Here is a 71796-nt window from a genome sequence, read left to right as displayed (position 1 = left end):
TTTTAGTTTTTAGGAGGTACTGGGGATTGAACCTGGGACCTTGTACGTGGGAAGTGGGCACTACATCTGTTCCCCCCACTGACTTTTAAAAAGTTTATTGAGATATAAGTCACATACCATAAAATTCACTCATTTAAAGTGTGTACTTCAGTGGCTTTTAGTAGATCCAAAGTTATGCAACTATGTTCATAAAATCATAAAATCACAATATGTAATTTGAGACCTTTTTTGTCACCCCCAAAAGACGCTCTGTGCCCATTAGCAGTCTCCCCCTTCCACTCCCCAAGCCCTAGTAAGTACTGCTCCGCTTCTGTCTCTACAGATTTGTCTGTTCTGGCCATTTCCTATCAATAAAGTCGTGCAATACGTGACTTCTTTCACGTAGCAAAATGTTTTCAAGGTTTATCCATGTTTATCCATCAAGGCTTATGTTAGAACTTCATTCCTTTTTATATTCCAAACAGTATTTCATCCCATGGCTGTGCCTCATTTTGTTGATCCATTTATCAATTAATGGGCCCCGGGTCACTTCTACTTTTTGGCTATTGTGAATAATGTCCAGGACAGCCGTGCACAGGTTTGTGCAGTGGATGTACGCTATCATTTTTCTACCTGGGAGTAGAACTGTTGGGTCATATGGTAACTCTGTGTTTAACGTTTGGAGGAATTGCCAGACTGTTTCCAAAGCAGCTGCACCATTTTACTTTCCCATTAGCAATGCATGAGGGTACTGATTTCTCCACATTTTCACCAACGTTTGCTATTGTCTTTTTTAAAATCATAGCCATCCTAAGGGGTATGAATTTATATTGCACTGTGGTTTTGATTTACTTTTTCCTAATAGCTTATGACATTTAGCATTTTTTTTTCATGTGATTCTTGGCCATTTGTTTATCTTCTTGGGAGAAATGTTTATTCAGACATTTCTGTTCGTCTTTCCACTTTCTTGGTGGTGTCATTTGAAGCACATGGGTTTGTACTTTTGGTGAAGTCTAAGGTGTTTTTCCCTTGGTTAGTTGTGCCTTTGACATCATGTCTATGAAACCATCCTCTAACTCAAGGTCATGAAGATTTACTCCCTTTTTTTCTTCTTCTGAGAGTTTTATTGTTTTAGTGCTTAGATTTAGGTCTATGATCTATTTTGAGTTAGTTTTTCTATATGATATGAGGAAGAGATCCAGCTTCATTCTCCAGTTGTCCCGGAACAATTTGTGAAAAGAAGCCTCTTTCTGTGCTGGCTTGTCTCGGTGCCCTTGCTGAGCTTCAGTTGATGGTAAAGGAGGATTTATTTCTGGACTCACTTCTCTTCCGCTGACCTCCATGTCTGTCCTTTGCCAGGCTTATGCTGCCTTGGATACTGTTGCCGCGCACAATGCGGGAAGTGAGTCCTTCAGTTTCCTTCTTATTTTTCAGGCTTGTTTAGGCCAGCCTGGGTCCTTTGCATTTCCATGTGAATTTTAGGATCAGCTTGGTTTAAGGGGTTGTGCCGACTCTGCTGACTAAGTTGGGATATTGCTGTCTTAATATCATTGTCTCCTGACCCCTGATTGTGGGGTCTTTTCATTTATTTATATCGTCTTTAACTTCTTTCAGTAATAATTTGTAGTTTTCACTGTACTGGTCTTACATTTTTGTTAACTATATTAATAATCATTTTACTCTTTTTGATGCTGTTGTAAATGCAGTTGTTTTCCAAATTTAATTTTCAGATTGTTGATTTGTTAATGTATAGAAATCCAATTGATTTTTCTGTATCGATCCTTTATCTTACATCCTTGGTGAATTTACTGGTTATGATAGATTTTTAGTAGGTTCCTTAGGATTTTCTATATATAAGACCATCTGAAAATATAGTTTTACTACTTCTTTTCCAATATGAATACCTGAAAGTTGACTCTTTCATCATTATAAAATGTACCTCTTTCTCTTGAGTAACATTTTCTATTTTAAACTCTGTTTTCTCTGATATTAGTTTGTCTACTCCAGCTCTTTCACGTTTGTATAAATACTTTTCCCATCCTTTTACTTTCAACTTATTTGTACCTTTCAATATAAACTGTGTCTCTTTTAGGCAGTATATGGTTGAATGTTCCTTTTTTATCCATTCTGACGTGCTGCCTTTTTACTGGATGTTTAACCCATTTGCGTTTAATGTTTTTGTTGGTGTGGTTGGATTTGCATGTGCTACCTGACATTTTTCTACATCTCCTTTGCTTTCCTTGCTCCTATGTTCCTCCTTTACCACCTTTTTCTCTTTTTTAAAATTAAGTGAATATTTTCTAGTGGAGCATTTTAATTCCTTTCATGACTTTTAAGCTATATATTTTGTTTTGTTTTCTTAGTGTATGTTCTAGGCCTTGCCATATACAGTCTAACTTATCAGAATATACTTCAAACTTAAACTAATTTAATTCCGATGAGATACAGAAGCTCTGCTCGTATGTAGCTCTGTCCCATCCTTCCTGTTTTGTAGTATTGTGTTGTATACAACACATCTATGCAACAAGCCCAATGATAGAATTGTTACAATTAGTACTTTACATAATTTTATGCTTTTTATAGACGTTGAGAGAAGACCTGAAAGCAAGTACATATTTGCAGAGCTTGCCGCACCAGCCTTCTTCTTTTCCTTTTCTGGTTCTCTTCGTTTCTTCCTGGGGACCCTGTATGGAGAAGCTTACCTGGGCTTCCTGGCGTGGCCCTTTGCCCTCCTGCGAGCAGGGCTGGGGACACGTGGGGCGCAGGGTTCTGACCTGCTGTGCCTAGAGCAGAGCTCCTGCCCCGGGCGGGGGTGGGGGGCAGTCGTCCCTGCAGTTTGGAGCTGCGAGTGTGTAAGAGATGTCCGCGGCCTGCTTCTCCCGGGGTGGAACTGGGGCCCTCGACGGGGGCGCGGCGAGAAGGAGCCCCGTCGTCTTAGCCGCACCGCCTGGAGGAGAACTTCTGCTGCGCTCAGCTCTTGGGGAGAGGTGGTGGTGGATGGGACTGGGTCGTGGCTCAAATGCCACAGAAGCTATGGTTCTTTCCAAGATTTAGTAGATTTTCTTGGATAGGTTTTTCTTAATTTGCTGTATGTGCATAGGGAAATTTCGAGAGACTTTAAATGATTAAACAAAAACAAAAACAAAAACAAAACACTTCTCAGCAGTAGGTGCCAATGGATGAGGTTCCAATAGCATTTGCGGGTTGGCAAAAGGACGGCTGTGCAGCCAGCGTGTGAGCTGGGCTTCCGCTTTGAGTGAGGAGCAGAGATGGACTTTGCTGTCGGGCCAGTCCCTGGTGGAGGAGACGGGGCCAGGCCTGCTGACCCTGGCGGGGCCTCTGTGGCCCAGCCCCTCGGCCCCCCATCCTTTCCAGAGGTGCTCACCCAGCTGTTCCTGGTGTCACATGACCTTTGTCCCCTGACCTCGTGCCACAGGCTTTTCATTCCACGATTTGGATAATTCCCAGTGTCCTAAAATCTTACACAAAAACTCAAATGACCTTGTGGAGGTTTGTTTCTAGGCAGTGTCCCTGCAAAGAAGATGAATTATTTTTGTTGCTGGAACAGTGCACAGTAAGTTGTTAAATTTTGGAAGGATTTTTGTAAAGAAAACAGCAGGTTTTTTAAAAAAATTTTTATTGGAGTATATCATTCATACATGAACACACATAAACAAGCATACAGTAAAGATTGCGAACTTACAAAATAAACATACAAAACATCACACAGGGCTCTCATACATCACCCCTCCACCAACTCTTTGCATTGGTGTGAAACATTTGTTACACACTAATAGCAGGTTTTAAATTTTGATGATTTTAATTATATGCAAGGGCATTCCGGTACAAAGGAATGAGCTGGGCTCGTTGTAGCACAGATGACAACACTGCCCCTTGGGAAGGCTGGGAGAGATGTGTCGGGACGACGCGCAGTCGCTCGAGCGAGGGGTGAAGGACGGGCGGGCGCGTGAGCCCGGGGGCCTGCCTGGCGCTGCGAACTGGTGGCGCGTCCCCCGCGCAGTCCTGCCGCGTGGCTGCGGCGTCCTGGGCGGCAGGTGCGCTCTCCAGCCCCGGCAGCCTGCGGGCGCTGCCTTTCAGGCGGCGGCCAGGGGGCCTCGTTGCCTGGGCGCGTTTATTACAATCCGGGGCCACCGAAGGAGACCCCCTCCCCTGAGGCCTGTCCCCGCGGGCGGTCGGGCAGCGGGGTTCCAGCTCGGCAGCTGTGGCCTCGGCGCTGAGAGGCCGGCCTGCAGGGAGCCTCGGGGCGCCCGCAATTTCGTGGCAGATTAGAGAGTGCCCTGGGGAGGGGGTTAAAGGAAGGACGGCTGCAGGCGCCGGGAGGGGCCGCCGGGGGGCTGCCTGGGCTGGGGATGCTCTTTCAGGCAGCCGTGAGCTGCGTCTGCTCCCCTTCCTCGGCTTTCTGGGGCCGGGAGGCTTGTTCCGGATCCCACCGGGGGAGACCCACTTTGCACATCTCGGCTCCCGCTGGAAGTTAACGCCAGCCACAAAAGAACGCGGAGTAAGGAAAAAGGTGACCCAACCCTTCACATGGTTTCAAACACATTTCTAACGGAAAAAAAATCCCAAAGAAAGAGCGGTAGGTTAAGTTATCATATAAAAGTTTATTAAATGTCCATATTTCAAAATCAACACTAAAAACACCACACAGTAGAGAAATAGCCGAACAAGTATGACTGGCAATGGCTTCACTTCTTTTATATGTACAGAGCTATGATAAATAAAATACAAACACCACAGTGTATGAATTAGCAGATGACATAACAGAGCATTTGAAGAAGATATGCACATGGCTAGTAAATAGGTAAACAAATGAATTAAATTATTAGTAATCAAAGGAGGACAATTTTTTACTTTTTACTTTGTTGTATTAGTAAAGACTTTTGAAAGGGCACTACTCAGCACTGGTAGGAACATACTGAGATGGAAAAGCTTATGTACTGGGAGAGGGGATAAAAATTGGTACAGTCTTTCTGGAAAGTGAATTGAAACACAGTTTCTCCCCCCCAGTTGATATAAACAAACTACTGGGAAAACCTGAATGTCCAACAATATGCAATGGTTAAGTGGACTGTATTATATTTGTATGAAATATTATAATGCCACATATTGTTGCTTCAAGAAATATTTAGTGACATAGTAAGAAATGAATATAATGACCCTGCAGTTAAGCGCAAAAGTAGATACAGAACTCTCCATGATATATTCCTAACTGAGTGTATTGATATATTGGAGATATTCATATCCCTTGATTGTAACACACCTAGTTGTCGATTTTCCTGTTTCTGACATTGGAGTGTCTGTAATTTCATGTTCATTTGCCATGTGGTATTTCCTTATTCTTGAGCGATTATTAAATCAGTGGTATATCTTTATGAATGTTTTAAAAGTGACGAGTATTATATAAGTGTTAAATATTAGCATGTGTACATGAGCGTCTTCTTTTGCTCTCTGTCTCTTTCTCTTTATGTGTGGGGAAGCCATATTACCTCCTGTTAGCTGAGCTCCACGGTTCCCGTAGGTGGACTTTCTAAACTTCAACTCTACGCATGTATGTTTAGAAACTTGCAATAGGACTCGCGCCCCAGGAAGATGGAGTAGGTTTGTTTTTCCCTATTCCGTCCACTAAGTGCAGCCAAAACCTCTGGACATTAAACGTAAGCAAACAAGAACCTGAGAAGGGGAGAAGCAGCCTGCCTGTGCCTTGCGACCTGGGGGACGCGGCAGGAGGACCCGGCGTTCTTTTTGCCTCGTGTTTCCCGGACAGTGGCCGGTGGAGCTGGCGGCGAGGAGACGCCAGCGAGCCCCATCGAGCTTCCGTGTCCACTGAGCACCGGGAGGGGAGCAGCAGCGAGACAGAGAACTGCTCTCCGTCGGCCGAGGCCACGGAGCAACTGCCACGTCGTCGCCCTGCCAGCCACGGCTGCGTGGAAAGAGGCGCCAGGCCTCCCGGAGGGGGCGTCACAGAAGCCAGCGGACAGCAAGGCCTTTCGCCGCGGCCCAGCGGCGTCTGCGCGGAGCCTGAGTGCCCGCCCCACGGCCCCCGCCCCGAGTGGCAGCAGCTCCCCTCTTTGCTGTGCCGTCGCGGCACGTCCACCACCGCCGCAGCAGGGCCGCGCCACCTGCACAGGGCCGGCGCAGGCCTCAGGGAGCTATAACCTCACCCCACCGGCGGCGAGTGGCGCACCCCATCCCTGGGGGGCAGCAAGGGGGGAGCCTGAACCCTACTTCCTCCCGTCGCAGCGGGGCTGGAGGAAGCCGGCTGAGCTGGAAGGTTTACCTGACATAGGTTTCCTAACTCTCTTTTTGGAAATAAGTTTCAGGGAGCGGTTGCCCTGGGCCCAACCCAGGGGTTCTCACCAGGCGCTACTGCGGAAACACAGTCCCCGGGGGGCTTGGCAGAGTCGGAGGCTGCCTGGTCCAGCAGAGGCCGTGCGACGTGGGCCTCAGGCCCTCCCCGCCCTCACCCTCATCTTTGCTGCTTTGGGTCCAAGAGTTAACCAAGGCCCCAAGAATGCGGGAGGTGAGCGGCAGGGAGATGTGGCTGAGCTGTACAGGTTCCATCAACAATCACCGTCACGCTCAGAATCTGGAAGTTATCAACCTGGAAAAGACCATCGGTAGACTCCAGCACCGAGGCAGAAAATCAGAATTACCTGACAAAGACTTGAAAATGTCCATCATAAAATGCCCCTAAGAGCAAGTATAAATGCATTTGAAACAAACAGACAAAAATAGAAAGTCTCAACAAAGAGACAGAAAGTCTCAGCAAAGAAATGGAAGATACACAAAGAAAACCAAATAGAAATTTTTGAACTGAAAGTACAATAACCTAAATAAACACCTCAGGGGATGGTCTCAACAGCAGAGTGGAGGGGACAGAGAATAATCAGTGATGCTTCTAAATAATCTGTGTGTCAAGGAGGAGGTCTCAAGGGAAGTTAAAAAATGTGTCAGACAAATGAAAATTGAAATACAACATGTCAGAATTGTTGGACACGTGTTAAGTGTGCTGAGAGGGAAATTTATAGGCTTACCTTAAATAGAGGGAAAGTCTCATATCAGTAATCTGAGCTCCCACCTCAGGAATCTAGAAAAAAAGAGCAAAGCAATCAGAAGGAAGGAAATAATAAAGAGCAGAAATCAGTGAAATTGAAAGCAGAAGAAAATAAAGAAAATAAATGAAGCAAAGAGCTGGATCTTTGAAAAGATCTGTAAAATTGATAAACCTTTAGAAAGAGTAACAGATAAAAAGTGATGACACAAATTCCCAATAGAGGGAAAGAAACGGGAGATTGTCGCTGATTGTCACTACAGACCCTGCAGCTGTCAAAAGGATAATAAGGTATAATCACGAACAATCCACACAGATACAGTAACTTAGATGACTGGACCCATTCCTCAAAAACACCAACTACCACAACTTATCAATATGGAAATAATTTTAATATCTCTGTAACTTTTAAGGATATTGAAATCATAATTTTTAAAAATCTCTAGGCCAGATGGTTTCACTGGAGAATTCTATCAAATGTTTAAAGAAGAATTAACTCCAATTCTACACAACTCTTCTAGAAGATAGAAGCAGAAAAACACTTTGCAGTTTGTCTTATGAAACCAGTCTTATTCTGACCCTAAAGCTAAATGAAGACAATGTAATAAAAGGAAACTACAGAGCAATATCCTTCATGAATATAGAGGCAAAAATCTTTAAGAAAATATTAGCCAATAGAATTCAATAAGCTATAGAAATAATTATACACTGTGATCAAGTGGGTTTTATCCCAGGGATTCAAGACTGGTTTGATATTAAAATTCAGTCTATGTAATTCACCATATTAGTAGGTGAAGGAAGAAAAACCACAAGTTCACATCAGTCGATGCAGAAAAGCATGTGCCGGACCCCACGCTGGTCTGTAGAAATCTCTCAGACCATTAGGAACAGAGGGGCGCTCTCAGCCTCCACGCCTGCAGCCCCTTTCTAAAGACGATGCTTCCCTGGAGAGCAGGACGGGGCGGGGCGTGCGTTCTCGCCGCTTGCGCGCGGCACAGAGCTGGCAGCCCTGCTGGCCAGGGGGCGAGAGGAGGCAACATGAGGCCTGCGGACCGGGGGCGGAGACGCTCAGCAGGGCCTGGTGGCAGATGACGCGACTGTTAGTGTGGAAACCCCAAGATGTCCACCAAACACCTCCCAGAACCAGGAAGAGAGCTCAGCAAGACGGCAGGGCGCACGGCGGACACAAAAGCGGCGTTCCTGCGTGGGCGGTGCGAAGTGCTTCCGTTAAATTTAACGACTCATGGGTAGGACTTGAACATCTGAGAACTGAAGAGCGGCGACGGGAGAAGCAGAGAAGAGCTGAGCAACCGGGGGCACCTGCTGCTCTTGCCCTGGAGACGCTGCTGCTGCAGGTGGACTGAGAGGGCGGAGCGGCCGCCGCCCTTGGGCCCGGCGCTTCTGTCGCCAGGGGCCCCGCAGCCAGCGGAAGCCTTAGAAGTGACGCCGCTGGCCCGGACACCGCTCCCTCCCTGGCTCAACCACGTGCAGCGGAGCAGGCAGCGAGCTGGGGCCTCGGCCCCGTCCCCGCCTCGCTGCCCGGGCCTCGCAGCCAGCTGGCCGCCTTCCCGGTGACGGCGGCTCTGGCCGCCCCTGGGGCACACAGACCTGCGCCCCCTTGGGAGGGAGGACAAAGGGGAGACAAAGCCTGGCTCCGGAGCCGCCCCCACTTCAACCTAATGGCCCAGGTGCGGGGCCTTCCGGAAGGCGTCCGCCTGGTTCTGACGACAAAGGGTTCCCTCCACACATGGTCGTAGAGATACGAAACGGCCCTGCAGGGAGGTGCTCGGTCGCCGCGGCAGCCCCAGCTCTCGTTCCTGGCTCCGGGTCCCCCACCTCTGCATTTCTGTTTTGCATCCACCAGGATAGGATTTTTAAAATCTCAAGGAATCCCCGTTCTGGCGACCGACGTGAACCCCCGGCCCCTCGCCAGGCGGCTGCCCTGGCCCCTCCTCCGGCTTCATTTGCCCCCTCCTCTCTCCCTGGACGTCGGGAGGAAGAAAGCTGGCTGGCTTTGTCGGGTGCACGGAGGGTAGCGCTGTTAGAAGCACACGCGTCCAGCAAGTGCACACGCGCAGGGCATGCCGGTGGGCGGCCCTGGTGCCCGTCTCCCTGGGAACCTGCGCAGTCTGGAGGCTGGCCGGAGCGGCCCTCTCCACCCGGAGACGCGCTCAGGGACGTGCCACCAGCGGGGCTCTGCGGCCAGAGACGGGGCACCTCTCCCAAACCTCACAGCAGCTTTCCTGCGTCAAGGACGCGCGGCGCGGCGGTTCTCCCGGGGACCCTAACGGCGACGGCGGTGACACATGGCCCGCCCCCGATGGGTCCGCGACAGGCCCCGGGCAGCCCCTCCGTGGTCCTGCAGCCCCGAGCGGGCCAGCGGGTCGCTGCCGTCCTCAGGCCCTCGTGCAGCTCGCCCAGGTGTCTCTTCCCAGCACCCACTCGCCCGCCCCCTCCTGACACGCCTGGGGGACGTGGGGGCTGTGAGGACGACTTCCCGGTCGTGCCCCCGGGACAAGGCAGGGCAGCCAGGCTCGCCAGCATCTGCTGGGGAGGGGCTGGGCCAGACCCTGGGCGAGGAGGCTGCGCTTGGCCCCTCCCGGCTCTGTGTCCCTGCAGCGGGGGCTGCAACTGCGGCTCCTGCAACTGCGGCTCCTGCAGGGGCTGCACCGCGGCTCCTGTGGGGGGCTGTCTTGCCGCCCAGAGGTGACGCTGGGGGGGAACTTGGGACTCCCTTTGTCTCTCCGTGAGGCGTTTCGGGCGCCCTGGTCCAGCACGCTGCCCGCACTGTGGCCCGTCGGTGCTGGTGGACGGGGCGGGTAAGCCAGCGGCCAGCCCTCCTGGGCCCTGGCCCGGCTCTGACGCTGCGTTTCCTTCCAGGTGGCCTCTGTGCCCCTCGGGGCTCGCCGTGCGTGAACTTTGGGAAATGAAAGGGCAAGAGCTGGCTTCCTGAGGGCTGCCCTGGGCGGCCAGGACGCGGGGCCGCCGCGCTAGGGGTGGGGGACGTCCCTGCGCTGCAGACCTGGCAACCCCAGCACCACGGCAACCAGCCCTCGCGTCTTTCCGTAACACCCCGTGTTTACGAGCCGTCTCTGCATTGGCCTCGTCCGGGCAGGGATCAGCTCTCCGTCCCGCGGGTGGAGCGATCGAGGAGGGTTTGGGCGCCTGGGACGCAGACGCCATCACTGCAGGACGACGTGCACCTGAGCGCGCCTTCTGGGTTGTTTTCCGTATTTAGACACAGAAAGGCTCCTAGTAAGGCACATCTGTCTACCCACCTACAGGTGCGTGCGCACACGTGCCCAGGGACACACACGTACGTACACACCCACCCACTTCATACCCACAGGAGACTTTAAAATTGTCCACATTTGCTCCCCGATGACAGCTAAAGCGTGGTGCCGTGGCACCTTCGCCGGGGGTTCAGTGAAGGGTTGCTCCTGCAGAGCCCCATGGCCAAAGTCCCCGTGAAACCTTCAGGTTCAAAGAGCAGGTAAAGCAGCAGGGGCCGGTGGAGCCCCTTCCCCAAGTGCGGGGCCGGCCGCCTCTTTACACCTTCCTCCACCGCCTGGCTGGCCTAATCGGGCGCGCCCACCTGGTGGCACGACGATGCCCTGCTGTGTACACATCTGTCCTACTGTGACACATCTGCCCTCCTGTTTCTATGACCAGAGGAGGGGGAGGAGCAGGGGCGCGGCTGCGGGCTCTGGGGGGGGGCAGGGCGCCGTGGGCTTGTGGGGACTGGGCACCCAGAGCTCCCTCGAGTCGGACGGAAGGTGGCCCCGAGGGTGCGGCCTGGCCGAGGCGCTGCCGCCCGTCGCGCAGGGGCAGGGCTGGCTCCTCGTGCCCGAGGCGTCTCGGGGGAGAGCCCTGGACGGCGCGTCCTTCAGGGTCGGGGACGCAGGGCTGCCCGGCAGGAAGCGCGAAGCAGTTGTCTTCTCAGTAGGTCACTCGCCTCCCCTGGGAGCAGAGGCGGGCGGCGCGGCGGGCGGCGCGGCGGGCGTGCGGGTGATTAATAGCAGGTGCCACTCTGCACGAGCGGCGCTGGAGGCAGCGGGGCCCGCACGGGTGGACGCGCAGTGCAGCGGCCCAAGCAAGGCTTCCTTTGTTCCTTCTGAGCTGTGGGCGCCGGAACTGCTTTCCGGGTCTGCAGCCTCAGGTGGCCCCTCCAGAGCCCGCCCGTGACCTCAGCTGTACCTCCCCGCGGGGTGAGGCCACACGTGGGCCACTTTTGGTTTTTAAAGGCCGCGGAAAAATTGAGCTAAGTGACTGTGGGGATTTTTCAGGGCTCACGTAAAAGTGAAGTTTACAGAGAAAACTACAGCCTTTAGAGCACTTCAGAAGGAAACGAGTAATCTGGTGGAGGGGAAGGGCGGGCAGAGGGCTTTGTTTACAGGGCACGGAAAGAGGAGCAACAAACAGCCCCCCACGGATGGCTGTCCTCGGCCGCGGGCAGCACCAGGACGCTGGAGGGTGGGCGGGGCCTCCCCGGGCCTGAGCGCACAGAGCGGGTGGCGGAGGGGGTGGTGCAGCGGGCGCAACCGGAGGCCAGGCTCCGTCACCAACTGCCCAGGCCATGTGGGGCCCGGCCACCCCCGGCTGACCACCACTGCTCCTGCGGCGGGAGGAGCCTCTCTCCTCAGAGCAGCTCCCCACGGAAGGCGGGGGGCAGCAGGGGGGGCAGCCAGCGGGGCCCACCCAAGCCACACTGGGGACACCAGTGTCGTGGACCAGAGGGGGCAGAAGGGGTGAGGGCGCCACCCGCCTTCTGTCCCCCATTTCCCACTGATCCCCACAAGACTGCAGCAGGTGGGCTGGGGGCGAGGGGGCTGGCGCGCTCCGGTGGCCCCTTGGTCCTGCGAGGCGTCTCCCTGGCCCACAGCAGGCTGCGCCCACGGACCACTCGGTGCATCTGGGAGGAGCCTGCACCCCATGGCCAAGTGGGGTTCTGGGGGCGTCCGCCAGTTGTCCTCCCCCGGTCCTTCCGGCACTCGTGCCAGGCCAGGCCGGGCCCTGGGGGACTGTGAGTCCTCCAGGCAGTGGCCAGTGCACCCCAGTGCGCGCTGGGGCAGCCCGCGGCCACGCAGCGCACGGCGGAGGAACGCGCTGGCGGCCCTGGGAGACGCGCCCCCCCGCCCGCTTCACTGGGTTGCGTTCTGCTTCAAGGAGTCTGCAAGGAGGGGCCTGGGGACCCTCGGCGGAGCCACCAAACGCCCCAGTTAGATGTGGTGGGCGGGGAGCAGCACAGCGCTGGGGTCACCTGCTGAGCCGGCAGGCTCGGCCGGAGCTCAGGTCTGCGCTGGGGCATCCAGGCCTGGCTGCCCTCGTGCTCAGCACCTGGTGAGCAAACCGGAAAGCTCGTGGGGAGTGGGGCTGGAATTGCAGTGCTCCGTGGTGAGCAGAGGCGGGGGCGGCGGGGCCTGCGGGGTGGCGGGGGCATTGGGGGCTGCAGGGCTGCGGGGGCTGCGGGGCGGTCACGTGGGAGGGCTGGGCAGCCTCTGCGCTTTAGTGATCATCACCGTGGGAACAGGGTTCAGAGTTGCTAGGTCTTCTGATTTTTCTAGAAAGGATGGAAATCTGGGTTATTTCTGTAAATTGTCTGGGTGCTTGGCAGTGCACCTGCTGCACCTTTACTCCTTTTGGCACAGTGAGCAGGTGCCGTGGGCCCTCGTTGGCCTCTTCCTGCTCTGCACCCGTCACGCCAGTTGAACAGCAAGGTTCGAAGAGGAAACGGGACTGCTGCAAATCGTACTGAAATTGGGCAACTGGGCGCGGCAGGTCGGGCCCAGATGTGAGGGGCAAGGAGGCCCCCGGCCTGGAGCGGATTGCCCTGCCCTGCGTCCGCGCACCTCGCTCGCAAAGCTCCGCCTTCCTTAGCTCAGCAGGTACCCTGGGTGTCTGCCGCGCGCCAGGCCGACGCCAAGGCTCCACCCCGAGGTGGAAGCCGCGTGGGTGCTGCCGAGATTGCCCTGCCACTGCTTTCGGCCAAACTGTGGCCGGGCGTGCCCGTGGCGGTCACCGTAGCCCCCTGTGCTGGGGCTGCGGCGGCACGTACAGAGACGGGGGGCTGTGCGGCCCCCGGCCCATCACGCCCCGCCTCGTCCGCCTCTTACCTGAGCTCGGCGGGCGCTCGTGGGGGGCTGGCCCGGGTGAGCAGGAGCCCGGCTGTGGCCATGACGCCTGCGGGCAGCGCTCCTTGGGATGGAAGGAAGCGAGTGGACGGAGGGCAGGCAGAGCCCCGGGCGGGAGCTGCGGGCGGTGCCCCGGGGAGGTGCCTCTTGGGCCCACATGCGTGCGCTCGCCCTGCTCGCTGGCTGCCCGGGCGCGTGTGCTGGGTGCCTACGTGTGAACCTGGCGGCTTCCCACCCGCGGGGCGGGCCAGGCTGCGAATTCTAGATGAAGAGATTCTGGGGTCCTTTTAATCACAGATAAAAAGAACACTGAAATAGAAAACTGCCTTTAAGGAAGTCTCTCTCAAATATACAATTATTTTAAAAGTTGTCACTCGCGCTCTCTGAGGGACTGATGGGCACTCTGACCTCACTGGTGTCCATGACACAGGTTTGCTCTGTGTGCTTGGTAACATAACACTGGGTAGGCATGTGTGCATATGTGTACACATGTACACATGCACATGTATGTATGAGTGTGCATGTGTGTGGCATGTTCTCTCAGAAATCCACGTTACACTCGGGTGTCCAGAGGCTGCTGCGAGCAGCGCTGCAGGGCACGGCCTGCTGGGGCAGAGGGACGAGCAGGCCACCCGCCGCTCTTGGGAGCCTGTGGCCGGAGGAGGCTGTGCAGTTTGTCCATGGGCGCTGGCCTGGAGGACGACCCCACATAGCACTGTCTGCTGCCCCGAGGAAGCCTGGGCTTCCCTGGACACAGCTGCCCTGGGGTGAGGGGCTGCTGCTGTGTCCAGGACACCTGCGCCACCACCCGGTGACTAGAGGCCAGCCGTGGAGGAGGCTGCCTCCAGCTGGAACCCAGGGTGGGGGGGGTGATCACAGTGGGGGAGCCTCTTCCACCTGGACCGCCAGGGCTCAGATGGTGGAAAGTCACGACCCATGTGTGGGACTGACGGGAGCACCGGCCCGCGTCGCCCTCCTGGTGGAGGCTGCCCTTCAGGTATGTCCTAGGGTGTCGCCTCTGCCCTGTTAATTATGTCCTGTAATTAACGGTCCCAGGGCCCCTGGAACTTGGCAAGGCTGCGTAAACGTTAAGGAGTGAGAACTCCCCCGTGGCGAGGTGGCGCGGTGCTTTGAAAGTGGTGGCGGGAAGGCGGTGCCGCAGGCTCCCCGCGGCTGCCTTCAGAAGCTCCGTGGCCGCCCCGGCCTCTGTAGGCTCAGGTGCTCGCAGGTGCTCGCATGTGCTCGGCATTCTGATACACGCGACAGGCCAGCGGCTGCTGGAACTTCTAGCCCTGGAAATGGGGTCGTCCTGAGGCCGCCAGTGAACGTTGTGTTTTCTTGGCTCCTCCCAGACGGCGGTGGTTTGGGCCCAAGGACAAGGAAGAGATCAAGATCATCGAGCACCAGACACAGAGCCTCTGGCTGATGCCGCACATGGCCCTGGCCCTGACCTTCGCCGGCAGGCGAGGTGGCTCTCGCGTCCGGCGGCCCACGGGTACGGGGGCGTTGGGGAGCGGCGGGAGAGGCAGCGGTGGGGGCTCGTTTTCCAGCTGAGAGCAGGAGCGAGTGTGGTTAAATGAGACGCCCGGGTAACACTGGGGTCCCCTGAGCCAGGTGGGGGGACGTCGCGGGGGACTTGAGAAGATGAGCCATCCTGTCCCCAGGGGCTCTAAAAGGAGCCAATGTGCACAGTTAAAAGTCACCGTTTTCTCTTGCTTCTGCCGACGGCTCTAATTCACAGAAAGTGGGATCAGCGCTCGAGGCCCACTGGTGTGTACTGGGGAAGGAACCTCAGCCTTGAGCTTCCGCAGAGCTCGGGGCCGCAGGCTGGGTCTGTGCCCCCCAGGAGGGAGCTGCGTATCAGGAAGAAACTTGGGGTTCTCTTCATTTAGGAGCAGGCTGACGGGAAACAACCCCAAACTCTGAGTGCGGTCCGGGCGCTCTCCTGCCTCTGCTGTGCTGGGCAAGAGCTCAGTGCTGGACAATTGGGAAGCGGCCTGTGTTTGAAGTTTACCACACCACGGGGTCTGCAGGACGTTGGCGAGGAGGACTGCTGGGCTGGCGGCGGGCTGGCTGTGTGCTCGGTCCCCCCACACGGGCAGGCAGCGGACCCTGTTTTCCAGGGCTCACCCCACAGGCGTGGCTGCAGCTCACGGTGCACAGATGGGCCCGAGGCATCTTTACTGCCCAGCGTCTGCTTCTGAAATTGCCCTTTACTGTTTTTATTGAGATTGTTCTGCATGCAGGAAAATGCACAGATCTTAGTGTAGAGTTTGAGGGGTCCCAACAGTCAGATACACCTGTGCAGCCAACACTCAAACCAAATACCAAACATTTCCATCACACAGCACTCAGCAAGCTCGGAACAGAAGGCGCCTTCCTCAGCCCGATAAAACCCCTCTTCAGAACACCCACAACTAACGTCACACTTAAGGTCGCAGGACTGGCCGCTGTCCCCCAGGATCAGGAAATGCCGAGGACGGCTGCGCGTCCCGCTCCTGCTCAGCACTGCGGAGGTTCTAGGCAGGCAGCTGGGCAGGCAAAAGAAGCCTGAGGCATCTGATGGGGGAGGTCAGTGTTGAGCAGGTGCCGGGACCTCGTGCATAGAAAAGCCTAAAGAAATCCAGGGAGAAAGACTTAGACCTGATGCATGGGCTCAGAGGGGTTGCAGGATACGAGCGTGATACACAGAAGTCAATGTATTTCTATACATTAGCAACGAATGATGGGAAGTAAAATGAAGAAACCAACTATGCTTAAAATAGCCTCAGAAAATTAAGTATGTTAATAAATTTAACTAGGTAACAAGCAGTGAATCAATGGAAAGGTGTCCATGCACGGGGACGGGAACACTTGCCGTTGTGAAGACGGCAGCCCCCCCCCGCCACTGGTCTGCAAGGGTCCGGCCGGCCCTAGCCGAGTCCCTCCTGGGTTTTTGCAGAAATTGCACGCTAATTTTAAACCTCACATGGCAATGCAAAGGACCCAGCCTATTCAAAACGATTTGGGGAAAGAAGAATAAAGTTGGAATATTTGTACTTCCCAGTTTGAAAACGTACTACAAAGCAACGACCAATGAAGACAGTGGAAAGACAACTGACAGAATGGGAGAAAATACCTGAAAATCATGTATCTGATACGGAACTTGTATCCAGAATATATAAAGAACTCTTACAATGCAACAATAAAATGAAAAGCCAAATAAAAGACAAGGAATCTGAATGGACATTTCTCCAGAAAAAGCCCTTGTGTATGTACTGGAAAAGCCTCAATACAACTGCTAGGTTGTCCAAGAGAACAGAAAACATGTCCAAACAAAATCCATGTCAATGCTCCTAGGACCAGTGTCCAATATTACCAAAAAGTGGAAGCAGCCAAAGGTCGTCGGCAGATGAGTGGATTAACAGAAAGCAGTTGTGTGCAGGGGTTCAGCAGGTGTCACTGGTCAATAAATAGGAGTGACAGCTGAGAGGGGCTGCGGCATGGCGAGGCTCAAAGACGGCAGCGCTGAGGGACAGAGGCCAGCACAGATGAACACGGAGTACACGACTCCACTTACACGAAACGCCGGAACAGGCGGAGGCGTGGAGACAAAGTCGGGGGTTCCCCCGGCTAGGCAGGGAGGGATGGGCGTGATTCCTCATGGCAAGAGGTTTCTTTTTGGGGTGATGAAATGTCCTAAAATCAGATAGTGGTGGCGGTGGCACAACTCCGGATACTCCTAAAAACCACCGAGTTGTAAACTTCAAAAGGGTGAACTTTTGGGAGCAGATGTGGCTCACGCAGTTGAGCGCCTGCTTCCCACATGGGGGGCCCCGGTTCAGTCCCCAGGGCCTCCTAAAAACAACAAACAGCAAGTAAACAAATGAAAAAGCCGAATTGGGGCTGCTGGTGTGGCTCAGTGGTCCAGCGCCAGCTTCCCGCCTACGAGATCCTGAGTTCTATCCCCGGCCCCGCTATCTCAAAAAAGCAAAAGGTAAATCTCATGGTATGTAAATTATATCTTAATAAAGCTGTTAAGAAAAGAGAGAAAGAAATCAGGTTGTGTGAGCCCTCGAAGTCTTTTATTTTCAAATGGTCTTGGCTTCCCTAGGCCCGCTGCATTTCCATATGCATTTTTGAAAGTGCCCATTAGTTTTCCTAAACACCTGCTGAGATTTTATTTGGGAATTGCATTTACTCTATAAATCAATTTGGGCAGTATTGGGTCTTTTCCAATCTATGAAGATGGAGTATCTCTCCATTTATGTCGGTCTTTAATAGCTCTTAGCAGTGGTTTATAAGTTACAGTCTAGAGTGTTACATTTTCATTAATTTATTCAAATAGAATTTATTTTTAAATTTGCTTTACAATTTTTTGTTAATAGCAGATGGAAATGTAATTGGTTTTTATATACTGATTATCAATCCTGGATTCTTAAAAAATTCACATGCTGGATCTAGTAGTTTTTTTGTGGCTTCCTTAGAAATTTCTCTACATACAGTCATAGCACATGTGAATAAAGACAATTTTACTTCTTCCTTATGCTTTTTACTTCCTTTCTTGCCAGCATGCATTGGCCAGTATTCTGCTACAATGTGGAATAGCAGTGGGGAGAATGGATGCGCCTGTCTTATTCCGGATTTTAGTGAGAAACTATTCAATAGTTCTCTTTAAAATGTGATGTTCACTGCAGATATTTTAGGGGTGCCCTTGATTAAAGAAGTTCCCTTCTATTTCTAGTTGACTGAGCATTTTTATCATGCATGTTGACTTTTTTATTTTTTAAGTTTTATTTTTTATTTATTTCTCTCCCCTTCTCTGCCTGTCCGCCCCCTCTGTGTCCATTTGCTGTGGGCTCTTCTGTGTCTGCTTGTATTCTTGTCAGCGGCACAAAGAATCCATGTCTCTTTTTTTGTTGCGTCTTCTTGCGTCAGCTCTCCGTGTGTGCGGTGCCACTCTTGGGTGAGTTGTGCTTTTCTTGCACGGGGCAGCTCTCCTTATGGGGCACACTCCTGGTGCGTGGGGCTCCCCTACGTGGGGGACACCCCAAAAGTAGTTGACTTTTGACTTTTTAAAAATTCCTCTACCTTTTTAGATGATTGTATGATTTTTCTCCATTCTGTTTATTAAGTGAATTACATTGGTTAGTTTTCCCATGTGGAGCCAAATTTGCATTTTGGGGGCTCCTTGGCCATTTTTCTGCTATTGGATTCAACCTGCTAATGCTTTGTTAGAATTTTTTGGGTTCATGAGGGATGTTGATCGATGGTTTTCTTTTCTTGAAATGTTCTTTGTTTCATGTCAGGCTTATTCTATAAAATGAATAGGGAAATGTTAATTCTTCTATTTTCTGGAGGTGTTTGTGAAAGATTGGTATTATTTCTTCCTTAAATATTTGGGTGGTATTTACCAGAGAAGCCATGTGGCATGCACTATTTTTATGGAGAGGTTTTTAATTACTACAGCGATTTTAGATTATCAGTTTCTTGTCAGTTTTAGGCTGTGGTTTTCAAAGAATGTGTCCGTTTCCTCTATTTTATCTAAGTCCTTTGCTGGAGTCCCTTGTTATAAGATTACTGTGTCTAGAGCTGTAGTGATAGCACCTTTTATTCTTAATACAATTTTTGGCTTCTCTCTTTTTTTTTTCTTGGCCAATTTTGATAGGTGTTTATCAGTCTTGTTAATCTTCTCAAATCACCTACTTTTGGCTTGGATGCTTTTCTTTCTTTTTGGTCCATAGTCTATGTTTTTAATTTACGTTCTTGTCTTTATTATTTCCTTCTATTTATTGGGATTTAATTTGCTCCTTATTAGCTTCCGAGAGTGGAAGCCCAGGCCATCGACCAGGTACTCACTTTTCATTGCTGTGGGCTCCTGGCCTTTACCTTCTTCTTTGGGCTGTGGTCATCACTCCCCGCATCTCGTCGGTTGCTCTAATGGCTACAGCTGTGACTCTGGGGCTTGCTCAGTTTGGCTCTGGTGTCTTTTTTTTTAATTATAAAGATTTATTTTTAATTTATTTCTCCTCTCACCTTCACCTCCCCTCCCCCTCCCCCCCAGTTGTCTGTTCTCTGTGTCCATTTGCTGCATGTTCTTCTTTGTCCACTTCTGTTGTTGTCAGCGGCACGGGGATGTGTCTCTTTTTGTTGCATCATCTTGTTGTGTCAGCTCTCCGTGTGGGCAGCGCCATTCCTGGGCAGGCTGCACTTTCTTTCGCGCTGGGCGGCTCTCCTTACGGGGCGCACTCCTTGCGTGTGGGGCTCCCCTACATGGGGGACACCCCTGCGTGGCAGGGCACTCCTTGTGCACATCAGCACTGCGCATGAGCCAGCTCCACACGGGTCAAGGAGGCCTGGGGTTTGAACCGCGGACCTCTCGTGTGGTAGACGGATGCCCTAACCACTGGGCCAAGTCTGCTTCCCTCCGCTGTCCTGTCGACATCCCCCCTTTGAGCAGCTCCTCTCTTCATGACCACAGAAGACGCTCCACAGTCCTTGGCCCCCCCTTGCTGTCTTGTCTTCACCCACTTCTCCGAGGAGCCCCGGGTCCTTCTGGAGAAGGGACTTAGAGCCAGAGACGGGGCCCGGGCGGGTCCCACTGTGGGGCGTTGGTGCTTGGGGCCCTGTGCAGCACTAGGAAGTCCACCTGTGCAGTCAAGGGTAAAACGGGCATCCTCCCCGGGCCCTCTGCCCCCGCCCGCACCTGGGCCCCTTCGGTAGCTTTTCCCTTCTTCTTTGAGATGTCCTGACTGCAAGGGAGTTTCACCCTCGGTGCCCACAATCTCTTTTCCTGCTGGTTTGACCACAGCATGTGTGTAAATTAGTCTTGAGCCGCTTTGAGAACGAACCCCTCTCCCGGCACGGGGCTGTGGCTCTTCTGTCTTCCACTGCGCAGTGTCCAGGCAAGCCATGGCCCCAAGTCCCCAGGCTAGCCCCTTCCATCCGCCTTCCGAGTGGCCAAGTGGGCTGTTTGCCACAGACCACCGCCCACCCCCCTGGCAGCTCGCTGCTCTTCTTTTAATTTAATTTGTGCACAACAGGGTTCTTTGTCTTGCACAGTGCTGTGGTTAAAGTGGTGAGTCTTCCCCCACAGTGCCAAACACAATTGCCACCTCATCCCCAGCCCCTCCTGTGCCCCTCTGCTGCCATCGCTTCGCCCCTCCCTGCCCCTGAAAGCTGTTTCATATGTTTTCCAGAATGGCACAAAAATGGAATCTTGCCGCTGTCACCTCTTGGGTCTGGCTTCTTTCACTTAACGCATTGCGCGTCACCCACGTTGTTGTGTGGATTGATAGTTTACTTTTTATTGCCGACCAGCATTCGTTGCATGGGTGTACCCCAGGTGGATTATCCACTCGCTTGATGAGGGAAAAATAGGCTGGTGCCAATTTGGGGCGATTCTAATTAACAGTGTGATCAATAATCCTCTCCAAGTTTTCAACCCCAGTTTCCAGTTCTCTGTGGCAAATGTGGAGGAGTGGGACGGCCACGACGCGAGGTCCGTGTGTGCTCAGCTGGCCTCCCCACCAGGCGGGGTGAGGGCTGCAGCCGCGCGGGGTCCTGGCCGCGGTGGACTGCTGGATGGTGGCTGCATTTTAGCCCCTCTCAGCGGAGAGGCAGCGCTGTGATTTTTATTTGCATTATCCTAATAGCTAATGGTGTTCTTATCTGCCATCTGCTTATCTTCTTCAGGGACAGGTCGGTTCAGGTCTTTTGCTCGTTTTTAAATTGGGCTGAACTGCCGCTGCCAGTGAGCGTGAACGTTTCCCTTGATTTCAGGGAGACACGAGCCGAATGCCGCTCTCAGAGGTCGTGGGGGAGGAGAGGTGACGGATGGGTGCCGCCCGGGACAGCCAGGCTCTCCCCCAGGGCCTCCCCCGCCAGGGCCTCTCCCCAGGCCCAGGGCCGCCGTCTACCTCACAGGGACCCTCCTGCTTCCCCTGGCCTCCCGCCGCCTTCAGTGTCCCCAGCGTGGCGTGGGCGTCCTCTCGGGGTCTCTGTCACCCCCTCCCTGTGTCCCCCCTGGTTACAGTAGTTCCCGGAAGGCGAATCCCGAGCGGGGAAGGGGCTGCCCCTGTGTCAGCGCCGGGCGCCGGCTCCCGGTGGCTCCCTCCCTCCCCCGTGGCCCTGCCCTCCTCGACCTGAGAGGAGGCAGTTTAACGACTCCTCGACTCCTCCTAAAGGGACAACATTTTACACCCCCCCCCCAGGTTGTTTTCTGTTGACGGCTCCTCGCAGCTGGGCTGCAGGCCCCTGGCCGGGTGTCCCCCAGGCTGTGTGGCCCGGCTCGGGTCTGGGGTCCGGGCAGCTGGAGGTTAGATGATTAGGAGATGCGGTGGGTGCGTGGACGCGCAGACACCGCGGGAGGGGACAGCTGGACAGGGTCGGGCAGCGAGGGCCCCCCGGCTGGGGGCGGCCTCAGCAGGAGCAGCCGCAGTGCCCGTCCCGGGCGCGGCCAGCCCCGAGGGCCCCGCGGACCCCTGCCCGCGTCCTGGTGCCGCGGTGAAGCTTGGCCAGACCTGTGGGTGCTCATCTGAAACCTGGGCTCCCTCGGCACCTGCCTTCCCGGGTCAACCCGGCGCCTCGCCCTGGCCCTGGGCGCCCCTGGCATCTGGGCCCCACGTGCCGCTGCCGCCTGGGTCCGCAGTGGCTCCTCGGGCGCAGGGGGCTGCGCGGTCCGTTCCCAGGAAGCTTGCGGACCCCCTTCCCGGCGCCCCTTCCCCGCGCGGCTCACGAGCCCCGCCCGCGCCCCCTCCTTCTCCTGCCGGAGCCCCGCCTCGCCCTGGGGCTCCCCGAGGACGCAGCCCTGCGCCTGCCCCGCCGGCCTCCCGCGGGCGCCTCCGGCCACGAGCCACGCGCCAGGACCCTCCCCACCCCGCAACCCCGCCCCTGCCGCGGGCGCATTGCCTCGGGGATCTGCTCCAACCCGAGGGGCCCGGGCGGTAGGAGCCCCCGCCGCCCCCCAGCTCCCCCAGCACCCCCCCACTGCCCCCCACCGCCCTCCACCTCCCCGGTGCTCCCGACCCGGGCCCTCCCGCTCCCCGCAGTGCTGCGCGGCCCCTCCTCGCGCCCGCCCTGCCCTCGGGCGCCCCCTCCCACGCCCAGACCCCCCTAAAGATGCCGGGCCGGGCTCGGTCCTGTGGGCCACTCAGGGCAGGAGACCCACGAGGGACGCGCGCGCGGGCCCCCAGCCCTCCCGGCCTGGCCTGGTCCTGCTCGGCCTCCGGGTCGCCCAGGCCCTTAGGCGGGCCTGCCCTGGGTTCGAATCTCAGCCCTCCACGTGCAGCTGCATCCTCTGTACCTTTATTTTTTTAGAAACAATAAGCAAATTCAGAGCGTCTGGAACTAGAGCACAGGTCCCAGACGGGGTGGGCACAGGCGAGGGGACTCCACGCTTCGTTGATACAGAATTTCTGCTTGGGGTAATAGAAAAGTTTTGGTAATCTAAGGGGCTGATGTAGTCAACATTGTGAATGCATTTGAAACCACTGAATTATATATTTGAATGTGGTTAACGGAGAAAAATTTAAGTTGTATATTTGTTATAGAGTAAAAATTTTTAAAAAAAGCCCAGAGGACTTGCAACACAATGAAAACCTTGTACTATAGTTAATAGTACAATTATAATAATGTTTGATCAGTTGTAACAAAGGCACCAGGCTAGTGCAACATGCTAAAAATGGGGGGTGAGGTTGGGGGGTAAAATGGGAACTCTGTGCTTTCTGCAAGATTTCTCTGTAAACCTCCAACTTCTCTAATTGAAAAAATGAGCATAGATATCCCCAACAAAATGGACACTACTATCTGTGCATTGTACTGGGTTTTTTTTAGTATAAATCTAATATCTTTTTGACAAAAGAATCCTTGCCAAAAAAATCTATCCCCAAAAAAGGCTCTTTTTATGTAAAACAGATTGCTGTACCGGCGTCAGAGGCGCTCTGCATTTTTAGTGAGCTGTGCTGCCGCGGGTTCAGTCCTCGCCTTCCTCTCCTTGTTCTCGGAGGCGATGTGAGCTCTGAACAAACACCTAGAGAGCTAACTTTGTCACTAGACTCCCTGTTTTCTCATTTATCTTTTGGGCCACCTGCTTTTCTTTTTATTCTTTTGCCCTTTTTTGGAATTTCATCAAATACTAAATCGGCCTTTACACCTCACGCCCGGCACGTGGTTAGACAACAAGAAGACAGCGACGGGGCTGTTGCAGCTGTGGTTTCTAAGGGCCACCGAGCTCGGGGCTCCTTAGACACAACGTGCGTTTTGAAAGTCGTTTTATCCATAGCCCCTCTCCCGCCTTCTCCTCATCATCGCTAATCTACTCTCTGCCTGTGAATTCGGTATTTCTAGGCATCGCTTCTAAGTGACATCATGCAATATTTGTCCTCATGTGTCTGGCTGTTCCCTGAGCATAATGTTTTCAGAGTTCTTTCCTGTTGCAGAGTGTTCCAGAACTTCATTTTCTCTGACGGCCAACTAACGTTCCGTGGTGTGTGTTACCCACGAGGTGTTTGTCCATCCAGTGTTGGTGGATCCAGAGGTTGTTTCCACCTCTTGGCAGTTGTGAATAGTGCTGCCGTGAGCACAGGTGTACAGGCGTCTGTCTGCGACACTGTTTTCACCTTCTCTGGGTACATACCGAGAAGTGAATTTGTTGGGTCTTATGTCAATTCTATATCTAACTTTTTGAAGACTGCCATGTTGTTTTCCACAGTGGCTGCACCATGTACATTCCCACCAAAACAATGCACTAGGGTTCCAATTTTTCTACCTTCTAACATTTATTTTCCTTTTCTTGATTACAGCCATCTTTGTGAGTGTGAAATGGTATCTCATTATGGTTTTGATTTGCATGCCCTTAATGATATTGACTATTTCATGGCCTTACTGGCCATTTGTGTATCTTCTTCAGAGGAATGTCTATTCAAGTCCTTTGCCCATTTTAAAATTGGGTGGTTTGTCGTTTTGTTGTTGAGTTGTACGAGTTCTTTATATAATCTGGATATTAAACACTTATCAGATACATGGTTTCCAAATATTTTCTCCAATTCTATAGGTTGTCTTTTCAATTTCTTGATAATATCCTTTGATGCATAAAAGTTTTAAATTTTGACGAAGTCCCATTTATCTAGTTTTTCTTTTGTTGCTTGTGCTTTGGTGTTATAGCTAAGAATCTGAGAACCTAAGAATCACAGAGATTTGCCCTTGTGTTATCTTCTAAGAGTTTTATACTTTTAGCTCTTATATTTATGTCCTCCATCCAGGTAAATGGTGTGAAGCAGGGGTCTAATTTCATTCTTTTCCATGTCAATATCCAGTTCTCCCAATGCCATTTGTTAAAGAGACCATAATTTCCCCATTGCATGGACTCTGAACCCTTGTTGAAAATCAATTGACCATAGATGTGTGGGTCTTTTTCTGGACTTTCAGTCCTGTTCCACTGGTCTATATGTCTAACTTTATGCTAATACCACACTATTTGACTACTGTAGCTTTGTGGTACAATTTGAAACCAGAAAATATGAGTTCTTCAACTTTGCTCTTCTTTTCCAAAATCGTTTTGGCTATTTGGAGCCTCTTGCAGTTCCATATGAATTTGATGATTGGCTTTTCCATTTCTGCAAAAATGGCTGCTGAGATTTTTATGGAGATTGCATTGAATTTGTATATTGCTTTGAGTGATATTGAAATTTTTAATACTATTAACCCTACAAATCCATGAACATGGGATGTCTTGAAATTTATTTAGGTCCTTTTTCATTTCTTTCAGTGTTTTGTAGCTTTCAGTATACAAGTCTTTTATATCCTTGGTCAAATTTATTCCTAGATATTTTATTATATGGAATTATTTTAATTTCTTCTTCAGATTGCTTATTGCTAATGTATAGAAACACAGTTGATTGATGAGTGTTGATCTTGTGCCCTGACATTTTGCTGAAATTGTTGATTAGCTCTAAGTAATTTTCTTGTGGATTCCTTTAGGTTTTCCTTACATAAGTCTATGTCATTTGTAAACAGTGATACTTTTACTTCTTACTTTCCAAGTTGGATACCTTTTACTTATTTTTTTATGCCTAATTAGCCGATTAGAAGTTCTGGTACAATATTGAGGAGCAGATGTGAAAGTGGGTGTCATTGTCTTGTTCCTAATCTTAAGGGGAAGGATTTAAGGCTTTCACCATTGAGTACGATGTTAGCAATGGGTTTTCATAAATGGCCTTTATCATGTTGAAAAAGTTCCCTTTATTCTCTATTCTTGTTCTATACATACAGAATCATATTCCAAAGTATTTTCTTCCATCCACACAAAAATAAAGTTTCACATCTCTGATAATTAGAATTTATTTGTATTTAACTTCCACCGAAAGTTCTGAAATGGATTGCATGGTTGGCAGCTCCAACGACATCCACCTCCGAATGCTGGGACTATGCCCCCTCACATGGCAAAAAGAGACTTAGCAGATGTGATTAACTGAGGATTTTGAGATAGGGAGAGTATCTGGGATTGCACAGGTGGCCCCGATGTGGTCATAAAGGTTCATAAAAGTGAAAGGCGGAGGGTGAGAGGCAGAGGAGGAGGTCTGGTGGTGGAGGCAGAGTCAGGGTGATGTGATGTGGGAAAGTCTCAACTGGTCACGGCTGGCTTTGAAAATGGAAGGGGGGCCATGAGCCAAGGCATGCGGGTGCCCTCAGAAGCTGGAGGAGGCGAGGAAATGGATCCTCTCTGGAGCCTCCAAAAGAAGCACAGGGAGACCCACTTCCGATCTCTGGCTCCTGAATGCCGAGATCACACATCAGCTGCAAACGGAAAACAACGCAGAGTGTGTCCTTCTTACTGATACGGCGAACTGCGTAGGCTGATTTTCAAATGTTCAGCCAACCCCACATTCCTGTGATAAGCCCCCTTGGCCACTTTTTATTACCCTATGTTTTACTCTATATGATTTGCTAGTATTTTGTTAAGGATTTTTGAGTTTATATTCAGAATTGATGTTCATCTCATAATGTCGTTGTTAGGTTTTGTCAGGGCAATGTTCAAAAAATAGGCTTGAAAATTTCCCCTTCTCCTTTATTTTCTGAAAGGGTTTGCGTTAAATTGATATGCTTTCTTTCTTAGCTATTTGTTAGAACCCACCAGTAAAGCCAGATTAAAGGTATTCTGTTTTTCTCCCTTTTTTTTTGAGTCACTTTTGATAAAATGTGCTTTCAAATTTTTTCCTATTTCATTTATGTTGTCAAATATATCTGCATTACATCGGCATCACATCAATCATAATAACAATGATATTTAATTTTACCCTTCAGTGTTGAATAGGAGTTGTGGTGGTGTCCTCTTTTTAGTTCCAGGTTGAGTAATTTGTGTTTCTCTCATTTTTTTTTTTGATCCATCTAGCTTAATGCTCATCAATTTTGCCTATCTTTTGAGAAATAAAAATGGCTTTGCCTTAATTATTTTTTCTCTACTATTCATTTTTTATTGTTTTTTTTCTTTCATTTTCACTTTTTCCTTCTTACTTTGTGTTTAATTTGTTCTTTTCTAAGGTAAGCATTAGACATATATATTTTTTCCTCTGATAACTGCTTTAGCTGCATACCATAAATATTGATATGCCATATTTTATTTGGTTCAAAATATTTTCTAATTTCTCTTGTGATTTCTTTTTTTGACTATTGATTATGCATTTGTTTAATTTCCTAATATGTGGGAATTTTCCACATTTTTCTGTTAAGGATTTATATTTGATTCCATTGTATTCAGAAAAATACTCTGTATGATTTCAATCAAGTCTTTTAAATTTATATGGCCCATCTAGATAAATGTTCTATAGGTAGTTGAAAAAAATGTGTATATTGTTGTTGTTGGGTCGAGCATTCTATAAATATCAATTAGGTCAATTTCATTGATATTGTTCGTATATTTTATCACATTACTGCTTTTCTGCCTCCTTGTTCTGTCACTAGCTGAGAGGGAGGGTTTATGTCTGCAACTACGTTAGGTTTGTTTATTTTTCCTTTCAGCACCATTTCTTTTTCTTTTTGCCTTATGCATTTTGAGGCTCTTTTATTGATTCCATACACATTTAGGTTGTTTTGTCTTCCTAGTGAGTAGGTTCTTTGTAATTATGAAGCGTTCTCTTTGTTGTCTTTGGAAATATTCCTTTCTCTGAAGTCTACTTTATTTGCGATTCATACATCCCTGCAACTTACTTATGGTTAGTGTTTGCGGTTGTATGTTTTTCCATTATTTTACTTTTAACCTGTCTTTATATTTTCAGTTAATTTCTTGTAGGCAGTATCTTGCTGTGTCTTGACTTTTTATTGTGTCTGATAATCTCAACCTTTTACTTGGAGTGTTTAGACTATTTACATATAATGTAATTATCAATGAGATTGGGTTTAGAATGATCAGCTTGAAATTTCTTTCCTATTTAACCCATTTGTTTTTTGTTCCTTTTTCTCTCTTTTCTTGCCTTCTTTTAATTAAGTACTTTTTAGTAATCCAATTTATCTTTACTGTTAACTTTTAAACCATGCCACTTTTGGTTTTCATTAGTTTTCCTGTGGTTTAAAATATGGATCTTTAACTTATCAATTCTTCCTTCAAATAATGTTATACCATTTCACATGCAATATAAGAACCTTGCAACAATGCACTCATTTCAAATGTATGTTCATCGTGCTAGTGTTTTTATATATTACTTCTACATATGTTATAAACCCCATTGTTACCGTTTTTGCTTTTAAACAGTTCTTTTTTCTTTAGCAACATTATTAGGGAATAACTTGTTTGCCATAAACTACATTCATTTAAAATGCATTCAAAGAGTTTTGACAGCTGTATGCAACGACAGCCCCAGCACAGCCAAGCTGCAGAGCATTTCTCGGCCCCAGCAATGCCTCCTGCCTCTGAAGTTTATCTCTTGCTCCACCCCACCCGCAGGCAACCTCTGACCAGCTTTTAGTCAATGTAGATTTCAGCATAATGGTTTAGCGACTCATCTGCACTCTAGTGTACGGGTATTTGCTCCTTTCACTGCTGACTGCCAGTGCATTGCTTGCCTTACCCCAGCATTCTATTTATGTGTTCATGTGTCGGTGCACATTTTGGTCATTTCCAATTTGGAGGTTTTACACATGAAGCTGAGCGCCCTCGTCCCGATCTTAGAGTGGCTGCATCTCTGCGTTTCCTGGCAGTCAGTTGCCCAGGAGGAGAACGGCTGAGTTACGGGGAAAAGGCATGTTTTATTTTTTAAGCAGCTGCCAAAGAGTTTTCCGAAGTGGTTGTATGATTTTACATTCTCAGAAGCAGTGGACGAGAATTTTAGTTGTCTGCCAATTGTCTGCCAACAATTGGTGTTTGCCGTCTTTTTAATTTGTGTCATTCTCATCACTATGCAATGATATTTTCTAACGGTTCGAATTTGCATTTCCCTGCTGACTAATGATTATCAGCATTTTTTTCACATGCTTGTAGGCTGACGGCTCATACATCTCCTATGATTCTATTCTATTCTATTAGAATCTTTTGCCGATTTTCTATTCCACAGCTTTTTATTTTACTGTGTTCTTTGCATATTCTGGATAACAGCCTTTTATCAGATATATGGATTTCAAACACTTCTTCCGGCTGCCGTTAATTTTGCCTCAAGCTTTTGACCTTCTCCCATCTGTAGGACAGCCGTGAAGGTCTGAATATTCTTGTTTCTTCTGTGAAGCGTCCATGAGGGGAAGATGGTGCCCTGGGCCTCACCTGCTGCAGGAAGGAAGCCACCCAGCCGGGCGTCCCCTTAGGGTGGGTCAAGGGGCGTCCCCTTAGGGTGGGTCAAGGGGCGTCCCCTTAGGGTGGGTCAAGGGGCGTGAAGGCAGATGCTGACACGAGCACTGAGGCCCTCGGAGGGACCCCGGTGAAATTAAACGCGTTCAGGAAAGGAAGGAGCAGCCTGCGTGGAGACTCATGGTGGCCCAGGTCCCGGTGCAGGGGGCAGTTTCGACGGCACCCGGAGCCTTTGGGTGGCCGACCTCAGAAGCCGCGTGCTCTGGTCGTGCCCTCGCGGGTGTGCCCGGGCGCTGGTGGACAGGCCCTCTGCGGTGGGCGGGAGCTGGCACCGGGTGCGCGCTGCGGGGCCCTGACGGCAGGGCTGGAGGTCTGCAGCACCTGGAAGAGCGTCCGCTGCAGGCAGGACTGGCGGGAGCGCACCGGGGCATGGTGAGCGCGGGAGGGCTGGCGCCCGGGGGTCTTCGGGCCCGCGGTGGGTGGGAGCGCGGGCTGGGGTGGGAGGGAGCCCCAGCGCGGTCCTGCACACGTGGGCCGGGGCTCAGCCTTGCGCCTCGCGCGTCCGCCTCCCAGGGGGCTGCCAGGGCTGCTGAGGACAGCTGAGTCTGCAGGCGCAGGCGCTGGCCCGTGGAGGCCACCACATGGCGGCTGTGACGCTGACATCAAGGGAAAGGTCCGCAGAGGGCGCCGGCGAAAGCTGTGCTTCGCCTGTCTGTCTCTTGGGAGCGCAGGCGGGACGCGACCCCAGGGGTTCCCTGGGGGGACAACAGGGGCAGGGGCCACACGACCCCAGGGACTTCCCGCCCCTGGGGGGGCAGCAGGCGCAGGGCCACGCAGGCACTCAGGGACCTCCTGGTGGGCCCCCGGCCTCTGGCCGGATCGTGGGGTGAGGGGTTGCTAGATGTTGGGGCGTCTGGAGCCAGCGGGACCTGTGCGCTCCCCCCAGCCCGAGAGTGCGCGGGCAGGACGCAGGGGCTTCTGCAGGGCGCTGCGAGGAGGGGCGGCGGCGGGGCGGGACCCCGGAGGGGGGCTGGGGTGCAGCCCCGAGGGCTCCCCGCGGCTGCCTGCAGGGCCTCGGCGGGAGTTTAAATCCCAAGTTGGGCAGAATATTTGCCTAAAAACAGCAGCTCTTAACCCAAAGCGGGGGATAAAGAGTGGGGAAGGGTCACGAGCAGCAAGTACAACCACGGAAAAGGAAAGGGGCAGAGCGGGCGCCGTGAAGGGCGAGGAGGGGCGTGGGGGGTTCCCCACTCGGCTGGGGAGCTGAGCCCCCAGGGCAGGGCTCCCAGCAGGGGAAGGGGCTTTGGGGCGCTCTGGCTGCGCCAGGGGGAGGCCGAGGCGGGGGCAGGTGGGGGCTCGGGGAGCCTGTGTGGGTGACGAGGTGAGGGGGCTGGCCTTGTGGGGGACAGGGCGGCGGCCAGGGCCAGCGGGGACCTGTCAGGGACCCTGCCGGGTGCCTACTTTCCTCAGCAGAGAGGAGCAGCCAGCAGCAGCCGGGGCCGGAGCCCGGGGGTCCTGGGCAGAGTGGTCAGGGCAGCAATGCCACCTGGGGACACCTGCGGAGGGGGCCTGCCGGGGGCCCGGGCCCTGCTCGGGGCACCGGGCGGCTCCACCCAGGGCTCCCGCTGGAAACCGCCCCCCTAGTCCAAACGGCCCCCCAGGCCATGTGCTTGCCCCACCCTGCGTCCCCTGTCTTTGCATCGCGCATGGACGGCCCCCAGTGGTCTCCTACCCCTCCCCTCCCCTCCCCCAGGCAGAGGCCCCTTGGAGTCCCTGTGGCCTCCGTGACCCCCCGGCCTCAGATCCCCCGTGGTCAGAGGGGCACCCAGAAGGGAGCAGCCAGGGGTCAAGCCCGGAGCCCGCGCTGCCACCTGCGGTCACCGCGGGTCCTCGGGCAGGCAGAGGGCGGGCGGCTGCGTGGCTGGCAGGGCCACATCCTCCCATGCCCGAGCTCCGGCCCCGGCTCTGGGTGGCTGCGTCTCGTGTGCCCCCTGGTGACGGGCGCCCGCTGGACCACCCCTTCCTGGCGGGCCCTGGGACGACCCCTGCGGCCTCCCCTGTTGTCCAGCTGGGGGAGGGGCAGGATGCGGCTGAACTCCGCACCCGAGACCCTCCGGGAGGCAGGGACGGGAGGCCTGCCCCTGGCCACAGAGCGCCGGCCACCTGTCCTGCGCTTTGCCGACGGGCGCTGCGTACCCGGGGGATCCACCGGCTCCGTTTGGACTCGATGAAATCCCTTCACTGGCCCAGTGGGAGCATGGCCTTTGGAGGGGGCTCCCCGGCCAGCCGTGGGCCTGGGCGCCCTGCTGCTTGTTTCCCATCTCGTGTCACCAGGGCTGACCGGTCAGCAGAGGGTTCAAGGCTCTTGATCCTTGCCACAGTGACACGTCGCCGCCTACTGAGCATTCAAGCAGACGTGGGCTGGATTTCCTAAGATTGCCCCACAGCAGCAGGGCAGGGGAGGGGGGTCTCTCATTCCCTCTTGTGTGGGGCCACGGCACAAGGAGGGGCACCTGTAAGTGGGGGGCCACCTGAAGTGGGGGGGCGCCTGGAGGTGGGGGGGCCCCTGGGAGGTGGGGGGCGCCTGGAGGTGGGGGCCCCTGGGAGGTGGGGGGCGCCTGGAGGTGGGGGCACCTGGGAGGTGGGGGGCACCTGGAGGTGGGGGCACCTGGGAGGTGGGGGGGCGCCTGGAGGTGGGGGCACCTGGGAGGTGGGGGGGCACCTGGGAGGTGGGGGCGCCTGGAGGTGGGGGCACCTGGGAGGTGGGGGGCACCTGGAGGTGGGGGGGCGCCTGGAGGTGGGGGGGCAACTGGGAGGTGGGGGTGCCTGGAGGTGGGGGGCGCCTGGAGGTGGGGGGGCGCCTGGAGGTGGGGGGGCCCGTGGGAGGTGGGGGGCGCCTGGAGGTGGGGGGCACCTGGAGGTGGGGGCACCTGGGAGGTGGGGGGCGCCTGGAGGTGGGGGCACCTGGAGGAGGGGGTGCCTGGGAGGTGGGGGTGCCTGGAGGTGGGGGCACCTGGGAGGTGGGGGGGCCCCTGGGAGGTGGGGGGGCGCCTGGAGGTGGGGGCGCCTGGAGGAGGGGGTGCCTGGGAGGTGGGGGTGCCTGGAGGTGGGGGCATCTGGGAGGTGGGGGGCGCCTGGAGGTGGGGGCACCTGGGAGGTGGGGGGGCACCTGGGAGGTGGGGGCGCCTGGAGGTGGGGGGGCGCCTGGAGGTGGGGGGGCAACTGGGAGGTGGGGGTGCCCGGAGATGGGGGGCGCCTGGAGGTGGGGGGGGGCGCCTGGAGGTGGGGGCACCTGGAGGTGGGCCGGGAGGGGTGCCCCGGCATTGCTGTGGCTAGACCTCCTGCCGTCTCTGCCCTCACCCAGCCCCAGCCCCAGCCCCGGCCCCTGCACCCCAAGAGCCCCTCGTCCAGTTCTCAGTCGTCTCCCGCCCTCTCCTGAAAGAGCTGGCGGGCCCCACAGAAGACTCCGCTCAGCGCACTTCCTTCCTGGCGGGCGGGACCTGCTGGCCGTGGCATGGCCGTGGGGGGGCTCCGTGGACACTCTGCGGCACCCCCAGCCTCCATGCTCCTCAGCATCCCCTGGCCTGGACGTGGCAGTGGCTGCCTCACGCTGGCCCCTCCTGCGCCCACACATCCGCGCACCTCGTGTATCTGGCATCGCCCATCTCGGGTCAGATCCAAGACCCGGAAATAAGCCAAACAGAACTGGGGGGGGGGTCCCAAGGATGTCCCGAAGCACTGCCGACCCTCGCCCTGGGGGCTGCGCTGCCCGCCCACCCGCGCAGGTCTCCTGGGTTCCTAGGCGCTGCGCAGCGTGAGGGGGGGGCTCTCGAGGCAGACCCCAAGGGGCAAGGCCAGCCAGGAGCTGGAAAGGCCGTCAGCCCCGAGCTGGGCCCTGAGCCCCCGCCCTGCCGGGCTGCTCCCGGGCGGCCCTCGTCCACCCCAGGGGAGCCCAGGCTGTCCCCACCGGGCCAGGGGGCCTGGAGGGACAGGCCTCGATTTTCTGGAAGACCCTTCCCCGTGGCCTCAGCCAGGGCTTGGGGCAGCCCCTTCCCTGCATTGAGCAGAGCGTGTTTGTGTAAACGCTCACACCACCTCACCCCTGCAACGCGTCTCTCCAAACAGGCGCGGGTCAGCCCGCCTGGTCTAATATCCCGAGGCCATTTTGCTTCCTGTCCAATTTCTTAAGAAGAAGCAGAGCCAAGAAAAACCCTGGCACGTGTGTGAGCTGGGGGGGGGGGGGGGGTGAGGTGGGCGGAGGGGTCTGCGCTGGCGGCTGTGCCCCCTGGCTGGGGCGGCGCTGGGGCAGGGCAGCGGCCGGTGGCTTCACGTGCTGCCCGGTGCCTGGGTAGGGGGCGCGGCTGGAAGGGCCGTCTCGACCAGAGCCTTTGTTCACCCCCCAGGTGGTCTCTGTCCATTTATCGGGCAGGGACCCTTTCTCTGGACAACCCTTCAAGAGAAGGTCCAGCCTCGGGGGCTCCAGGTGAAGGGCTCGGCCTCTGCGGGGTCACCCCTGGGCGCCGGCGGGTGACGGCCATTGTGGCCGTGAGGGGAGAGGGCAAGGTAAAAAGCACCCTGTGATGGGGAACTTTCTCAGTTTCGAAGGGCTCGTGTTCCAAGCCTGGAGGCATCACCTCTTCTTTTTGGGACCCGCACACCGCCCCCTCCCCGGGTCATCCTCGAGGTTGCTCCGTGGAGAGAAACGAGGCCGGAGCGAGAGGCTGGTCCCAACCCACAGGTCCCAACTCGGGGCTTTGGGCCCTAAACAGGGACATCGGTCCTCCTGGGGCCATCGGAGCGGGTCACAGCTTTGTCCCTGGCCCTCTGCGTTGTATGTTACTCCGTCTTCCAGATTAACATTCGTGTGATGTAATACACGGTTTTTAAACAGGCCTCCCCCTTTTGCCGTATAGCTGTGGTCACTACAAAAAAGATCATGTCTGTGAGAAAATCCACACGCCGTCCACGTTCGCACGTCCCGGCTTGTCAGGCAAATCAGAGCGGGAGCGGAGCGAGCAGTAAAAACGACCCTCGTAAGTGATGAAGAGGAGAGAGATTGCCAAAAGGACCAAGGATAAGCTGTTTTATTGGCAACATTCCTTTGAAGAGCCTAGCCAAAGCGGCTCAAGGTCATAAACAAGGTGTTTATAAATTTCGCGTGGAGTGGACAGCGTCCAGACAGTCGAAAGAATAATGGGTAAAGTTGGCGGCGATCCCGAGCCCATTTGCCAAATTTCGAGTCTACTGTATACTGTTTATCTTTCTCATTTTACCCTCCCTCGAGATGGATCATAGTTTCCAGAAGGATTCTTCCCATCAGGGCAAAAATGGGGGGAAAAATGAAGCTTCACAAGTTGACATCTGAATTTGCGGTCCTCCCATCTAAGATTCTTTTGGATGCAGGGAAGAGAGGCCCTCTACAAGCACTCCAGCGAGAAAGGGGGAGCCGACCTAAGGAGGGGGGAAGGTTCTGGAAGCCCCGTCCGCTGAGGACCCGGAGCTGGCACGAGGCCTCGGTCCCCTGCTTGGGGCAGGCAGCCTCTGATTCGCGCTTTGGCGGCTGCGTCCTTGCCCTCCTCCGCTCCCGGGGCACGCTGGAGCCCACGGCGCCACTGTTCAGCTGAGATGGCTTCTTGCCAGTCCAGCGCCTGCCTGTTGAGTCAGAGCCCCCCGTGCCTTGGCCATGCCTGGGGACGGTGGCCCCATCCACGGGCGATGAGCTCGTTCGCAGAGGACAGCAGCTGGGCAGAGGCCGGCTGTGGCGGCGCCGATGGCTTTGGAAGGGAGTGCCTGGCCCCCCGGAGCTGGCGTGGAGACCGAGTGTAACGCCGTTTATTGACTTTGCACCCAGCAAACTTGTTAAACTCGTGAGTTCTAATGATTTGTTTGTCGTTCTTCTGGGTTTCCTATGAAGATAATCATATCATCTGTGGAAAATGACAGCTTTGTACCTTCCTTTGCGATTCTTTGAATTTATTTCTTTGAAGTGGTGAGGAGCTCTAGATCAATGGTTGAAAGAAGTGGTTGATAAAAGGCACCTGCACTTTATTCTCGACTTTAAAGGGAATTTGTTTACTCTTTAACCCCTGAGTGTGTTAGTTGCTGTGGGTGTCTTGTAGGTATGCTGTAACGTGTCAAGGAGGCCTGTTTCCCTGCAGTTTATGAAGAGGCGTGTGTGCACGTGTGTGCTCACTTTTTTGGTTGGTTTTAAAATTACGAATGGATGTTGAGTTCTGTGGATTGTGTATTGCAGCTTCCTCCTTGTTCATCTGTCAGTGTGGCCAGTTTATGTGAACAGATTTTCTGATGTTTAACCAGCCTTGACCTGGGGTGTACCCAGCGTGGTCCCGTGCGCGTGTGCTGCTCACGGCCGACCTTGTGTGCTGCTGCCTGTGACCTTGGGTGAACCCGGCCTCTGCTACTCCCTTCTGGTACTCTCCTTCCCAGTTTGGATTTCAGACTTCCACCACCTCGCTGAGCCACTCGGGCGATTTCCTCCTTTTCTGCTCTCTCTGTCCCTGTAAACTCGGGACTGTTGGTCCTTGAATATTTGGTACAGCTACATGTAAATCCATGGAGGCCTGGTGGTGTCTTTCTGGGAATAGTAAATGATCAGTTCTGTTCTTTTGTGATTATAAGCTATTCAGATTTTCTACTTCTTCTTTTTTTCCTCTCTCGCCCCCCACCCTGCTGTTTTGCTGTCCGTGTCCATTCGCTGTTTGATCTTCTTATCTGTCTCTCTTTTTGTCTTCTCTTCTCGTTTTCTCCTCTGCACTTCACCAGGATTCGATCCCAGGGACCTCCGATGTGGAGACCAGTTCCCTGTCGCTGGTACCGCCTCAGTTCCTGGTTTCTGTTGCATCTCCCCTGCCTCTCTCTTTTGTTTTGTCATCGTCTTGCGGCCTCACTTGCTGCGTGATCCTGGCTCGCTGCGCGGGTTCGGGCACCGCGTAGGCACGCCTTTACCAGGAGGCACTGGGGACCGAACCCCGGTCCCCCCCTGTGGTAGGCGGAAGCCCAGTCGCTTGAGCCACATCTGCTTCCCCTCTATTTCCTCTTGAGTCCATTTTGGTAATTAATGTTTTTCTAGTAATTTGCCATTTTTTCCTACTTTTAAAATTTATTAGCATAATGTTTGTAATGCCCTATTTCCCCCAATGTACTGTATACTTCATTATTTTTTAAAATTAAATAGATCACAAGGAATGTTACATTAAAAACCATAAAAAAACAAAAAACATAAGAGGTTCCCATATAACCCACTCCCCACCTGCCCACCACATGATTTTTGTAAATTGTATTTTTTTGAAGATATACACACCACAAAAAAAATGTTACATTAAAAAATATAAGAGGTTCCTGTATACCCCCACCGCCCACCCCACTCCTCCCACACCAACAACCTCCCTCATCACTGCGGCACACTCATTGCACTCAGTGAACACATTTTGGGGCACTGCTGCACTACACAGATAATAGTTTACCCTGTAGTTCACACTCTCCCCCAGTACATTCAGTGGGTTATGGCAGGATATATAATGTCCAGCATCTGTCCCTGCAATATCATTAAGGACAACTCAAAAATCCCCAAAATTCCCCCATATCACATCTCTTCTTCCCTCTCCCTGCCCTGAGCAAGTACTGTGGCCACTTTATTCTCGACTTTGATGCTAAAATTTCTTCTATTACTCATCACAATAGTTTTTTTTTTTTAAGGATTTATTTATTTATTCATTCCTCTCCCCTTTCCTCCCCACCTTCTACCCCAGTTGTCTGTTCTCTGTGTCTATTCACTGTGTCTTCTTCTTTGTCCACTTCTGTTGTTGTCAGCGGCACGGGAATCTGTGTTTCTTTTCATTGCGTCATCCTGTGTGTCAGCTCTCTATATGTGCGACACCATTCCTGGGCAGGCTGCACTTTCTTTTGCGCTGGGCGGCTCTCCTTATGGGGTGCGCTCCTTGCGCGTGGGGCTCCCCTATGCCGGGAACACCCCTGTGTGGCAGGGCACTCCTTGCGCGCATCAGCACTGTGCGTGGGCCAGCTCCACACAGGTCAGGGAGGCTTGGGGTTTGAACCGCGGACCTCCCATGTGGTAGACGGACACCCTAACCACTGGGCCAAGTCCACCGCCCACAGTAGTTTTATAGTAGAATATCAGTGAGTCTACTCTAGTCCATATTTTATTCCCCTATTCTGTGGACTCTGGGATGGTGATGTCCTCTCCACCTCTAGATCGAGGGGGCTTAGATTCCACATGGATAATGGATGCAATTCCTCTGCTTGTAGTTGTAGGCACTCTTGATTCCCTGGTGTGGTGGTTGACCATCTTTGCCTCCTTGTTAGCTGACCTGGGTAAGACCAACGAACTGGAGAGTAGGAGTCACCACTCTGCTGAGGCTCAGGGCCTAGCTGGCACATGGGCCGTCCAGAGATTCAAGTCTCCTGAGTATGGACCATCCCTAGCACCAACCACAGGCTCAGTAAAAGTGACAGAAGAGGCATGTGTAGAAAAGTCACATCTGAGTCCAGCTCCATCACACTCAGGAGCACAAATTCTGAAGTAGGCCCCTCTAACATGGCACAGAGCTCCAAATCCATCTGCCATGACTATATACCCTGTGGCTCTCTGTAGCCTTCAGGAGAACCAGTACCTAGGGTTGCATCTATTTTGGCTTTTTCTGGGGTCCTACTGAGGTGTGTGTAAGCGCTACTCCTCTGATGACCTCCCGGCTCTCTTTGGAAGATTCTTAGCCATATCAACTCATTTGTCTTTGCCATTTCCCCCTTTTATTCAAGGTCAAAGAGCAGTTTTTAATACTTTATCCAACATGTAGGCTGAGATATTCTCCTGGTCTGAGTTAACCCTTTTATTCGAGGTCTCTTTCTAGTTGCTTCTCCAGTTAGTGATTGGTAGTAATCCCTTGGCGCCAGGGAGGCTCATCCCCAGGAGTCATGTCCCCCATTGGGGGGAAGGTAATAATGCATTTACATACTGAGTTTGGCTTAGAGAGTGGCCACATTTGAGCAACATGGAGGCTCTCAGGAGGTAACTCTTAGGCATCCTACAGCTCTAGGCCTAGTTCATATTTCAGGCACACAGGCTCCTAAGCATAGTCATCTATATCAAGGGCTCATTATTGAACCATCCTTCCTTGTTGATCTTTGCCGTTGCGCTTGGGGGATTATTGTTGTTCCATTGGGGAATGTGACAGAGCTCCTCTGGGTGGGAACTCAGCACTCCCTCAGTTGATGTTTGTAACTGTAACTACTATAAAAATACCCAACATGTATCCTAACATGTGTTTATTCCCTATATACATGCCCTGGAGAACGTCCCCCATCCCTGTGCACCCCCATCAATAACACCCAATACCAGAGTTCCTCCCCTGCTATAGTTGAACCTCTCTGTGGTCCAAACTTCTTCAACAATGCATCCTAATGTATTGCCAAATGCAATTAATAGGAAATTGAAATACAGTGATGGGTTTAAAGTTTAGAAGTAGAATACATAGTAATTTAGAAATACTAAAATAAAGTAAAAATAAATTGGTGTATTAATAAAATGAAAAATATTACAAAGCTTTGCTTCTAACGTTTTGCCTTTCATCACTGTAATAGGTGTAGCCCTGTATGTACAGTGTCTACATCCTTTTTTTTTCTAATTTTTAATTTTGTCTTCAAAAGTTTTATTTTTATTTTTTTAAAGATTTATTTATTTATTTATTTATTTCTCTCTCCTTCCCCCCCACCCCCCTGCCCTGGTTATCTGTTCTCTGTGTCTATTTGCTGCAGCTTCTTCTTTGTCCGCTTCTGTTGTCATCAGCGGCACGTGAATCTGTGTTTCTTTTTGTTGCGTCATCTTGTTGTGTCAGCTCTCCATGTAGGCGGCACCATTCCTGGGCAGGCTGCACTTTCTTTCGCACTGGGTGGCTCTCCTTACGGGGCACACTCCTTGTGCATGGGCTCCCTTACACGGGGGACACCCCTGCGTGGCAGGGTGCTCCTTGTGCACATCGGCACTGTGCATGGACCAGTCCACACGGGCCAAGGAGGCCTGGGGTTTGAACCACAGACCTCCCATGTGGTAGACGGATGCCCTAACCACTGGGCCAAGTCCACTTCCCTCAAAAAAGTTTTAGATCACAGTAATTCACATACACAGTATAGGGGACTCCCAGATATCCAACATCAAACCCTTTATCCCTTTCCCAGCAATGATCTCTTTACATGTTCATGTTATATTTGCTGTAGCTAATGTATAAATTTTGAAACATAGCTATCAAACATGGTTCCATTTTGGTTTACATTATCGTTTATATTTTAGACTGTTAAAATTTCTAAATTTTTAGTTTCCTTATGTTTTAAATTATAGTATACATTTTAGTTTATAGACTTTTATACACTTTAGATGTAAGTTGACTTGTCCATCATTGCATGATCTTGTAGAGCACTTCCACTGCTCCCCAGTTGCCCTGCTTCCATCCATGCTATACCTCTCTCCCCCTCCCCTCAGGGCACACCGTGACACTCAATCTTCACTACTTGAGGAACCAGATTTACAAATACTGTAACAATGCTGACGGCTTGACTTACTAGACTGCCCTAACTAATTGGGAGCCAGCGATCCCCTCGAGAGACACAATTCCCTCTCTTTGGGAACTTCAGGTCTCCCCAGGATGTGGATACACCTTCACACTCATTGTATGGGTCTCCACCCAATGATATAAGCCACTATGACAAAATGAGCACTCCCATACTCCCTAGAAGCTGCCCCTGTGCTAGATGCCCCCCAAGCACCTTAAACATGTGATCCTTCCTTATTATATTTTCTAAAGAGTTTTCTCAACAATATAGCTTCAATAATATATCTTACATTCTCCCATATTCAACAGTTCCCCCCACCCCTCCCCCCAATTCCTTGGGTCATCTGACCCATCCTCCCAACCCTAGCCCCTCTCAAGCCCACAAAGTCCCACCCAAAGGTATCCCTATGCCCCCATCTTATCTCTTCCCTGTACAAACACCTCCAGCTTATCATAGACTTCACCCATGTAGTGTCAGGTCTCAACCTTCCTCTCCCCCCCAGATTCCTTTAAGCCTATCTTCCAGTCTTTTGCTCTCTGAGAGAGCTCAGTTTGCTTGTTTCATAACAGAGAGGTCATGTAGTATTTGTCCTTAAATGCCTGGCTTGCTTCACTCAACATAAGGTCCTCAAGATTCATCTATGTTATCACATTGTATTTGTACTGTATTCCTTCTTATAGTTGAGTAGTATTCCATTGTATGTATATACCACATTTTATTTATCCATTCATCCATTGGTGGGCATTTGGGTTGATTCCAACTTTTGGCAATAGCATATAATGCTGCTATGAACATTGGTGTATATGTATTGGTTTGTGTCCTTATTTTCAGATCTTCTGGGTATATACCCAGCAGTGGAATTGCTAACTGTAGCTAACTTTTGAGAAACTGCCAAACAGTCCTCCAGAATGGCTGGATCCTTCTGCATTCCCACCAGCAGGGGATGAGTGTTCCCATTCCTCCACATCCTCTCCAGCACTTGCAGTCTTCTGTTTTTTTTGATAGCCACCAGTCTTATGGGAGTAAGATGGTATCTCATTGTAGTTTTGATTTGAATTTCCCTAATACCTAGTGATTTTGAGCATTTTTTTCAAGTGCTTTTTAGCTATTTGTATTTCTTCTTTGGAGAAACGTCTGTTCAAATCTTTTCCCATTTTTTAAATGGGTTGTCTTTTTATTTTCGAGATATAGGAGTTATTTATATATGCAGGTTATAAGTCTCCTGTCAGATATATGGTTACCAAATATTTTCTCCTATTGTGTAGGCTCTCTTTTCACTTTAATGACAAACTCCTTTGAGGTGCAGAAGGCTTTAATTTTGAGGAAGTCCCATTTATCTATTTGTTCTTTTGCTGCTCATACTTTGGGTGTGTTGTTCATGAAGCCATTTCCTATTACAAGGTCCTGTAAATGCTTCTCTTCATTGTTTTCCAAGGTCTTTATGGTTTTGGCTCTTACAGTTAGGTTTTTGATCCATTTTGAGTTGATTTTTGTGTAAGGTGTGACATAGTATCCTCTTTCCTTCTTTTGCATATGGATAACCAATTCTCTAGACACCATTTGTTGAAGAGGCCATTCTCTCCCAGTTGAGTGGGCTTGGTGGTCTTGTCACTTATCAGACGACTGTATATATGAGGATCTATATCAGAACTCTCAATTCAGTTCCATTGATCAGTGTGTCTATCCTTGTGCCAATACCATTCTGTTTTCACTACTGTAGCTTTGTAGTATATTTTGAAGTCTGGTAGTATAATTCCTCCAGTTTCATTTTTCTTTTTCAATATGTCTTTGGCTATTCGGGGCCTCTTTCCTTTCCAAATAAATTTCATAGTTTTTCTAGTTCATTAAAAAAATGCTGTGTTGGTTTTTATTGGGATTGCATTGAATCTGTAGATCAGTTTTGGTAGACATCTTAATAATCTTTAGTCTTCCTATCCATGAACAGGGAATATTCTTCCATTTATTTAGGTGTTCTTTGATTTCCTTTAACAGTTTTGTGTAGTTGTCTGTGTACAAGTCTTTTACATCTTTGGTTAAATTAATTCCTAGGTATGTGATTTTTTTATTTACTATTATAAATGGTATTTGTTTCTTGATTTCCTCCTCAGATTGCTCATCATCAGTGTACAGAAATGCTGCTGACTTTTGTGCATTGCTCTTATACCCTGCGACTTTACTGAACTCATTTATAAGTTCTAGAAGCTTTGTTATAGACCTCTCAGGGCTTTCTATGTATAGGATCATGTCATCTACAAATAGTGAAATTTTGACTTCTTCCTTTCCTATTTGGATTCCTTTTATATCTGGGTCTTGCCTCAGTGCTCGAGCAAGTACTTCTAATACAATGTTAAATAGAAGGGGTGATAGTGGGCATCCTTGTCTTGTTCCTGATCTTAGAGGGAAAGATTTTAGGATTTCACCATTGTATATGATGTTAGCTGTGTGTTTTTCATATATACCCTATATTATGTTCAGGAAGTTTCCTTCTGTTCCTATCTTTTGAAGTGTTTTTATCAAGAAAGGGTGCTGTATTTTGTTAAGTTCTTTTTCTGCATCTATAGATATGATCATGTGATTTTTTTCCTTCAGTCTGTTTATGTGGTGTATTATATTAATTGACTTTCTTATGTTGAACCACCCTTGCATAGCAGGAATGAAGCCCACTTGGTCGTGGTGTATAATTTAACTGTTGTTGAATACAATTAGCTAGTATTTTGTTGAGGATTTTTGCGTCTAGGTTCATTAGAGAGATTCATCTGTAATTTTTCTTTCTTGTGGTATCTTTGTTTGGCTTTGGTACTACAGTAATGTTGGCATCATAAAATGAATTAGGCAATGTTCCTTCTATTTCAATTTTTTGGAAGTTTAAGCAAAATTGGTGTTATTTCTTTCCAGAATGTTTGGTAGAATTCACCTGTGAAGCCGTCTGGCCCAGGGCTCTTCTTAGTTGGGAGGTTTTTGATGACTGATTCTATCTCTTTACTTGTGATTAGTTTGTTGAGATCATTGCTTTCTTCTTTTGTCAGTGTAGGCTGCTTATGTGTTTCTAGGAATTTGTCCATTTCCTCTAAATTGTCTTTCTTGTTGGAATACAGTTGTTCAAATTATCCTCTTATAATAGTCTTTATTTCAGTGGGGTCAGTGGTGATATCACCCTTCCCATTTCTTATTTTGTGTATTTGCATCTTCTCTCTTTTTTTCTTTGTTACTCTAGCTAAGGGTTTGTCAATTTTATTGATCTTCTCAAAGAACCAGCTCTTTGTTTTGTTTATTTTTTCAAGTGCTTTCCTACTTTCTATTTAATTCTTCTCTGATCTTTGTTCTTTCTTTCTTCTCTCTTTGGGGTTAGTTTGTTGTTTGTTTACTAATTCCTCTAATTGTTCAGTTCCCCAATTTCAGCTCTTTCTTTTTGATGTATGAATTTGTGGCTATGAATTTCCCTCTCAGGACAGCTTTTGCTGCATCCCATAAGTTTTGATATGTTGTGTATCATTTTCATTAGTTTCAAGGTAGTTATTGATTTCTGTTGAGATTTCCTCCTTGACCACTGTTTTTCTAAGAGTGTGTTGTTTAACTTCCATATCTTGGTGCCAAATCTGGGCCTCTGGCCCTTGCAGATTTCCAGCTTCACTCCACTGTGGTCAGATAAATTATTTTGTGTGATTTTGATCTTTCTGAATTCATTGAGAATTTCTTTGTGGCCTTGCACGTGGTCTATCTTGGGGAATGATCCATGAGCACTTGACAAAAATGTATATCCTGCTGTATTTGGGTGTTGTATTCTGTATATATCTATTAGGTCCAGATCCTCTAATATATTATTCAAAGTCTTTGTTTCTTTATTGATTCTCTTTTGAGATATTCTGTCCCATGGTGAGAGTGGTGTGTTAAAGTCCCCCACTATAATTGTAGAGGCATCTATTCCTCCACTTAGTTTCTCTACTGTTTGCCTCACATATTTGGAGGTGCCCTTATTAGGAGCATAAATGTTTATGATTGTTCTTTCTTCTTGAAAGAGTATCCCTTTCACTAATATGTAGTGTCCATCTTTGTCTCACAACAGTTTTGCATTTAAAGTCTATTTTGTCTGATATTAATATAGCTGCACCTGTCCTTTTTTTGTTATTGTTTGCCTGTAAGATTGTTTTTCAGCCATTCACTTTCAATTTCCTTGAATCCCTGGGTCTAAGATGAGTTTCTTGCAGACAACATATAGATGGGTCATATTTCCTTATTCAATCTTCCAATCTGTGTCTCTTAACAGGTGAATTTAATCCATTGACATTTAGTGTTATTACTTTCAAGGAATTACTTATATTAGCCATATTTTCTTTGGATTTGTGTTTGTCATATGTTGATTGATTTTTTTTCTCTTTTTGTAGTTTTAGTTGTTCTTACACTCTCCTCCAACTCTGTCTCTCCTGTTTTTTTCTTTTCTCCTGCAGAACTCCCTTTATTATTTCTTGAAGGGCAGATTTCTTGTTGGCATACTCTTAGTTTCTGTTTATCTGTGAATATTTTGAACTCTCCATCATTTTTTAATGCTAGCTTTGCTGGATAGAGTATTCTTGGTTGGAAATTCTTTTCTTTTAGTACCTTGACTATGTCATACTACTGCCTTCTTGCCTCCATGGTTTCAGATGATAGGTCAGCACTTAATCTTATGGAGCCTCCCTTGTATGTTCTCTTTTCTCTTGCTGCTTTTAGTATTTTCTCTTTGTCTTGAGCATTGGATAATTTGACAAGTGTATGTCTTGGGGTGGGCCTGTTGGGATTTATGCTGTGTGGGGTGCATCATGCTTCCTGGACATGTACATGCATCTCCCTCAATAGGTTTGGAAAGTTTTCAGCCATTATTTCCTCTAACACCCCTTTTGTCCCCTTTCCCTTCTCTTCTCCTTCTGGGATGCCTATAATGTATATGTTTGTGTGTTTTGCATTGTCATTCAGGTCCCTAAGTCCCTGCTGGATTTTTTCTATCTTTTTATCGATTAATTCTGCTATCTGTTTGATTTCAGATGTACTGTCTTCCACATCACTAATTCTTTCCTCTGCCTCTTCAAATCTGCTGTTATTTGCTGAGAGTGTATTTTTGATTTCTTGGATTGTGCTATTGATCCCCATCATAGCCGTGATCTTTTTGTGCATGATCACAGTTTCTTCTGTATGCTCTCCAAGTGTTTTCTGATATGCTTAATCTCTTCCTTCACTTCATTGAATTGGTCCATGATTCATGTTTTAAGAGCTTTAATTTCTTGTTCAATATTCCACTTCTCTTCCTGGTTTTTAGTTTGTTCATTGGGTTGGGCCATGTTTTCCTGGTTATTGGTATGGTCTGTAGTTTTTTGTTGCTGTCTGGTCATCATTTTATCTTATTGGGTTCATTCTGCTGATTATCTTCTTTGTCTAGTCTTGGGGTTTAATTAGTTGTTGCTTTTGTGTGCATAATAAGTCTTCTCTTTGTCATTTTTTCCTTCTTCTTGTATTTCCTTGTTGTTAGCTAAGTTCCTTTGAAGGAAAATATTAGGTCCAGAGAAAGCAAAAGGGGTAAGAAAAGAAAAATATAATAATAGTATTGATAGTGAATGTTAGCAGAAGAACCATGTGAGATCTAGGAGAATGGATATAGAACTCATGTAAGCTGTGTATAGTTATAACCATAAAAAAGTGGAGTACCTATAATGAGATATTAAACTGAATATGGGGAGGAACATACTATGAATTAAAAAGTCAGTGTGGTCAGGAGAGAGGGAAAAAGAAAAGAGAGGGCAATAATATAAAGAGTGGCTAAATGATAGAAAACAGATTAGCGGTATTAGAGATTAAAAGTCAGAAATATTGGGGGCTAAACAGAGAGAGGAGGAATGTAAGAGAAACAATAAATGATGGAGGAGAGAATGATGTAAAGGAAAGGGGATAGTGTTGGTAGCCAAAATCAGTACACACAGAAAAGAGAAAATTGAGGATGAGGAAGCACAGCAAATAAATGTTGCCTGCAGCACTAATATAAAAAAAGAAAAAAGGAAAAAGAAAGAAGAAAGAAAAGGCAGAGCAAGAAGAAGAGAAGGGAGAAAAAAGAAGAAAAAAAAAAAGGGTGGTGGGAGGGATAAAGAGGAAGAAAAAACAAGAAAACAGACCAACAAAAAAGACGAGACAAGGCCTCAGGCAAAGAATCCTCTTTGCACTTGAATAAACTGCTTAGGATTCTGACCTTCCCCCTTTCTCCCTTCCTCACTTCCTTCTCTCCCAGGGCAACAGGAAGGCTGTGTGAGGGCTCCTGTAGGAGATTCAAATAGGTCACTGGTGAACCACCTCATCTCAGAAAATAATGTCTCTTAATTTCTCGAGAGAGAGCACCCACCCCTTGCCAGGAACCCTAAATATGCTACTGGAAGCCTATAAAGCACGTCCTGCTGTCCCTCTCCCTTAGGTGTGCTACAAGGGGGCTGGTTAATTTTCTGACTCCACCTTCTCCCAGACCAAGTTTCCTATCCCAGGGCATTTAGGTAAATTGGCCTCTTTCACCAGATTCTCCTCTCCTCTCTTCCTAGGCTCTCCCCAAGTCAGCTGATATGCTCCTCTAGCTCAATAAAAGGTGGGGGGACCAGAGAATTGAACCTGTGCTCCTTGGCCTCTCTGCACCTCCCACCTAAAGTCTCTCAGTTCTGGAGTTAGTCCACATCTGGAGGGGTAGGGCAATGACGGATTTCTGGGAGTGCTGGGCTCGGGAGACAGAGGCCTGGGAGAATGTGGACTCGGGGTATGTAGGTCTGTGAAACGTGGGCCACGGGGGTTCAGGGGACACAGGCTTGGGGTTCACGTGTTTGGGAAACACGGGGCTTGGAAACCCCGCCCCACGACCGGCAGCTCTCAGTGAACGCCGGGGCTCTTAGCCCTAGCGGGGAGGGATTTACCTTCCCATGGCTTCTGCGTTCAGTGTTAGAAATCTTGCCAGATCGATGTCCAGACACCTCCTGCCCTGCAGGTTCCTGCAACAGCCTGCTCCAGTAGGAATCCATCATCACAAACCCGGTCCTTTGTAAGAGAGATGACGACGGTGTACTTACTCAGACGCCAGCTTGCCCCGCCTCCTGTAGAGCCCTTTTGTTTATTTTTATTTTTATTTTTCTAAAGGAGGTACCAGGGATTGAACCAGGGACTTTGCAGGAGTTTAAGCACTGAGCTACACCCACTGCACTGCTTTTTTAAAATCCTTGTTGTGTCTATAGTTATGTCTCCTTTTCCATTTATAATATTGTTAATTTTTGTCCCATCCCCTTATCTCTTGCTCAATTTTTGTACTTTTTTCAAATAATCACTTTTGACTCTACTGATCTTCATTGTTTTTACTATTTCACTTTTATCTTTATTATTTATTTTCTTTTGCTTTGATTTTATTTGCCTGCTGTCTTCTACTATCTTAAGTTGGATGGAAGAATTAATTTTCTTCAGCTTTCTATTAAATACATGTAAAACTATAAGTTTTTAAATACTACTTTGGCTGTGTGATCTGTTATGTAAGCTTCTCTGTTGATAAATCCTAAGTATATTTCAATTTCCATTGTGACTTACTTGGCCCATGTGCTGGTTCAGAGTGTTTTAGTTGCCTAATGTGTGGTATTTAAAAATCCGACCCTTCTTGGTGTGGGTTGAGCACTAACTTCACATTGTACATTGATGAGCTTGTGTCCTCGCAACAACCCTAAAAGGTGGGACAGTTATTACTGCAATATTATACATGTGAGAAACAGGGCGGTGAGAATTTAAGCAAGTTGCCCCAAATCGCAGAAATCCTGAGTCAGCAGAGCCGAGGTTCAACCCCGGGCGGGGGCACTCCATGTAGTACCACTGGACAATGTGGACTTCTTTTTGGTTGCAATTCTTCCTGTAAGTGATGTTTCATTTCTGCTCTAATAATTTTTATTATATTGGTTTCTCAACTTAATTCGATTGTAGTCAGAGGAAATGACCAATGCCACACAGATATTTTGAGAAGTTTTGTGACTTACTTTGTGGCTTGAACGTGGTCAGTTTCCATGTGCTTTTCAAAGGAATGTGCATTCCGTGCTGGGTGCCGGGGAGCGAATGTGACCACGAGAGCGAGCTTGTTGATAGCATTATCCAAATAGTCCCCCTCCTGGGATTTTGGTCTGTGTGATCTGTCAATTACTGAGAGAGGGAAACTCCAATCTCCCACTGCTGATGGTCTTGTCGTAATTCTACCAACTTTGGTCTCATATATTATGTGCTATTAAAATCCTTGTTTCTTCCTGGTGGATTGGATCTTAGATCCTTATGTCACGACTCTCTTTATTTATCCAATATTAACAAAAGTCAAAAGCTTCCATTTGGTTGGTGTTTGCCTGGTATATCATTTGATTTTCAGTTTTTCTGTATTGTTGAGTGTTATTTACGTTTCTCATAAACAGCATTCTCTGTGTGTTTTTCTTAATTTACTCTACCAGTCTTATCTTTTATATGAAGTTTAGTCAAAATATTTATTGTCATTACTGATATATTTTAGCTCATTTCTATCACCTTACTTGTGCATTCTATTGGTTCTGTTTTTTCTCTGCTTGTTTGAGCTTCTTACTTTCTTTTGAATTTATCATTTTGTTTTCTTTTTCCCTTTTCTCCCTATCTAGTTTGCACTCTATTTCTGCCCATTTTGTGGTCATCCTTCGTTCCCCCTCCCATTATCTGCTCTCTGTGTCCATTTGCTGTGTGTTCTTCTGTGTCCGCTTCTATTTTTGTCAGTGGCACTGGAAATCTGTGTCTCTTTTTTGTTGCGTCATCTTGCTGCATCAGCTCTCCACGTGTGAGGCAGCACTCCTGGGCAGGCTGCCCTTTTTTTGCGTGGGGCGGCTCTCCTTATGGGGCGCAATCTTTGCGCGTGGGGCTCCCCTATGCGGGGGGCACCCCTGCGTGGCAGGACACTCCTTGCGCGCATCAGCACTGCGCATGGGCCAGCTCCACATGGGTCGAGGAGGCCCGGGGTTTGAACTTGGACCTCCTATATGATAGGCAGACGCTCTATCAGTTGAGCCAAATCTGCTTCCCTCCTTCCGTTACTGATCTCTAGTTTCATTCCATTGTGGTAAGGGAAGATATTGTTCATGACTTCAATCTTTTAAAATTTTACTGAGCCTTTTTTTATGTCTTCAGATATGGTCTTTCCTGGACTATGCTCCACGTGCCCTAGAGAAGAATGCTTATTTTATGGTAGTTGAGTGGAGTGTTCTCTATATGTCTGTGAGGTCTTGTTGGCTTCTGGGGTTGCTGAAGTCCAGTATTTCCTTATTAATCTTCTGTCAAGATGTTCTATCCATATATGAGATGGTAATAATGGAGATTGTGTGCCCATTACCATAGTTTTATAATTTTATGCATTTTTCTTTTAAGTCATATAGGAAATAAAAAGAAGAATTACTAACAAAAATACAGTAACAGTGGCTTTTATATTTACCTATGTAGTTCCTTTTACTGGAGCTGTTTGTTTGTGTGGCTTTGAGTTACCGTTGAGTGTCTTTGCATTTCAGCCTGAAGGACTCCTCTTGTAGGATGGGTCTATTAGCCATGACTGATAGACAACAGTCAGGAGAGCATCTGTGAGACTGTGGGATGAAGCTGGGTCAGGCCGCATTTGCTGACATGGGCCCACAAGCGGAGGTCATGGATACAGTGCTGGGCTCGAGAGGCTCTAACATGGACCATGTCTGGCTAAAACGTGGAGCAAAAGGTGGCCTGCCTTGCCCTGGTATGGCGTCGATGGCTTAGAGAGATCAGCGTTAGAGGAGCCTGTCACGTCAGACCTGCCCGCCCCGCCCCAGGGATGACCAGGGGACACGCTTCTCCCCAGGACTGGAGGAGAGAGTTTGAGAGACGAGCTCCATCGTTCCTGCAGAGCTCCGCGGCTGCTCTTCTCTGTAGGTCAGATGTTACTCTGGGCACTGCTGACGCCGAGCTGGGACCTGCTCAAACCCAGTGGGGACGGTCGGGTCCCAGGCAGGCAGCAGCCAAGTGGCCGCGCTTAGTCGCCAACGACGAGGTGGGCGTGGCCACCACAAGGAACAGCAGGCCAGGAGAGGGAGCCAGCAGTCTGGGTCGCAGAGACCTACGGCATAATGGAAGGGAAATGGATGGGCAGCCTGCTAAACTCCTTATGGTCTGTAGAAGCAGAAGAGTTCCAGGCCAAGCGAACAGAGACCTAACTTACAAAAACAGAGCCTGGCGCCTTGAGTCCCAGACTTAGACCGTCACAGACCCAGAGCCCCTTGAATGAGGGCAAGGCCGGGTCCCCTTGGGGAAGGGCCCTGTCACTGCCCCAAATTTATACTGTTAATCTTCCTCCCAGCCTTCCCCAAAGGACCTACGCCCTTTTACCAGGGTAATGTGCTCTGGGGAAAAGGAAATGGTCAGACATTTTTTTGGGATTATTAGACACTGGTTCAGAAGTGACGTGAATTTCAGGAGACCCAAAATGTCCCTGTGGTCCACCAGTCAGAGCAGGGGCTGATGGAGGTCAGGCGATTGAAGGAGTTTTAGCTCACGTCTGTCTCACTGTGGTTCCCTGAACCCATTCTGTGGCTTTTTCCCCAGTTCCAGAATGCATAATTGAAATAAACATTCTCAGCAACTGGTAGGATCCCTACACTGGTCCCTGACATGTGGAGTGAGGGCTATTATGGTAGGAAAGGCCAAATGGAAGCCACTAGAACTGCCCCTACCTAGCAAAATAGTAAATCAAAAGCAATACCAGATTCCTGGAGGGACTGCAGGGATCAGTGCCACCATCGAGGAGCTGAAGAGTGCAGGGTGGTGATTTCCAGCACATCCCCATTCAACTCTCCTATTTGGCCTGTGGAGAAAACAGATGGATCTTGGAGGATGACAGTGGATTATTGTAGACTTAACCTGGTGGTGACTCATACTAGAGCTTCTGTTCCAGATGTGGCATCATTGCTTGAGCAAATCAGCACATCCCCTGGTACCTGGTATGCAAATATTGATCTGGCAATTACTTGTGTCTCGATACCTGTCAGCAAGTAAGACCAGAAACTCTTTGCTCTTAGCTGACAAGGCCAGCCGTACACCTTCTTCATTAAGCAGGTCCCTGGTTGCTGTAAATTTTGGATTAGATTCCAGAGTTTCAAAAAATTTGATTCCATCACTCTTTGACATCTTATGGTTATTTAAGAGGGAGGACCAGTTCCTTAGGCACCCTATGCCGCCATTTTCCCCGATGCCCCCCACGATGTCCTCCTTCTTTGTTCCCACAATTTTTCTTATTACCTGTAATCCGTGTTTCTTTAGCCTTACCATGTTTTACAGCTTTCTTTGCTTATAATTCCTTCTTGCATCTCTTTAGTCATTCTCCTTGTTCGTGGAGCACCTTCTCCAGAAGACCACCTAGAGCAGGTCTTTGGTGTTAAACCCCCTTTGCTTTGTCTGAATGTATCTTTATTTCATGCTGTATCTTGAGAGGTTAAGTATTACTAGATAGAGAGTTCATGGTTGACAGTTATTTTCTCTCAGCATGTTGACGTTTTACTAGTATTCTGGATTCCCTTGCTGAAGAATCAGCTACCTGTAATTATAATTTTTCATGGCAATCTATTTTTCTCTCTGCTTCTTTTAAGATATTTTCTTTTTTTGTAAATTTGGCATTCTATGGTTTTACTACAGTATGTCTGAGTTTGTTTTCATTTTTACTAATTGAGCCTGTTTTGGGTTGAATCTAAGCTCTGGTGCCTGTGAAGGTGAGCTTATTTGGAAATAGGGTTTTACGGATATAATCAAGTCAAGATGCGGTCATACTGGATTAGGGTGGGCCCTAAATCTGACATGACCCATGTCCTTATAAGAAGAGGGAGGTCTGGACACAGCTGTGGAGAAACAAGAGAGAAGGCAGCTGTGTGTCGATTCCAGGCAGAAGCTGGAGTGATGCTGTAACAAGCGGAGGAGCACCAGGGCAGAACTGGGAGGAGGCAGAGAAGCGTCTTCTCTAGAGCCTTCCCAGGAGCCACTCCTGCTGCGGCCCTGATTCGGTTTCACAGCCTCCAGGTAAGTGAGGGAATGGATTACTGTTGCTTTACGTCACCAGTTTTGGTCATTTATAATGGTAACCCGAGGCTACTAAAACAGGGGTCATTTAGATTTTCTGAATTTTTGTCACTCAAGAATTCTGGAAAATTCTAAGCCATCATTTCGTCACTCTGTTTCAGTAGAGTGTTAGGATGTCACCAGTACCTGCTGGCCCTGGAGTTTTGATTCTGTTGACTGTTAACTCGGCTGATTGTCCTTCACTTTCTCTAGAGTTTTGTGATACTTTCTTTTCAGCCCATGATCTTTGGAATTTCCTCTTGGCAGTTCTTTCTGGCCAGAGAGGATCTGCACCTGACTTTCCCCATAGCCTGGAGTGCCACAATCCAGGGCTGCTTTAATCTGAACTTTGGGGCTCTGGGTCCCTGAGGTAGTGTAGATTCTGGCCTGGCAGCACATGAAGGCAGGCTCACGGTCAGAGGCCTTAAAGAGAGGCGTTTCCCCCCTCCCGCAGCCAGGCTGCGACTAGCACATTTCCACATTATCTTCTTGGCTGGAGGATGGTACTTGCTATTTCTCCCGTGGTCCGTGTCAGTTTTCGGTTGACCTTGGTTTGCATAGATGCCTCCCTGGACTCAACACCTGCTTTTCTCTTTGGGGCCAGGCTCTTTTATTGTGTTCGGCCTCAGAGTTCCCTTGTCAGTTTAGCTATATATTTCAACTGATTGTTTTAGAAATATTTTATCAAACATATTTTCAGTGAATCCTCCTGGAGAGTTCTTTTTTTTTTTATGTGATACATAAACTGTAATTTGAATAGTGAAAATATACTGATACAGAAATTACCAAGATATTGAATTAGCACTATCACAATGCCTTAAATATTAATTGAAATATATAGTAAGGAATAGCAAGGAATTCAGAGGCAACACTGAGTTAACATAGCTTTTCCTGGAAAACAATCTTTGTAAGCAAAAATAATCACAGTATATCAATGGATAGGTTGAGATATCCAGGAGGGGGTTTCCTTATGAACAACTTGTTATACTTATTGGTAGTATATTAGGAACTAGATATGCTTTACATAGATTTTATTATATATTGTACTTAATGTATCTAACAATTGATGAATGATAGGTATTAACTCATTTTCCTAAATTTAAAATTGTGAAATAAATAGTTTCAAAATATCCCTGCTATAATAAAGAGCAGGGATAAGCCCCTGAAATCCCTCTCCCTCTTCCTCCCAAAGCTATGCACTTAAACCATCATGATACACTCTGAAGTAGAAGATGTATGATAAATATGGTAGAGAGAAACTTGAGAATTTGTACAGACCAAGGAGAAAAATGCAATCTAAACAGATGGAGGTTAGAAATGAAACTCCTAAGGGTAAATAACAATGAGTGTCCTTAATAAAACAAATTTTAAAAATCATCTGGAATTTTGTTATGTACAATAGTTAAATAGTATCAATGTAATCACTTTTGCTTTGACATTTAATAAAATCTCTGCTGAAAGGCATTCCCTTCTTCATTCAGTTGGGAATGGTAGAAGAAATAGTTGTAATTGAAAGGATTATTATAGAAACACAGCTTGTCAAAATATATTGCAAAGATGTGAAATAGGTCATATGGAGGGGGAGGCAAGATGGCGGCTGAGTGAACTTCCCGGTTACTAGCTCCTGGGGGGAATCGGCTGGGAGGCGTCGGAGACTCTTTGGGACCGGCTGTTTCGGGATTTTTCCTGGTCTGGAGGTGTCTGGACATCGATTTGGAGGGAAGGTAACAGAGAGGATCCATCTGTGAAATATACACGGAGATCCCAGCTACGTGTGGAGAACTCCCTCCTTGGGTCCTACAGGAAATACCTCACATTTGCTGGGTTTCCTCACCCTCCACTGCCTCATTTCTCTGTGAATAGATTTAGCCTATCTACACTATCCCCTTTCCCCTACAACTTGATATCCTCCACCATCTGCTATCTCTCCTATATTCCATCTCCCTTTCTTTGATCCACAAAGTGTCTAACTCTTAATTTCTAATACCTTTGTTTAGTTTTCCATCTGGTATTTGTCCCTGAAACTATTACCTTTCTTTTCTCTTTCCCTCTCTCACGAAAACCATAGCCTCTTAGTACGTACCACATTCCTCCCATATTCAGTCGTCTACCTCATTATAGGTACTTTCCTACTACTATAACTCTACACAATTTACATGATCTAACCTCCATCCTCCCAGAACTCATATTGTTGCTTTGTAAACATATATCACCAATACTACTTCACACTTTTTCCTTCCTTACACAATTGACTTTCCCCAGCACTAATACTTTCCTTTAAAGTGAGCTTAACTAGCAATAAGAAATTGGAATAAGAAGAACAAAGTGACAAAGAGAAGATATAACACTTACGCAAAAACAACAGCTAATTAATCTCCAAGACTAGACAAAGAAGCTAAGGAACTGATTAAACCCGTCAAGAAAAAATGTTGACAAGACAGCAACAAAAATCTACAAACCAAACCAGTAATCAGGAAAACATGGCTGAATCCAATCAACAAACTGAAAATCAGGAAGGGGGGCAGGACTTCGCACAAGCAATGAAAGATCTCAGAACATTTATCACCGACAAATTTGATGAAGTAATGAAAGAGGTTAACAGCGTGAAGACAACACTTGGAGGGGAAATTGCAGACATGCGCAAAAAAATAACAGATATGATGGAAATGAACACCACAATTCAAGAAATCAAAAATACACTTGCAGCAAATATCAGCAGACTAGAAGAGGCAGAGCAGAGAATTAGTGATGTGGAAGACAGTGCATTGGAAATCAAACAGATAGTAGAAGTGGTCAATAAAAAGGTAGAAAAAATCCAGATAGGACTTAGGGACCTGAATGATAACGCAAAACGCTCAAACATACGTATTATAGGCATTCCAGAAGGAGAAGAGAAGGGAAAGGGGTCAGAAGGAGTGTTGCAGGAAATAATGAATGAAAACTTCCCAAATCTACTGAAAGAGACAGATGTACATATCCAAGAAGCACAGCACACTCCACTGGTCATAAACCCCAACAGGCCCACCCCAAGACATATACTTGTCCAATTATCCAATGCTCAAGACAAAGAAAAAATTCTAAAAGCAGCAAGAGAAAAGAAAACCATCACATACAAGGGAAACTCCATAAGATTAAGTGCTGATTTCTCATCTGAAACGATGGAGGCAAGAAGGCAGTGGTATGATATAGTCAAGGTACTAAAGGAAAAAAATCTCCAACCAAGAATACTCTATCCAGCTAAACTAGCATTCAAAAATGATGGAGAGTTCAAAATATTCACAGATAAACAGAAACTGAAAGAGTATATCAACAAGAAACCTCCCCTTCAAGAAATTCTTAAGGGAATTCTGCAGGAAGAAAGGAAAAAACAGGACAGTCAGAGATGGAGGAGAGTGTAAAAGCAACAAGAAAGACAAAAATAGAAGGGGAAAATAAAATAATACAAACAAAATATAACAAACACAAATCCAACCAAAATATGGCTACCATAAATAACTCTCTAAACGTAATAACACTGAATGTCAATGGATTAAACTCACCTATCAAAAGATTCAGACTGGGACACTGGATAAGGAAATACGACCCATCTATATGCTGCCTACAAGAGACACATCTTAGACCCAGAGACTCATGGAGGTTGAAAGTGAATGGCTGGAAAACAATCATACAAGCAAACAACAACCAAAAAAAGGCAGGAGTAGCTATATTAATATCAGACAAAATAGACTTTAAATGCGAAACAATTGTGAGAGACAAAGAAGGATACTATATTTTAGTGAAAGGGACAATTTGTCAAGAAGATCGAACAATCATAAATATTTATGCTCCTAACAAGGGCGCCTCTAAATATGTGAGGCAAACGCTGGAAAAACTAAGTGAAAGAATAGATGCATCTACAATTATAGTGGGGGATTTTAATACACCACTATCAACTCTGGACAGAACATCTCAAAAGAGAATCACTAAAGAAACAAAACATTTGAACAGTATATTAGAAGAGCTGGATCTAATAGACATATATAGATCATTACACCCAAACACAGCAGGATATACATTTTTCTCAAGCGCACATGGAACATTCTCCAAGATTGACCATATGCTAGGCCACAAAGAAAGGCTTAATGAATTCCGAAAGATCGAAATCATACAAAACAATATCTCTGACCACAGTGGAGTCAAGCTGGAAATTTGCAAGGGACAGAGACCCAGACTTCACACGACAATTTGGAAATTAAACAGCACACTCTTAGAAAAACAGTGGGTCAAAGAGGAAATCTCAAAAGAAATCAATGACTACCTTGAAACAAATGATAATGATAACACAACATACCAAAATTTATGGGATGCAGCAAAAGCAGTACTGAGAGGGAAATTTATAGCCATAAATTCATATATCAAAAAAGAAGAAAGAGCAGAAATTGAAGAATTAACTGCACATTTGAAGGAATTAGAAAAACAACAACAAAGTAACCCAACAGGAAGAAGAAGGAAGGAAACAACAAAGATAAGAGCAGAACTAAATGAAATAGAAAATAAGAAAGCACTTGAAAAAATAAACAAGACCAAGAGCTGGTTTTTTGAGAAGATCAACAAAATTGACAAACCTTTAGCGAGACTAACAAAGAAAAAAAGAGAAAAGATGCAAATACACAAAATAAGAAATGAGAAAGGTGATATCACCACTGACCCCACAGAAATAAAGACTATCATAAGAGGATACTTTGAAAAACTATATTCCAACAAAAATGACAATTTAGAGGAAATGGACAAATTCCTAGAAATACATAAGCAGCCCATACTGACGAAAGAAGAAATTGATGATCTTAACAAACCAATCACAAGCAAAGAGATAGAATCAGTCATTAAAAATCTCCCAACTAAGAAGAGCCCAGGGCCAGATGGCTTCACAGGTGAATTCTACAAAACATTCCGGAAAGAACTAACACCAATCCTGTTGAAACTATTCCAAAAAATCGAAACAGAAGGAACACTGCCTAATTCCTTCTATGATGCCAACATTACCCTAGTACCAAAGCCAAACAAAGATACAACAAGAAAGGAAAATTACAGACCAATTTCTCTAATGAACCTAGACGCAAAAATACTTAACAAAATACTTGCTAATCGTATTCAACAACACATTAAACGAATTATACACCATGACCAAGTGGGATTTATCCCAGGTATGCAAGGATGGTTCAACATAAGAAAATCAATCAATGTAATACACCATATAAACAGATTGAGAGAAAAAAACCACATGATTATATCTATAGATGCAGAAAAGGCATTTGACAAAATACAGCACCCCTTCCTGATAAAAACACTCCAAAAGATAGGAATACAAGGAAACTTTTTGAACATGATAAAGAGTATATATGAAAAACCTAAAGCCAACATTGTTTACAATGGCGAAGTCCTGAAATCCTTCCCTCTAAAATCAGGAACAAGACAAGGATGCCCATTGTCTCCGCTCCTATTTAACATTGTCTTGGAAGTACTGGCTCGAGCACTGAGACAAGAACCAGATATAAAAGGCATTCAAATTGGAAGGGAAGAAGTCAAAATTTCATTATTTGCAGATGACATGATCCTATATATAGAAAACCCTGAGAGATCTTCAACAAAGCTCCTAGAACTCATAAATGAGTTTAGCAAAGTCGCAGGTTATAAGATCAATGCGCAAAAATCAGTAGCATTTCTATACACCAATAATGAGCAAGATCAGGAGGAAATCAAGAAACAAATACCATTCACAATAGTAAATAAAAAAATCAAATACTTAGGAATAAATTTAACTAAAGAGGTAAAAAACTTATACATCGAGAACTATACAAGATTGTTCAAGGAAATCAAAGAAGACCTAAATAAATGGAAGAATATTCCCTGTTCATGGATAGGAAGACTGAATATTATTAAGATGTCTATCCTACCAAAACTGATCTACACATTCAATGCAATCCCAATAAAAATCAACACAGCCTTCTTTAAGGAACTAGAAAAACTAACTATGAAATTTATTTGGAATAAAAAGAGGCCCCGAATAGCCAAAGACATATTGAAAAAGAAAAACGAAATAGGAGGAATCACACTTCCTGACTTCAAAACATACTACAAAGCTACAGTAGTGAAAACAGCATGGTACTGGCATAAGGAGAGACACACAGACCAATGGAATCGAATTGAAAGTTCAGATATAGAACCTCATGTATATAGCCATATAATATTTGATAAAGCCACCAAACCCTCACAACTGGGAGAGAATGGCCTATTCAACAAATGGTGCCTGGAGAACTGGATAGCCATATGTAGAAGAATGAAAGAGGATTACCATCTCACACCTTATACAAAGATCAACTCTAGATGGATCAAAGACCTAAATATAAGAGCCAAGACCATAAAGACCTTAGAAAGCAGTGTAGGGAAACATCTACAGGACCTTGTAATAGGAAATGGCTTCATGAATATCACACCAAAAGCACGAGCAGCAAAAGAACAAATAGATAAATGGGACTACCTCAAAATTAAAGCCTTCTGCACCTCAAAGGAGTTTGTCAAGAAAGTAAAAAGGGAACCCACACAATGGGAGAAAATATTTGGCAACCATATATCTGATAAGAGACTTATAACTTGCATATATAAAGAACTCATAGATCTCGAAAACAAAAAGATAAACAACCCATTTAAAAAATGGGAAAAAGATTTAAACAGACACTTCTCCAAAGAAGAAATACAAATGGCTAAAAAGCACATGAAAAAATGCTCCAAATCCCTAGCTATCAGGGAAATGCAAATCAAAACTACAATGAGATACCATCTTACTCCCATAAGATTGGCAGCCATGAAAAAAAACAGTAGAATACAAATGCTGGAGAGGATGTGAAGAAAGGGGAACACTCATCCATTGCTGGTGGGAATGCAGAAGGATCCAACCATTCTGGAGGACAGTTTGGCAGTTTCTCAAAAAATTATCCATAGATTTGCCATATGACCCAGCAATACCACTGCTGGGTATATACCCATCAGATCTGAAAACAAGGACACAAACTGATATATGTACACCAATGTTCATAGCAGCATTGTTCAGCATCGCCAAAAGTTGGAATCAATCCAAAAGTCCATCAACAGATGAGTGGATCAATAAAATGTGGTATATACACACAATGGAATACTACTCAGCTGTAAGAACCAATACACTACAATCGCACGTGATAACATGGATGAACCTTGAGAATCTTATGTTAAGTGAAGCAACCCAGGCATTGAAGGACAAATACTATATGACCTCAATGATATGAAATAAGTTAACTGCCTCAGAGAGCTAGAGTCTGGAAAAGTGGCTTACTGGAAATCGGGGGGTGGAGGAAGGATGTGAGTTAATGTCTGTAGGGGTGGAATCTGTGATGAGCTGGGGGTAAGTATGAGCACAAAGAAGGGACAAAATGGGGGCAAGGGGTTACCTTCGGGTGGGGTTTTCTGGGTTTGAGGGGGGCTGGGGATGGGAAGAGGGGTAATATGGTCCAAGAAATAGGTGGGAGGGAGGGGCAACATACAAACATGGGAGAGTGCCAGAAGTTCGTTGAGAACTAAATGTTGAGTAAAACGTATCAAAGTATAAATAGGAGGGTCACCTGGTTAGGACGCTCAGGGGGTATGGTCTGATGCGGGACGGACTCCAGAGGGAATAGCTGAAGGCTCATTTTGCCAAGGTGGGTTCTACCATTGGGTGGGGTGGACCCATATCCTGGGGAAGACTAATGCCGTCGAATAGAGAGAACTGTATCTCTCGTGAGAAAGGACGGCTCCCAGGGCATTAGATTGGCAGGCGTTGTGGGCCCTAAGGGGAGGGGAAAATGGACGTGCAATGGATAGAACAAAGGTAAATAAGGGGGCAAAAGAGGAGTTATATGAGAGTACACGAGGATGAATATAAAACAGCTAATATTACACCAAAAACATATAGGGGACGACAGACTAATAATGAAAACCATAAGACAAAACATAGGATAACTAAAAAATTTAGAAAACTGTACAACCTAAAGTATGGACCACATAGTAAGCACAAATGTTACCTTGTTTGAAAACTATAGTTTCGGAATCTGTACATCAGTTTCAGGAAATATGATATGAATAAGTTAAAAGATTATTGCTGTGGAAGGGAAAAGGTTTTATGGTGGATCTGGGGAAATACTGTATATTGTATATATGAATTTTGGTGATCTAAGACTCTTCTGAAGCTGACATTATGTTGGGATTCACTTTACGGGAAGTTTTGGATCACAGAGTGGTTCAACAATGGCAGCGGAGGAATACTGATATGGGATGTTATTGACAGGATATATATGGTTGACAGGGAGTTATACAGGGCATATGCCCAGGGTATATGGTAATGTCTATATATACTCATAGTGGAAACAATTAAAAACAACAGCTGGGGGGGTACTGGGCTCCTGGCCGGGGGGTCACTGTTGTGGGCCCTGGGAGAGCAGCGGCAATCCTCCAGGTGCAACGGCAAGAACCAGGAAGGAAGGAGGGCCCAACAGTGGGCTCTTGATACTAATGGCTACACTTTTGAGCCTATGCACCTGCAATAAGAACAAGGCCTAGAGTAGCATTGTGCCTGGGGGTTTCCTCCTGACAGCCTTCATGTTACTCAAATGTGGCCACTCTCACAGCCAAACTCAGCGTGTAGATGTGATGCATTCCCCCCAGCGTGGGACACGACACCCGGGGATGAGCCTCCCTGGCACCGAGGGATCACTACCACATACCAGCTGAAGAAGCAACTAGAAAATGACCTTGAATTAAAGATATAATGCGGAACAGCAGAATATACCTGTCTACATATAATAACATGACTTCGGGAAGCGGTTTGACCTAATGTAAGGGGGAAATGGAAAGGAGAAATGAGATTATAAGGCTGTGAGTCTCTAAAAAAGAGTCTGGAGGTTGTCAGAAGGAATACCCCTATGTACAACTGAACAGAGTCTAAGAGACAGATAAGGTAGATACAACCTCAGGTATTGGTTCTTTTGAGGGATAAAGAGACCCACGGGTTCTATGGTCATGGCAGAAGGGGTTCACTGCCATGACAGATGGCCCTTCTTTGGAGCTGGTGTTTCTGCGTGATGGAAATGGACTCAGAGGGGATCTCTTTTCACAAGACTTGCATGCTACTTTATTGGAATTGTAGTTGGTGCTGAGTTTAAGATATATGTAGGGGATTTGAATCTCTGGACTGATAATATGACACCCAGGCCCAGAGCCTCAACAGACTTCAGCTCCTACACTTTGACTTATTGGACTTACTCCACTCAGCTAACATGAAGTTGAAGAAGGTCAACCACCACAACATGGAGCCTAGAGTGTCTACAACTAGAAGCGGGAAGAGTGCATCCAGTACCCATGTGGAATCTAAGCCCTCACTTGACATAGGTGTGCAATGGACACAACCAATCCAATGTCCACAGAGGAAATGTGAAATGGGTGTGGGAACGGTAGCCATGGGTGCTGCTGGGTGTGGGGAACGGGAGGAAGAGATGAGATGTGGAGGCGTTTTCGGGACGTGGAGTTGTCCTGGATAGTGCTTCACGGACAATTACGGGACACTGTAGATCCCCCCAGGGCCCACTGGATGGAACGTGAGAGAGTCTGGGCTATGATGTGGACCATTGACTATGGGGTGCAGTGATGCTCAGAGATGAACTTACCAGGTGCAATGGATGTATCACGATGATGGGAGAGAGTGTTGCTGTGGGGGGAGTGGGGGGGCGGGGGCGGTGGGGTTGAATGGGACCTCATATATATTTTTTAATGTAATTAAAAAATAATAATAATAAATAAATATTTTTTAAAAAAAGAAATAGGTCATATGGATATAACCAATGAAAGTAAAACAATGTTATTACTATCTCCATAAAATGCAAGCCATTGTATACAATTTTTAAATTTCAAGTGGGTTATATATACATAGTATTAATAAAAATTAGGTTTCTAACATTTTTATGTTTTTAAAGGATATCTAGTCTGCCTGATTGCCAGGGATAGATTCCCAAGCACATCTGGCTTCCTCCTGTGCTGGTTTGAGTCTTTTGTGGACTCTAGAAAATGCTGTTCTTAAAGCAAATCTGTTCCTGTGCCTGTAAACCCATTGTAGATGGAATCTTTTTTGTTGTTGTTGTTGTTGCGTCATCTTGCTGCATCAGGTCTCTATGTGTGCAGTGCCACTCCTGGGCAGGCTGTGCTTTTTTTTACACAGGGCGGCTCTCCTTGCGGGGTGCACCCCTTGCGTGTGGGGCACCCCTCTAAGGGGATGGCTCTGCTTGGCACAGCTCTCCTTGCACGCGGCAGCACTGCGCGTGGGCCAGTTCACCACACGGGTCAGGAGTCCCTGGGTTTGAACCCTGGACCCTCCATAAGGCAGTCAGATGCTCTATCAGTTGAGCCACGTCTGCTTCCCCAGGAACCTTTTGATTAGATTCAGTTAAGGGTCCTTTTGATTAGACACTTCAGGGAAGGCCTTTGATTAGATTGCAGGTCCCAGGGTGGGTAGTAATTTTCTTCCTGGAGCCCTTTATAAATGAAAGACTAAAAAGCTGCACATTAAAGGAGGTTTTGGATTGCAGAAGGGTCACAACTGTGGCAGGAGAGAATCACTGGTGCGAGGTGTCAGGATGGGGGATGTGTGGGGAGGGGTGCTCCTGGGGTTTGCCTCTATGGCATATGTCCAGCTGGGCATGGGGCATTGTTTGGTGGGTGGAGATGCACACAATAAACAAAGAGCATTGAATTCCCATCCTGGGAAGTCCTGCGACATTCTCTGATAGAGCAGCAAGAATCCCCCAAGTGCATGGGGAGTGCCTAGGGATGGAGGTTGGACCATTACTCCAGGCCCTTGACACTGATGGTTGTACTGATGAACCTTGTGCTTGTAAAATTGAAATGTAGCTTAGTATTATATATTGCTTAAGAGTTACCTCCTGGAAGCCTACTTGTTGCTTAAAAGTGGCCTCTCTCTAAGCCACACTCAGCATATAAATGCACTACCAGCATTTATGTCCCCCCAGCATGGGACATGACTCCTGGGAATGAGCCTAACTGGCACCAAGGGATTATTTACAAGCACCAACTAATGATGTGTTTGTAAAAAGACCTTGACCAAAAGGGGGAAATATTAAATATCGAAGGAATTTTTATGGCTAAGAGATTTCAGACTGAGTCAGGAGATCATTCCAGAGGTTATGCTTATGCACGTCTCAGTAGGATCTCATCTCATTGATTGCCACAGTAAACAATGCCTCAAACAGTGGGGCTCTTGAGAGCTCTAGAGACATCTAGATACTATACGCAGGGCAGACAATCTAATGAATTTGGCACCCTGTCAGTGAACCTTACTTTTGAATATATCCTCCCAAAGTAACAGAGTTAGACTCATTTACGATTTCCCTACACATGACTCTCTTGTCCCTTTTATTTGAACCTAGAATTAGCACTATACTCATTATATAGTGAGTATATAATCTTCACTCTGTCCCTGTGCCAGTTGAGCCTTGAATCTCAGCAGAGTTGTAGCCAACATCTGCTCTCCAGTTCATTGGACTCGCCCAGGACAGCTAACAAAAGGACGATGATGGACAATGCCCATCCCCCAAACCAGAGAGTATCTACAACTGCAAGTAAGACAGCTCCATCCATCTGCCCCACGAGAGCAAGCCCCTTCTCAGTCAGAAACACAGTGGGCATCACTACCCCAATATCCTCAAGATTGAGGAATGAACAAATGTAAGGAGGGAATGCAACTATACCACTTAAGTAGACTTATGATTATTCTTGCAATGGAAGAACTTGTATCATTGATATAAAGGCAGTGGCCGCCAGAGGTTCCAAGGGGAGGGAGAGGGAAGACGAGGTGCAGCATGGGGTACTTTGGGGACATTGGATTTGTCCTGCATTGCATTACAGTGATGGATAGGGGCCATTATACATTTTGTGAAAACCTATAAAATTGTGTGCAAAGTGCAAACTATAATGTAAACTGTAGTCCGTGGTTAGTGGCAATGCTTCAGTATGTGTTCATCAACTGTAACAAATGTACCACACTAATGAGGGATGTAATGGGGCAAAATGTGGGAGGGGGAGGGGGTGGGGCATATGAGAATCCCCTGTTTTTGATGTAACATTGATGTAATCTAACGCTTCTTTAAAAAATAAAAAAATTAACTCAATTAAAAAAAAAACTACAGTCACAGAGAAAAGCACAGAGACAGAGAAACCCTGAGAGCTGAGGGGGAGGGCCCAGAAGTGGCGGCTGGAACCAGCGGAGCACAGAGGCACAGAGAGAGGCCGGGAGAGCCTGGGGAGCCCTGGAGGGAGGGGGAGAGGAGCCACGCGCCTGATGTTCACAGCTGTGCAGAGGGAGGAAGTAACCTGGAGAAGGCGGGGCCAGGGAGCGCCGCCACTGCGCCTGCCACGCGCCTGCTGGCCACAGCTGAGCTTGCAGAGAAGCGCCTAAGGATGATGCCCTGTATTAGTCAGGCAAAACGGTGCTGATGCAGAACACCAGAAATCAGTTGGTTTTTATAAAGGGTATTTATTTGGGGTAGGAGCTTACAGATACCAGGCCATAAAGCATAAGTTACTTCCCTCACCAAAGTCTATTTTTACATGTTGGAGCGAGATGGCTGCCGACATCTACGAGGGTTCAGGCTTCCTGGGTTCCTCCCTTCCAGGGGCTTGCTTCTCTCTGGGTTCAGGGTTCCTCTCTTCCCAGGGCTTGCTTCTTCCTGGGCTCAGGGTTCCCCTCTTCCTGGTGCTGGCTTCTCTTTTCTCTGTGTGCTGACTTCCTGGGGCTCCAGCTTAAGGCGTCAGCATCAAACTCCAACATGGAAAACCCTCCAAAGCTCCAACTCTGTCCTTGCCATGCCTCTTATCTCAGTCCCCACCCACCAAGGGGTGGGGACTTGATGCCCTAATGACATGGCCCAGTCAAAGCCTTAATCATAACTTAATCACACCCAGCAATAGACCAGATTACAAACATAATCCAAATATCTATTTTTGGAATTCATAACTATATCAAACCATTACATGCCCCATGTGCCTGATAGCCACAGCTGAGTGTGGGGGGACAGCACCCCTGGATGATGCACCATGTTCCCAGCTGAGCTTGGAGGGACAGCACCCCTGGATGATGCACCATGTTCCCAGCTGAGCTTGGAGGGACAGCACCCCTGGATGACGCACCATGTTCCCAGCTGAGTGTGGGGGGACAGCACCCCTGGATGACGCACCATGTTCCCAGCTGAGCGTGGGGGGACAGCACCCCTGGATGACGCACCATTTCCCAGCTGAGCTTGGAGGGACAGCACCCCTGGATGATGCACCATGTTCCCAGCTGAGCTTGGAGGGACAGCACCCCTGGATGACGCACCATGTTCCCAGCTGAGCGTGGGGGGACAGCACCCCTGGATGACGCACCATTTCCCAGCTGAGCTTGGGGGGACAGCACCCCTGGATGACGCACCATGTTCCCAGCTGAGCGTGGGGGGACAGCACCCCTGGATGACGCACCATGTTCCCAGCTGAGCTTGGAGGGACAGCACCCCTGGATGACGCACCATGTTCCCAGCTGAGCGTGGGGGGACAGCACCCCTGGATGACGCACCATGTTCCCAGCTGAGCGTGGGGGGACAGCACCCCTGGATGACGCACCATTTCCCAGCTGAGCTTGGGGGGACAGCACCCCTGGATGACGCACCATGTTCCCAGCTGAGCGTGGGGGGACAGCACCCCTGGATGACGCACCATGTTCCCAGCTGAGCGTGGGGGGACAGCACCCCTGGATGACGCACCATTTCCCAGCTGAGCTTGGGGGGACAGAACCCCTGGATGACGCACCATGTTCCCAGCTGAGCGTGGGGGGACAGCACCCCTGGATGACGCACCATATTCCCAGCTGAGCGTGGGGGGACAGCACCCCTGGATGACGCACCATGTTCCCAGCTGAGTGTGGGGGGACAGCACCCCTGGATGACGCACCATGTTCCCAGCTGAGCTTGGGGGGACAATACCTCTGGATGACACCTCGTGTCCCCAGCTGGGCTTGGAGGGACAGCATGTCTTGACCATGCCTTGATTTAGATACCTGCCCTGCCTCAGACCTCTAAGCTTTTAACCGGATCAATTCTCAGCATAAAACTGACCCATTCCTGGTATGTTGCACCCAGCAGCCTTTAGCAAACTGAAACCCTGTCGTCCGGGCCACCGCAGCTGTTTTCCCAAGGCCACCGCTGACCCCGCGTCTCACCCCCGCCCCCTGGCCTCAGCGGTGCCGCTGGGGTAGCCTGCCCGTCCTCTAAGCTCTCGGCACACCGTCCTTCCGGCTTCCCTCTCGCCCTCGTCCTCTGAGCCTCCGCCTGACCTCTGGGTTTCCGCACATTTTTCAGAGCGCAGCCCCGGGTCGCTGGCCGCCCTCAGCCTAGAGGACGGCGTTGCTTCCTGGGTTAGGACACCCCACGTGGCCAGCTGTGGGGTGGGGCCCCCCGGGCCTCTTCTCGCACTGTAGATCCTCGCATCTACCTTCCGCCTCCGCGGGGGCTTGCCCTCAGCCCCCCGCAGTCACGCTGAGGAGCATTCTGTTCTCCTCACAGGCGGCTCCTCCGGCTCAGCAAGGCCACCGGAGCCGCCAGCGCCTTCCTCACGCTCGCCCGCTCCCCCAAGCCCCTCCCCGCACACCTGGCTGGAGCCAGCTCTCCATGCCTAGCTCACCTCACTCCAGAGCGGAAAGTTCTGGTGGCTCCACGTTGCCTGAGCTGCGTAAAGCCAGTCGCCGAGACGGCCCTGGGCGCAGGGACAGGCCTCCCTCCCTCACTGCCCCGTGCGTCCTCGGGCCTCAGCCGGTGCCGGTGCTGCCCGGCCTGGCGGGCCGAGTCCAGGCTTCTGCTACTTCTTCTCCCAGAACCCAGCTCTGTGTCCTGCGGGCCCTTGCACGGCTTTCGTCATGTACGTGTCCCCCTGGCAGCCCCTGCCTTCTTCTCGCGGGGCCGGGCCAGGCCTGGGCGCCCCCTGGGCCGCCTGTGCGGGCAGGGAGGCCTCGGTGTGTCCGGTGCGTCCCCTTGCCCGTCCCGGTTCCCAGGCCTGAGGGTGCTGCACAGCCCAGGCCACCTCGAGTCGCGAGGGCAGGGGCGAGGCGGCTTGTCCCCACTTCTGCTGACCTCGGGCTCCGCCGCCCAGCGCGCGGCTGTCGGGGTGACTCACTGCCCCCAGCTCTGCTCAAACCGGGCCTTCGTTTCCTTTCAGAGGTGGCCAAGTTAGCAGCGCTGTGGACAGCGCGGGCGCCCCTGGCTGCCCGCTCAGGATCGGCTTTTAGACTGGCCCCTCTCTAGCAACGAGACAAGACTTGCTACATCTGTTCTTCAAATGAACATTTGCCCTCAATTTGCTCACAAATGGGGTAAAAGCCTGTTTCTAATTTGCTCCGATACGCTGGCTCGATGTGATCATACAGTTAAAAACCCAGAGTTTTAAAAACAGCAGGAATATGCAACTTCCAGTGCCTGAAGCTGGAACCATGAAACGTGTCCCACCGAATGGGACACAGCCCCTGTGGCAGCCCCAGGCAGGGCCAGGAGGCCGGGGCGCCCCGAGCACCCCGAGGCAGAGCGAGATCAGGGTCGACGGGGGAGCGCGGGGCCTTCCCGGCATGCTCCGAACCTGAGGCCTCAGCCCCAGCGCCGTGCCCTGGGCCCGCCGTGTCCTGGGGGGACGCCCCGCTCCACGGCCCCCACGTGGCCATGCCCTGCTCTTTCTGGGGCACCCGCTCCAAGCGCCTCTTAGGCCGAGGCCGCCCCCGCCGTCCACCGTCTCCGCGCGCTGGCTGCTGACCGCTGACCGGCCTGCTTCCCGCCGAGCCGCGCCGCGTCTTCCAGGGTGGCTGGCCAGGGTGCTGGGCTCACCTGGCTTTGCTGGGGGGTCCTTAGGAGAGCAGGGGCCACCTGCTGTTGGGGACCCCACTGGGGAGCTGGCACCCCAAGGCGGGTCCGCATTAATCACGCACGCCCCCCCTCCTCGCCACGCGCTGCCGCTCGCTGGCCTAAGTGGGCACGGGGGAGGCCCACACTGGACGTGTCCCCTCGCTTCAAGCCCCAAGGCTGCTGGCGTCACCCTCCCTGGGCACGTGGGGGCCTCCTGCCGCCACCTGGTCCCTGCCCCCACCTGGCACCCACCTTGGGCTCCAAGACCTTGCCCCCTGCCTCCACCCCGGCCTCCCTCGTCCCTCTGTCCTGGCCTCCTTTGTCCCTCTGTCCTCTCCTCCTCTGTCCCGGCCTCCCTCGTCCCTCTGTCCTGGCCTCCTTTTCCCTCTGTCCTGGCCTCCTTTTCCCTCTGTCCTGGCCTCCTTGTCTCTCTGTCCTGGCCTCCCCGGCCCCTCTGGCTCCTGCTCGGTGGACCTCAGCAGGGGTGGTGGCTGGTCCGAGGGCAGGGAGAATTTGCTCCTCGTCTTCTCACCTCTCCGTGCGCCTCCATGTCCATCTGCCTTTCCGGCCATCTGTCCTGCCGTCCAGCAGAAGCTTCCGGCCTTCGGGTCGTGTCTCCAGGTCCCAGCCCCATTTCGCCGTCGCCAGCAGTGATTTCTGCCATTCCATCAGGTGCTGTGCTCCGCGGGGCGCGGGGGCCTGAGCGGTGGCCGGAGGAGGCGGTGTAGACGAGGGACGCCGGCCGGGTCACCTCAGGAGCCGCTGCCGTGGACACGTGCCGAGGAGCGGCCGGGGCCCCGTTCAGACGGAGTGGCCGGGGACGGCCCCGCGCGGGCCCTCTGAGCAGGGACAGCCGTGGGGCCGGGTGTGCGTCCACGGCAGCAGGTCCGCCGCGCTGCCCGGGCGTGCAGGGACGGGTGAGGCAGGGGCTGTGGCGGAGCGAGGGCCCCTCCCGGAACCTGCTGCCTCGTCCCCAAAGCCGGAGCTGTGCTGCGCGGTGAGCGTGGACACGACAGGGTCCTCGTCGCGGGCCGTGACCTGGCCCTTGTGGCCCCTCCCCGCGGTCCTGGTGAGGAGAGCCTTGGCGAGGGCCCAGGGCAGGCATCCCGGGGCTGCGCAGCCAAGCCCGGGGCAGCTCGCCCCACCGCGGAGGAGCAGGCCGCCCCCTGCGCGGCCTCAGCCCCGGCCGCCCTCCGCCCTCCTCCTCCAGGTCCGGCCTCCCTGGGCTGGCGGCGCTGACAGCGCCTGGATGGTCGGCCCGGACGCCCCTCTGCTCTCGGGGTCTGCCTCGAGCCGGCCCTCCGTTTCCCCCGCCGCGAGGTTACAGGGGATTTTGCTTCCTTTTGTTTTCCTCTAAAACAATGCCCGTGTTTTGCTCTTAGTAATTAATAAAAAACAAAAAGACCACTTAATTAAAAGTGACACGTGCACTTGCACAGTTTATGTCGATTGTCCCCAGACATGAGGGGCCCCGGGTTTGGAAGGCAGCGGCAGCCCCGTTGGTTTCTCTGCGTGCTGCCGCTGTCTCCAAGCTCTCGTTAGAACCCAGTGGCCCAGAACCTTCTGGAGCTGGCCGGTGTCTGGACGGTCTCCGCAGGGGTCCCACGTCTCTGGCCTTCAGGAGGCCGAGCCTCCCTGGCTGGACCTGAGGAAGCAGATCCTGAACAGGCCGTGGTGGTCGTGGGAGATGGGCGCTGCGCGCTGGCCGCACGCCGCGGTGCATGTGGTGGGCCTTGGACTTCGTGTCTCTTCACTCAGTCCCTGCCAGCTCCGAGGGCGAGGAACCTTGTATTTCAGCTCTGGCAGCACGGTGGAAAGCCTGGAAGCTTCTGGAGAGCACTCGTGCAGTTTTCCTGGCCTGTCAAATTGGAAGGAATGTTCAAGCTCAGTTCTGCCTTCTAGAAAGAAGTAAATTAAATTGTGCTTGAAAAACTAAGAGCTTTTTAAAAGACCCCTGAGGTCACGGGTTGCCTGGCCACCTCGGGCTGCGGCTCGGCTGGTCCCATGGCCCCAGGAGTGGAGGGTCCAGCTGGTCATCTGAGGCCCTCGGCACCCGGCCCTGGGGGCTCGGACGGCAGCGCAGAGCCCGGTGCCCCCCCGGGGACCCCGAGCGGAATGAATCCCAAGCCTGCGCCAGGAAAGCGCGCTTGGCTTGGGCGCCCGTGCTTGGAGCTGCCGCGGCTTCCCACGCAGGGGCTGCGTTTCGTGGCCCTCTCTGCACGGAGGGATCCAGGGAGACCCCAGCAGAGGCTGCGCGAGCCTCATGTCCTCCGCGAGCTGGTGAGGATGGAAGGGCGATGCGAAATGTGTGAAGCCGGGTGACATCCGCTCCCTGTCCTGCTGGAGGTGGGGGCTCGCAGGGGCAGCGTCACGCTGCGGCCCGGCCAGGGCGCTCATCCGGGAGGCGGGCTCCCCTGTGGTTTTAGGGGGCTGAGCCCTCTGGGCTGGGAACTGCTCTGGCTTATCCATAAATGAGACCGTTTACCTCGCAAACCTCGCAAAGCACCAGGGGCGCCTCTGGGCGCTCGCAGGCGCCTTCGCTTCTGTAAACTGCAGGCGCTGGCACTGCGCAGGCGCTGAGGACAGAACGGGGGGCCCAGGACTGCTCCCTGGCGCCCGGCTGAGCCTCCAGCATTGCAGGGCTGACTGGCAGGACAGGTATCTTTGCGTGGCCATGTTCAGGCAGGAAGTGGGGGGCCTGAGGATTGCAACAGGTTCACGGAGATGGGGTGTGGCTGCGCTGGGGAGCCCCTTTCTGTGCGCCCCACCCCGTGGCAGTTTGAGATCATTTTTGGATTCTTGAAAGAGATTATGTCTGAACTGGCCTGCTCCTCTGGGTGTGATCACCCTCGATTGTATTGGAGTCCTCCGAGACGTCTTGATTAAATTACGGTAAGATGAAGCTGTGATTCGACTGCGTCAGTGGAGTGACTCGGTTTGAGTCCCGGCTCCCTCTGAGGGCTGTGTAAACAGACCCGCGCTCAAGGAGCCGCACTGAAGTAGATACACAGGAGAGCTCAGAAATGACACGGCAGAGGAGAGAACTGGGTTTTGTCCCTGGAGCTGCAGGGAGGGGCGAGCCCTTCGCCCGGTAGTTTACAGCTGACCTTGTGAAGAGGACAGAGCAGCCGAGCAGCCCTGGCCGAGCCCCGGGCGGCCCCCAGCTGCGATGGGCCACGCTGGGCCACGGAGTCGCAAGAGGAGCAGGAAGGCTGACCCGCGTGGACGCCGCCCGCCCTGTTACTTCAACACGTGGACATGACTCGGGTGGGAAGTGACCTCTCCTGGTACCTTGGGCTGTTCTCTTCAGGGCCTCGTGACTGAAGCTTCCACCCCAAAAAAAACCCCTTTTCAGAAGCCAGCAGGCTCCTGGCCCCCTGCGCCAGCACCCCTTTGGCAATGCACCCTCACAGGCTGGGAGAAGCTCGCCACCGCACAGGCAGGGCAGGTGCTCCTGGGACACGTAGGGGACAGACGGCACCAACCCGACTTGCTTAGACAGGACGGATCTGGGGGAGCAGGGGCTGGAGCCTGAAGTGAGCTGGGACGTGCGGCCCAAGCTTTGTCTCCTTCACGTTTTCTGGGGGCAGTGGATTCTCCCGGTTTTACGATACGTTGAGAGTGGGCGGCCAAGGGCTGTGACATAAACAGGGAGCTCGGGCGTTGAGGGCACTGCTGAAGAGGGAGCCTGGGCTGCAGCGCCTGTGGTGGCACCAGCAAGTGTGACCAACAGGGCTCTAATAAAAAGCATCAAAAGGTGCGCTCGGGCCGGCCTCTTGCCTCGCACGCATGCTGGTGCGCCCCACGGTGACGGCTGCTGCAGCCGTAAGGTCCGGAAGAGAGCGGGGACGGAAGGGCCAGCGCCGAGGGGCGGGCGCCTTTGCGTCAACGTGGCATCAGCCCTTCCCGGGATTTTCCGTGTGGAGGGAGGGAGGCAGCACTGGGTGCTTCTGACACGGCCTTCTTAACGGGTTCATTCTCGGTGGTAGGGAGAGAGTTTTCTTCTTTCCAGTTTTCTGTATTTTTTTAATTAAAAACATTAATCCCATGTGATGACGGGGTTACAACTTTAAAACGTGTTTACTTTCTTTTGTCTGCAACAGGGTTACATGATGGAAAATCGGATCTCGGGCCTGGAGTGCGACACCGACGTGCTTGTGACTTTTGAAGGGGCAATGCTGTTATGCTTCAGGTGAGAGTCAGGAA

This window comes from Dasypus novemcinctus, chromosome 17 (assembly GCF_030445035.2).
Source record: "Dasypus novemcinctus isolate mDasNov1 chromosome 17, mDasNov1.1.hap2, whole genome shotgun sequence".
Classification (NCBI taxonomy): Eukaryota; Metazoa; Chordata; class Mammalia; order Cingulata; family Dasypodidae; genus Dasypus; species Dasypus novemcinctus.
Note: the sequence above shows the minus strand (reverse complement) of the source record.